Consider the following 72,089-nt stretch of genomic DNA (forward strand, 5'->3'; position numbering starts at 1 on the left):
TATGAAAAATCAAGTCGTTATAGTTTGGTATCAGAGCCTAGGTTGCTAGGTTTTGTAAACTTTAGAGTGCAGTGGAAGCAATACCAGAGTATAGGAAATGATTTGAGGTTTTGTTCTGTAGTCTGGGTACAGGATTTCCGTGGTGGTTTCTGTGTTTTTCCGGGGGTGACAATTTCAGGAAAGGCATAGTAAACTATTGTCGGGTCGTGTGTCTAGGTTACAGGATTTGATTTTGAATTAAGATCAGGGAGGATAGTTAATAATGAATATGAGATTTTAGTGGAATGAAATAAATTATATCTGTACGAGAGATAGGGTCCTTAAATAGTGTTCTTTGTCTTTTTAGGATGGACCCAGAGAGCAGTGATACTAATGCTGGGGATGATGAAGCAAGACCTTCCAGTATGGGAGGTGGAGATACCTATGCGGTATTGTGCAGCATTACCTAGCTGGTGATGGCTGAAGCCCCCATCTTTTGCTGGAGGTGCTGACCCAATTGTGGCTAAAAATTGGGTCCAGGACATTGAGGAAACATTGGTAGTGCTTCCATGTATATACGAATAGAAGGTAGTATTTGCGAGGTTCAAACTGACAGGATTGGCAAAATGCTGGTGGAGATCAACGTGATTGATTGAGGAGCAGAGGCCGAATCTAGTGCCAATGACGTGGAGTCGATTCAAGGAGCTGTTCTTCGAGCGATATATCACTTCTATTGTTCGGAGTGCAAAGGTAGCAGAGTTTATGCACTTAGTTCAGGGGCATATGACAGTATCACAGTACACAGTTCGATTTATTGAGTTATCTCGGTTTGCCCCACATTTGGCACCTGATGAAGAGAAAAAGGCGAGGAAGTTTGAAGAAGGCCTAAGGCAGAACTTGTTTGAGCAGGTTATTGATTTCCGGGCTCAGATATTCGCAGAGGTCATAGATAGGGCTGCGGTTATTGAGAGTGGCATGCAGAGAGGCATCGTAGCTCAGAGTCAGAGAAAGAGGCCTGCGCCTTAGCATTTTCAGGCGGGTTCCAATCGGGGCCCATGGAGAGGAGACTATTATAGGGGAGGTCAAAGGCAGATGACGGGACCTCGTGAGAATTAGGGTGTGTAGACCTACCCTGTGTGTCAGACGTGTGGGAGGCAACATTTGGGAGAGTTTTGAGCTGGGAAAGACGTCTGTTATTAGTGTAGGAGACCTGGCCACATGGCACGAGCATGCCCAGGACTAATGATCTAGGTCCTAGCTCCCAGACCCTACCGCGGAGGTTACTAGGCACCTCGAGGAGGCCAGCAGAGGAATGTAGCCCTAGCGAGGGTATGTGCATTGACACCAGGAGACATTGAGGTAGTTGGAGACGTCGTTACAGGTATCTTTACTGCTTTTCCATATCAAGCTGTTGTTTTATTCGATGCAGGTGCCACCTATTCTTTTGTCTCATCGGGGTATGCTAAGTTAGTTGGGATTGAAGCGCATATGTTAGATGTTGATTTGGGTGTAGCTATACCGACTGGGTTTACTATGAGATGTAGGAAGGTACTTAGGAATTTTCCAGTGGCTATTCAAGCGAAAGTACTACCAGCCGATCTTGTGATATTAGACATGCAGGGGTTTGATGTAATATTGGGTATGGATTGGCTGACAGCTAATCATGCCAATATTGATTGCCTTCAGAAAGAAGTGATTTTTAGACCCCCTGGTGAGCAAGAATTCAAATTTGTTAGTTCACGTGTGTGTGACTCGCCACAGTTGGTGTCAGCCATGCAAGCAAGCAGACTGCTCCTGGATGGAGGTCAGGGGTTTATGGCTTTGATAAATGAAGTGTCAGAAAATGATTCGAAGCTTGACAGGACACCAGTGATAAGGGAATTTCCAGATGTTTTTCTAGAAGAGTTACCTGGGTTGCCTCTCGATCGCGAGGTATATTTTGCTATAGATTTACCTCCGGGGATAGCGCCGAACTCTAGGGCTCCTTACCGAATGGCTCTAGCTGAATTGGGAGAATTAAAGGACCAGTTATAGGATCTATTGAATAAAGGGTTTTCTTAGACCCAGCGTATCGTCCTGGGGAGCACTAGTGCTGTTTGTAAAGAAGAAAGACATGTCCATGAGGATGTGCATAGATTATAGGGAGATAAACAAGGTAACCATTAAGAACAAATATCCTCTACCCCGTATATATGGTTTATTTGATCAGCTTCAAGGTACATGGGTCTATTCTAGATTGACCTTAGATCAAGCTATCATGAGGTGAAGGTTAAGTAGAAGATATCTTTAAGACAGCATTTCGAATCAGATATGGGCACTATGAGTTTGTGGTGATGCCGTTCAGGTTGACTAATGCACCAGCACTATTTATGGATTTAATGATATGAGTGTTTCATCAATATCTAGATCAGTTCGTTGTGGTTTTCATTGATGATATATTGATCTACTCGAGGAGTTTTGAGGAGTATGAGGTACCTTTACGGCTGGTACTTCAAATGCTCAGGGAAAAGGAATCGTATGCCAAGTTTAGTAAATGTGAATTTTGGTCAGAGAAAGTTGCATTTCTGGGGCATGTTATATCAGGGGATGGAATTTCAGTGGATCCCAGTAAAATAGAGGCAGTGGTGAATTGGGAAAGGCCGAGGAATGTTCAAGAGATTAGGAGTTTCTTAGGATTGGTGGAATTGGCTGCAATGGTACATGCCCTAAAGATTTAGAGGCATTACTTGTACGGTGAGAGATGCAAGATATTCTCTGATCATAAAAGTTAAAGTATTTCTTCATGCAAAAAGAGTTGAATATGAGGCAAAGAAGATGGTTAAAGCTCATCAAGGATTATGATTGCACCATTAGTTACCACCCAGGTAAAGCAAATGTGGTGGCTAATGTGCTGAGTCGTAAATCAGAAGGTACAGCGCAGTTAGCAGCAGTAATTCAACACCCAATTCAGATGGACTTGGAAAGGCTTGGCGTGGAGTTAGTGGAACATGGTCACCGGGTATTTATTGCTAATTTGGTTATGCAGCCTACGCTATGTGAAAAGATTAAAGCTGCTCAAGAACTCTAACACGCAAGCCCATAACATATCCTCCAAGATCTGTATTGTTCTCTCCAACTGTTCATCAGTCTGGGGGTGGAACACTATACTGAAAGTAAGCTTCGTCCATAGTGCTTCCTGCAAGCTCTTCCAGAAATAAGAGGCAAACCTCGGGTCTCGATCTGACACAATGGACACCTGTACCTCATGCCTTCTAACTATCTCAAGCACATATAAATTCGCTAGCTTACTCAAAGGGTAGCTAACCTTCATTGGTATGAAATGACCAAATTTCATCAATTTATCCACGATCACCCAAATGACATTCTTCCCGTGAAGTGTTGGTGGCAATCCGGCCATAAAGTCCATGGAAATATGCTCCTATTTCCATTCTGGAATAGCTAAGGGCTGTAACGGCCCTGCCGGCCTCTGATGTTCAGCTTTCACCTGCTGACACGTCAAACACTGCTCCATGAATTGAGCAATCTGCTTTTTTATACCACTCCACCAGAAGGTCTCACGCAAGTTCTGATACATCTTTGTGCTATCCGGATGTACCGTATACAAAGAACAATGCGCTTCCTCTAGAATTGTCCTTCTGATCTTGTAGTCATTTGGAACACACAGCCTGGTTCCAAACCTCAACACACCTTCCTCAGAGATGTTAAAATTTGCAACCAACCCCTGCTGTACTTTCTCCACAGTCTCAACTAACTTTGCATCACTAGCTTGCGCGGCTTTAATACGCTCAAACAAAGTTGGCTGGATCTCCAAGCTAGCAATGAAGGCTTGATGATCACCGGCCACCAAATCAATACCAAGGCTCTCCAGATCCCTTATGTTATGATGTCGAGCTTCCATTATAGATACTGTCACATGCTCTGACTTCTGACTCAACGCATCAGCCACCACATTGGCTTTCCCCAGGCGATAGCTGATGGTACAATCGTAGTCCTTGATCAGCTCAAGCCACCATCTTTGCCTCATATTCAACTTTTTCTGCGTGAAAAAGTACCTAAGGCTTTTGTGGTCAGTGAAAATCTTGCACTGCAGCCCATACAAGTAGTGCCGCCAGATCTTCAGTGCATAAACTACAGCAGCTAGTTCCAGATCATATGTAGGGTAATTCCTCTCATATTCCTTGAGTTGCCGATAAGTATACGTTATTGCCTTATCTTGTTGCATAAGCAAACATCCGAAACCCTTCAGATACACGTCGCTATAGATCACAAAACCGCCATCCCCCAAAGTAATGGTCAAAACCGGAGCAGTAACCAACGGTGCTTCAACTCCATAAAACATTGCTCACAATCCTCTGTCCAATCAAACTTCACCCCCTTCTTGGTCAATCGTGTTAGAGGCCCAGACAACTTAGAGAATCCCTCCACGAACCAACGATAATAACCCGCCAGTCCTAGAAAGCTCCGAACCTCTTGCACACTCTTCGGTCTCACCCAGTTGACCACCGCTTCGATCTTGCTAGGATCAACTGAGATACCACCCTTAGACACCACATGGCCTAAAAACGCAACCTAATTCAACCAGAACTCGCACTTCTTTAGATTGGCATACAACTTCCTTTCCCATAGAATATGTAGTACCAACCTCAGATGGTTTTCATACTCTTTCAGACTCCTCGAGTACACCAGAATATCATTGATAAACACCACTACGAACTGGTCCAAGTACTCATGGAAAACCCTATTTATCATATCCATGAACACTGTCAAAGCATTCGTCAACCCAAAAAGTAGTCATATCTAGTTCAAAAAGTAGTCCTCGCAACATCTTCAAATCGAACCCTCACCTGATGATACCCTAACCGTAGGTCGATCTTCGAAAAGACTTGCGTCCACTACAGCTGGTCCAAGAGATCATCAATACGAGGCAAAGGATAATGATACTTCACAGTCACCTTGTTGATCTCACGATAATCAATGCACATATGCATTGACCCATCCTCCTTCTTCACAAACAAAACTGGAGCTCCCCAGGGCGAAACACTAGGTCGGATAAAGCCCTTGTCCAATAATTCCTGTAACTGCTCCTTCAACTCATGAAATTCTTCTGGAGCCATCAAGTATGGAGCTTTAGTGATCAGTGCCTTGCCAAGTAGTAACTCTATTGCAAACTCCACCTTACGATCTGGAGGTAAACTGGGTAAGTCTTCTAGAAACACATCCGGGAACTCGTTAACCACTCGAATATCTTCGAGCTTCAACTCATCCCGCGGTGGTTCCTTCACACAAGCTAGGTATCCCTGACATCCATCCAAGAGTAACCTCCTCGCCTGTAGTACCGATAGAACCTGTGGCGTCGAATGCACACACGATCCCATAAACCCGAACACCTGCTCCCTAGGAGGTTTGAATACAACCATCTTTCCATGACAGTCGATCACAACATAATTGGAGAATAACCAGTCCATGCCCAGTATAACATCAAACCCTGACATATCGTTCACCACAAGATTCGCCTATAGCAATCTTCCCTGAATTACCACTGGGCAGTTTTCTAACACCCTCCTATAGAATGATACACTCCCTGATGGTGTAGTTACCGACAATTCTTAATTAATAATTCAGGTCTCAACCCCACATAGTTTTACAAAGTTAGCAGATATAAAAGAATGGGTCGCACCCGAATCAAATAAAACCACAGATCTATTCAAAAGCAACATCATAGTACCTGTTGCCACATTCCATGCTCAGCATACGCCGGAGTAAGCGAGTACACCCTTGCCGGAGCTGTGTTTACCTGATAAGTTCCCTGTGATGCCTGATTACTTCCCTGACTCTAGCGAGCGTACCCATCTTTGGTGCATGACAATCCCGAGCCATGTGACCTAACTGGTCACAGTTGTAGCAGTTACCCCCAAACGGCTGGCATTCACCGCTATGCCATCTATGGCACCTGATACAACGATCACCCGACTAACTTGTCTGTGAACTCTAACACTCGGTATTCTGACGATAACCCGAGTCCTTATTCTTCTTCTTCCATGATCCTTGGTGAGACCCAGAATGAGAACCAGAAGGTACTGACCTCTTCTTTGATTTCTGATCCACCTCATCCTCCCGGATGCTGGTCTCGATCACCGTGGCCTTATCCACCAAAACCGAGAACTCACGGATTTGAAGCATACCCACTAGTCTATGGATGTCCTTCCTCAAACCTTTCTCGAACCTCTGAGTCTTCTCATACTCGCTTGAGATCAAGCATGGCACGAAACGGGATAACTCTATATACCGAGCAGCATATCCCTGCACCGTCATAATTCCCTATGTCAGAGCTGAGAACTCATCCGCCTTAGCATCACGTGTGGAGTCCGGGAAGTATCTCTCAAAGAAAAATTCCTTGAAATGGTTCCATGTCATCTCTGTAGAATTGGCTCTGTACCTCTCCAGCAGACTCACTGCAGTCCACCAACGCCCCGCCTCCCCAGAAAGCTAGAAGGTAGCGTAGAGAACTCTCTACTTATCCGTACAGTGTAGGACTTCCTGAATCCTCTCAGTATTCTCAACCCAGTCCTTCGCTATCATCGAATTGGGTCCTCTTGAGAACGTTGGAGGGTGCATACGTGTGAACCTATCGATGGTACACCCCGCAGCAGTAGGACAACGTTTGCGTCTCCCAACACTCTACCCGATCTCCCACATAACCTGCCTTGTCAACCCTCAAGGCACAGAAGGAGACTCATCGCTCGCAGTCTCTTCGAAGCCACTTTCCAAATTATTATCCTTAGGCTCCATTATGAAAATACGATAGAGATCTATTAGCACTCCTACATCAAGTACGATTAACGTAATTATTTACAACTAATCATGTTAACTACTATCTCACAGGTCCAGGTCTGTTCTATCATATCGAAACGGAAGTCATCAATGGTTTACTGTGATTTTACTGAAACCGTCATTCTAGGAAAAACACAGGATACCGCCAACAAGTCCCTGTTTAGCAACACAACAACCCTTGACCTACTCTACCCATTTCCCACATCCTATACTTTGGTATGTACACATAGCTACGCCTAACCAAGTCTACAAGACCTAACAACTTGGTTAGCTCTGATACCAAGCTGTCATGCCCCAAACCCGGTAATGGGACCCAGGGTGTGATATAGTAACCTAACATGTCCCTGTATCATACAACTATACCAATCATACAATAATGAATGAGGGTCCGACCCCGTGGGGTTCCCGTACACCCTATACACACTCACATACATGACATGTAGGCAGTGAAAAATGTTACTTCTATACAAACATTGTACCATACTAGAGTCTATACAAAAGAGTTTGAGCTCTATAATATAAACATAAACCCGGGTGTCAACCAAAACCCCAAAAAGACAACCCGATATAGTCCTAGTACTTACGCAAGTACTGCCCGCAGTACACCGACCACTACGCACCCAACATAAGGACGCTAGTTCCGATTACTCGACAATTACTCAAAGGACCTGAGAAACATGTACATACGATAGGGGTGAGACATTTATCAATAAGGCAGATCCAGGTTATATCAGTGTGTGGCATATGAGTGTTATCATGACATAAAACATACATATTTCAATACAATTCTAGTATTTTTACAAAACAGTTCCAGTATAGTGCATCACACGCACGCACACATGATCAAGTAACCTGGTGTTGTCACACCCTTCGGCCCAAAGCCATCCTGCATTACATGGTGTCCCCGGCACATGGCGTAGCCCCAGGTTCCCATGGCATCATACTGATACAACTAGTGGATCCACACCCTTTAGTGATTAGCCGGTAAGCCTCAAGCCGTCAGATATAGAGTTGGACACTCTTTCACAACCTGGAACAATTCGGAACCGAATTCCTATATCTCATTTCAGAAAATCACAACATATACATGTTCATATAACAAATCAATCCACACTCATTTGGTACTCTCAACAATCATGATTTAGAAAATACAGTTTAAAAACATGTCAAGGCACGACCATCTCCATAACACAAATATATATCACAATATATTCATGGTTTTCCAACAAAACTAGAGATGCAACCCAATGCCCCCTTTTTTTCCCAAAACTGTCATATGTAAAACCCATAATTTTACCTATTAGATCCTGCCAAATGAGTAGTCAAAACACACACAGGACCGTGAACCACGGTTCTACCGAGTTCGATTTCGAAAATAACCAACATAAATAGAATCCCCTTACCTTTCCCCAAATATCCAAACCCAAACTTGAACCGAGTTCCCAAAACCTATAAACCACAGTACAAAACATACTCACAATTCCATTCCCTACTGAACTACTAAAACGGAAATAAAAATCGAGTCCTACCTCGATTTTGAACCAAAACCCGAAAACGCTCGAAATGAAGATCCGTTCCACAAATCTCGAAGAGAATCCTTCTCTGATCCTCGTAGTAATGTTGGATCGTCGATTCAAGCAACGATATGCGAAGATATCTAGCGAGAGAATATTTTCATTTTTTAGCTGAGAAGCAACCCAAATGGATATTTATAGCACCTTTGACTCGGCCAAACTTGTCACTGAGGCGGCGTCTTCGTCGACGAGTCAATGAAGGGGGTTCATCAATAAAGCAGTGGCCTCGTCGACAAGCTTGAGATTTCTGGTTTTCCCGAACCTCTCAACTTCTCCTCGTTGACGAGCCCCTGCATTTCATCGCCAAACAATAGTAGGGCCTTCGTCAACGAACTCTGGCTTCGTTGATGAAGCCTGCTCAATTTTTTGTTTTACCCTTTTCTTTATTTATTTATTCCATATATCATGGTTCGGGTTCTTACAAATGGTTTATATAGAATTTCAATCGGATGGCATGGATGCAAAGACTGGGAATGAATTGGGAGCAATCATTTGTCTTGTTTGACTAAGGACGTGTTGTATCACGTCATGGATGAGAATTCTCTAGCATTAAATTGGTGAAAATGGGAATGTCGATATATGTCTAAGGGTCCATCAAAATCTGCAAGTGTAGTGGAGGAAGACTCGGAATGTAGTGATAGAGATATGCTCCATCTTTCATCGGATTTAGAGTGCCTTAGGGGTGATTCTTGGATCTTAGATACCAGATGTTTTTATCCTAGAAAATGGTTTGACATCTACAGATCAGTTTATATTGGTTGTATTTTGATAGAAAATGATATTTCATGCAAATTGTTTGTTATTGGAAATGTCAAAATCAAAATGTATAATGGTGTTGTAAGAACCATATGTGATGTAAAGCATGAATAGGGTCTAAGGAAGAATGGTATTTCATTGGGAATTTTAGACCGTAATGGATATTGTTACGAGTCAGAGTGTGAAGAAATAAAAGTGTATGAAGGTAACGTAATAGTGATGAAAGGAGATAAAATACTGGGAAATATCTATGCACTACAGGGTGTTACGGTTGTAGGTGGATTTGCAACTGTTGAATCTAAGTCAAGTATCCTGTGGCATATGCGGTTAAAGCATATGGGTTACTACATGTATTCAGATATTTGGGAACCAATGATGATAGCCTTAGGTGATAGACATATGTATTTCGTGGGTTTATCACAAAGGGTCTTTGTCTACTTCATGCAATGGCTGAGGTGGAGAATCAAATTGGGAGAGAGATTCTCAATTCATACATTGGGGTTGAGTACGCTGGTTTTGTTCAAGAAGTTTTGTGAGCAGTGCAGGTTATATGCAAGACTTGCAAGGTGCTTCTTGGTGAAGTCAGTGAGTATGACACGTTTCTCATGTGACCGATTGCCAAAGGTGTTGTTAGATGGGAAAGTTGCAAATGAATTGTGGGCAGGATTTGTGGTAGACTACTTGATTGTGAGTGGATGTCCACTGGTGCACTATTCTAGTAATGGAGGATATAGGCTTAGTGTGATGTTCGAACAATACACTTTTCAAGGGTATAAGAAAGGTGGGTACAAGCTAGGTGATCCTATGACAAAAAAAGAGGTGATCGAGGACATGACTTTTGGTACTAAAGTCATGGGGCAGCGCACTCAGGTAAAGGAAAATTAACAAATACTAGAAAACTGCAATAGCAACAATCATGTTATTTAGGTGGAGTTAGGGACTCAGGGCAGTAATGCAAGGAGTTTTATCTCATATTTAACAGTATCAAGGTATGAATGAGTTTGTGATGCAGGTGGAGTAATAGACTCAGGGCAGAGATGACATAGTTCATATTGCAGAGAGTTTCAGCTCAAGAGACCAACAAAATAATGGTGGGCTCATGTGTACTATTAGACTACTACTTAAGCGTGTGAGTTGGTGAGGCTTCCAGTTTGGAAGAGGGTGATAGGATGTCATGGATTAATTTATATGTTGTGTGTGAATAACATGTTATTGCTTGGAAAGGCTTTGACTGAGGCTAATAAGTTGGAAACTCTGTTGAAAGGTTTTGACATGAATGTGTTGGGTACAACCAAGCTTGGTCATGGTTTGCTGATTTGCATAGACAAAACTGTAAGGAGATTGGTGTTATCTCAGGGTGGTTTTGTGGACAGGGCTATATGGAGATTGATGTTATCTTAGGGTGGCTTTATGGATGGAATTGCAGGGAGAATTTGTTTGCTGTCTCAAGGGGGTTCTATAGAGAATCAATATGGAATGTCTATCGTATGGTACCCAAGGATAGGCTGTGATGTATGGGATATGTCAAAGGTCCTCCATGATTGTGTAATGGAGTGTTTCAGCAGGCAATAAAGTGGACTGTCATTTGTTAGTTTTTGTTGAAGACTATACAGGAGGCTTTTGGTAATATAAGACTTGCTACAGCTTTTTTGTTTTCTGTTGTGGAAAGGTCTTGTTGGAATTCTAGGGTGAAGTCTTCGGGTATTGCATCTACAACTGTATCGAGGTTGATGGTAGAAGACGAAACTGCCATCGGCAAGTTCAAGCGGCATTGCTTGGACTTGGTGCATGTCTCCAAGTACTAGAAGGGAGACGTCCTAATAGAGCGTTCCGAGTTCAATGTGGAGCAGTCAGATTTGTTTTTTAGATTCTCCTAAAGGGCGTATAATCGCCAAGGTAGAGATTGTTGTTTATGGTGTGGCTCTTGTACGTTGTGAGGGATTATAAATAAAGGAAGAAAAACATAAAGGGGTAGTACAGCAGGGACTCGTCGACAAGTGCCCTATGCTCGTCGACGAGTAGATTCTGAGAGCCAGAAAATTTCAGAGTTAAAGACTTGTTGACGAGAGGATAAACTCATCGATGAGTGGGCTTCTTTGACTCGTCGACGAATCCCCTATACTCGCCGACGAGTGCGCTTAGGCTGCGAGAAGTTATTTAAATTTTGAATTTAAATGATGTGACGGTTGGGGATTCAGAGGAAAACCTCTGAGGGCTTGTTATATATGTTCTTCTGCGCATATTTTGACATGTAAGATAGTGAGAGAGGGGTGAGAGAAGGAGAGAAGATCATTGAGTGTGTATCTTTGATTTTTATAGTGAAATCTCTTGTTGATTGCTCCCGTGGATGTAATTCATTGTGTCGTTGCCTTTATTATTGTTTTTCTTTATGTTGCTATGGTTGGGGAATGATTCTGTATTCACCATTGATATTGTTTCAAGTATACGTGTGATCTTTTTATACAATGTTTTATTCCGCTGTGCATTGTTGGAAGAGACCCTATTTACACAACACATATAAAGATTGTTGTTTCAATTTCTACACTGTTTCAACTTCTTCATTCTAGGGTTCCTCATTAACCTTAGTTGTAGCATTACCCTAGACTTATCTCAGTTGATGGCTGAACTCTTACTGGCCACCCAGTCACTCGCCTTTCTCGCCATCATCGACCTTGTCATCTCTGTTGCTATCACATAATCTAGCGTGGCTAGAGTTACTAGAAATTTGGTTGGAAAGACTTCATATACATACTTTCTAATACGCAACCCTTAGCCTCCATAGTCACTGCTTGATGTCGAAAAACATCTAGTCTATCAGCCAAATCGCCATAAGTCAAAGGATCACAGTAGCTAGCCATGTGCATGTCACAGTGCACAATTGAAAAAGAAAGTAGCGAAACACTTTTCCTTTCTTTGGGCTTTTAGGAAGATCAATCCAATAACAACAACAAAACACAACAAGGAAAGATATTCAAATTCATACTTTATGCAAGCTATGAAAATAACTCCATGGATGATTAATCGGAAGGACATTCTAGATCACAATCAAAGTGCATATTTGTAACTCATTATCATATAACCTAGGAAAGATATGCAAATCCATACTTTATGTATGTTATGAAAATAACTCCCATGTCGAAGGGACATTCAAGAACACAACTAAAATATATATTTGTAACCTACAATACAGTACCCAAAAAAACCCAAGGATTATTAAGAAATACCATACTTTATGATGTTTCTTTCAAAGATTAATTTGGAATACTAGAGGAAATCCAAGATTTTCCAAGAAGAAGACCAACAAGTCCCCAACTTTCCTTTTAGGACCAAGAACACCAAGGAGAACCAATAAAATCAAACCTATAAATAGTATACCTCTTTCAAGCTTCCATATGCACCAAGACCTCCTTGACCTCTCTCTCTCTCCCCCCCCCCTTTCTATCTATCTATCTATCTTTCTCTCCCATCTTTTTCCAAGGTGCAGTGCCCCTTCTCTCTCTATGCTAAATGTAAGTGTCAAGGAGTTTGAATATGAGAGTCCCCCCTCCTTTCTCCAAGCCCCTTACGCTTCTTTTATAAGCAAAGGGCTAGGCTTTTGATTCAAGAAGTCTAGGTTTCCAAAAATTCCCTCAAAATGCTTTTTTTCCACCAAATTACCACAAAAATGTATCTAACCTTAGTCCATGCCCAAATTCACCTAAAATTAATGAAATTAAAAACAGAATTGGCCCAAATTGGCCTTATATAGTTACAAAAATATGTCAGCTCCTTAAATTTTAAAAATTGCACTATAGAACTTGCCTAGAAAAAATGAGTGCCAACAATAGCTCTCTTTTATTCATCTTTTCTATCTAGAAGAGCAAAGGAAAGCTGAATTCATGATTTTTTTTATCAAGGGCTAATTCTAGATAGTCAAATGATCACAAGGATTAGAGTAAAAAATCTCATCTAGCTGCATTACAATAGACAAAAGACACGGTGATAGCGTGCCAGTTGCCATTATTGTCCTAACAAGACTTAATCTCGTTTTGATGATAAAAAATCAAGGTTACTTAACATGTTTGTTTTAGTTAAGTTTCAGGGTTTAAGTGTTTTTATGAAATCAAGTGAGTATGCTTGAAAAGCTTAAATGAAGTTTACACTTAAAGCTATCAGTCATGATAGATATAAAGCTTCAAGTCATGAGGGACATGAAGGTTATTGAAGAATTGATTAAAGCTCACAAGAATATTGGAAGTTTCACAACATGAAGACTTAGGAATTTAGATAGATTCATCTTGTTAAAGTCTAAGGACACTTCCATCTTATTTAGTTCACCATCATTCTTAGTAGAGCTCAATAATTTTAGCTATGACTCCTTTTTTGCCTTGTCAAATTTGGAGAATTTCTTAGTAATGGCCTTCCAAAATTCCCCAACATTCCCTATTTCAGGGACACTATGTCTAATGTACTTTTTCCATAGAGTACTTCGTGGGCGTCAGACATATTCAATTGGATTGTTCCCATTTTTCATAGTAGGCCCTACCATTAATGGAAGCAAACTCAACTAGTTTTACAAGCTCATATATTATCGATGCTAAGTCAATATTCATAATAGCAAGATGAACCTGAAGCAACTTACCCTAAACCTCAAAATGATCCTAGATAATGTTTTGATGGCAGACAGTTGTATAGGCAGAGTAGTTGAGGAATAAAGTAGCATGCACACCCCCACAAGCTGTATACTCGGGCTTGTTCTTTAGGACTATAAAAGAATGAAATAGTATTTTCTTTCATGAGACATTAAGATATCATTCCTCCAAAATGTCCAAGGGAAAATGACTTAACTACCCTATTTTTGGGTGAAAACAAAAACCTTATATTTTTTAGATGAGTAACTTAGGTATTAAATAAAGTTTCAGAAGCATGCTATATAGGTATTAAATAAAGTTTTAGAAGCATGCTATAATAGGTAAATCCATCTCTTATGGACAAGAGATGTCTTCCTTAGTTACATAATTTGTTTTTGATGATATATGCTTAACTTTAGATACGCAATAAGAATATCTAAAATGTAGCATGACATAATCATATTTAATGTGTTTTGATAATATTAACCTATTTGCAGTTCCAAGTGTACCCTATATTTGCATATCAAGTTAGTACAGGTACAAGTGATAAATACATGAATGTATTGGATCAAAGGCAAAGATTGGACTAAATAGACGTTTGAGTAGGAAAGATAAAAAAGACACTCACTTGGAAGAACTCAAGCACATCTAAGGAAGCTAATGTGGAAATCATATGTAATGGGAAGTTTTTGAGGTAGTGTTTATTTTTAACTCTTGCAATTATGTTTCACACATGTTTACTGAGTAAGAGTCGAGTAAATTGCACATGCATACTAGGACATAAGAGTATATAGAATATCACCAAATCATAAGTTCAGTACTTATGAGTTTTCAAAGTAAAAACAAGAGTTTTATAAAAATATCCTTTACTCAAATATACTTTTATATGGGACAAGTTTTAAATTATATTAGTGTTATAATATTTTAAAAGCTTGGTCCTGGTTGGGTTTAAAACCTTATTTATGCACATTTTAAATTTTTTGAGCACCCTTCGGTATTTGGAGCATAACTTTTGTTAAAAAAAACTCCAAAGAAGCGATCTTGGTATCTATAGAAAGTGCAGAAAAAATCCCACAAGTTTTATGTTGAAGACTTTTTCAGTTGAGTGGCAATCAATCGACTAATTGGGAAAACAGTCGACTAATTGGGGCAGTAGCTAAATATGCTGAATCAATCAACTAATTGGGAAAATCAGTCGACTAATTGGGGTCAATAGTCGACTAATTGGGTTAAACAATCGACAGTTTGTGTCAGGATTCAAGCTCCAACGGCTATAAATGACTAGTTTTCAAAGTAAACAATTATTTTACAAGCCTAACGGCCATAAAACGGTTAGTAACCTATTTTGCCTATAAATACAAGTCCAAAGACTTGTTTAAACATTGCTTTTAATAATTATACATTATTCCCAAACATAATTCATTTTAGTTCATTATCCTTGTAACAACCCGAAGAATAATGATATTTAAATAATAAAAAGGGAGGGAAATATTTTTACATAGGTTCTTGTTGACAAGCGCATAAGTAGGCCTCGTCGACAAAGCGACGTCTCGTCGACGAGAAAATACCGAAAGGGATTTTTGGGCCAGTCTAAAATTCGTCGACGAGGGAGGAAGTTTGTCGACGAAATTCCTTAAGGACTCGTCAACGAGATGACGTGTCTCGTCGACGAATCTATGGCTATAAATAGTGAAAACCCAGATTAAATTGCAAAATTTGGCGCAGCAATCACTCCCTTTCTCTCTAGAACGCACCCCTCTCCTTCTCTCTTCGATCCTGGCCCCGTTTCATGCCGGATCGACAATCTGAAGCCACCACGACGCTCCTGGCGAAATTCTCTGCAAGTCTGCCGAAGCAGATCGTCGGTGGAAGAGGTTTGAAATTCGTCCCAAATTCAGGGTAAGGTGTTTAGTTCAGAATATGCTTCCCCTACAGTCATAAGAAATGTTGTAGGCAAGAAAATACTAATGTTTTGTTTTGGAGGATGTTGTTTTCAGGGTGTTAAGTGGAGAACCCTGCGGGTGTAGGGCTAGAGTTCAGTGAGAGGCTTTTTAGATTTAAGGTAAGGGAAATATGCTATGCTAGGAGATTCATTTATGTTATCAGAAATTTTATACATATATATATATATATATATATATATATGCATGTATACCAGTTATATTAAAGAATATGAATTTTTAAAGTATGTGTGGTTGGAGTAGATATTACCTGATATGAAGTTTTGTACAGTTTTCAGTATAGCAAGCTATACAGATATACTTAGATAGTTTACAGATTTTTATATAGACAGAATATGTATACATATACAGTTTTACTTAGATGATTACACGGACAGATATTTAATAGTATACAGAAAAAACAGTATATATGGTGTATATAGAAAGTTATGTTTTCCTAAATGCCATAACACTCAGAGAGTACAGACAGATTATACAGATAGAAAGTACAGACAAATTATACAGATAGAAAGTATAGACAGAGTATACAGTTATAGCATCAAGATGCTTCAGATATTATAGAATTTACAGTACAGAGTTATGGTGTTATAATTATTTTGGAAACCTAATGAAAACAGTATAAATAGTATAGTATATATATATATATATATGATATTAGATCCCTATGAAAAGATTATAGATAGGTACAGTATAGATACAGAATACAGAGCACGGTACCGTTGCTATATACAGATAGAGTGCAACCACATATCTTAGACAGTGTTTGGGTATCGTCAACCGTGCTTGGAGAGTATTTAGCTCCCCAGTTCGTTGGGTTGAGGGGGCCGGTTTGACAAGGTAGCAGCCAATCTTGCGCCTAGGAGAGTATGCAGTTTGGCCGGGCTGAGGTAGTGTAGAGTATAGTGACTTACTTGGAGGGCCGACTAGGTTAAGTCCAGCCTACGGGCCGCACAACCTTGTCATGAGGGGTCAAATCATGACATACAGAGTTCTAAGGATAAAACACAGTTATGTATATGTATACAGTTTTACAGCTTTTGTTATATATAGTATGATATTAGCAATATGAATGATAGAAAGTTCAGATGATACATATATTTTAAGCTACTATACATGTGATATATGTGTTTTTACAGATTTACCAGATCATGCAGTTTTACATACTATTATTATAGTTTTACGACTCAGTCGCCACACACTAGTAATAGCATATTTCCACTTACTGAGCGTCGTCTCACCCCATTACTTTATCATTTTTCAGGTGAGCCAACTAGGCGAGCAGATCAGGCTCGCGGATAGGGAGTTTATTTGATTACCCTAGTTGTAGGGTGAGTTTTTGACAGAGTTTTGTATTTTTGGGGTAGATGATACTGGAGGGAATTATTCTGTATGGCTATGGTCTGTATGTACTAGATTATGGTATTATATAGTATATATGATTATATGATTTATGTTTCCGCTGCTTAGGTATGTATATATATATTTAAAAAAAAATGATGATGATGATGTAATTTTGAGGTTGTTACAATCCTTGTGCTCAACATCTCTTTTGCTCTTTATTCTAGTTGTGATTCATTACTTTGAGAGAGTTGTGAGGTTTTCATTGTATCAAATATCGGCTCATTCAAGGAGCATTGTTTTGTATTTCATCTTCTTATTGTAAAAGATTCTTGGTGAACCAGATAGCAAAGGGTTCTTGGTAAACCTTGTGAAGGCTCTTGGTAAGCGTTAAGGGATTTGCTCCTTTGTGGTGCAACGACTTCTCCATCGGTGAAGGAGATTGTTATAGTAGATTGTGGAAACCTTGGGTGTGACTCAAGGCGTGGACATAGGCAAGGGGCCGAACCACGTTAAACAACGATGTTAAACTTTTCTTCCCTACACTCTTTAATTTATATCTTGTGCATGTTTATATTTTATTTATTGTGATATAATTGCTTACATTTTGCCAAGATTTGTAATTTTGTAGAGGCAAGCTAAAATACACAAAAGAGTCCATTCACCCCCCTCTAGACTCTACTCCAGGGCCAACAAAAATAATAAAAGAAACTTATTCATTATTCATGTGAACACAATGATGACATAGACAAACATACTTTTCTTATTGTCTAATTAATCATGAGGCACAAACCAAAGTTCGCAAGTAATTGTATTCCTGCCTAAGGGTCCTAGACTATAATGCCCGAATAAATTCATCTAATGATAAAGCAAAGTAATTAAACATTGTACAACGTAAGATATGATATCAATAGGACATCTAAATCCCCAAGTGCACAACACCAATTCGCATTCTTTATTTTCAACAAAAATTTCACAACCGATACAAATCAAGAGGGCATAACCATCAATCACAGAATTCCTATCACCAATTGCATTTTAGAGGTGGGTTTACATGAACAAAAAATTGTACTTATGTACTTAAATAATTCATTCACAGTGAACACCATTTATCAGTCCCATGATGGGCGGGAACACAATCAATAATTTTTTATTAATTTCAAACAATCATGTTTATGTGGGATTGCTTTTAAAATTCCAAATTTTATTCAAGAAACATAGATACATTGTACTCGCATAATATGTATATGTACATCTACGTGTGTGTGCATGTATAAATACATACACAAAATAATTTTTAATTTTGTTAAAAGAATGAATTGCACCTATGCTAAGAATATATAAGATGGACTTATCATGAAGGAGTTTTGGACTAGCATGTAGAATTTTGGTCCCCAAAAATTGAGAGAATAGAATGAAAATACATTCCCAAATTTTTGAATTCTTAAAAAAAAAAAATCCGTTGGTCGGTTTTAAAATAAACCATGAGTGTAAGAAATTTAGAAAAATTGGAAACCCTATAGAATTTGTTTTAAAAAAAGATTCGAATAGGGCCCGAAAAGGGCCCTATTCGCCCATATGCACGTGACCTATGTGTGGGCATGACAAAAATCCACCTTAATTTCCTTCCCTATGTGTGGGATTTTTGAGTTGTTTTGGCTTGGATTGCAGTGGTTCAGGTTGGGATATCTCCATTCAATTTATTCCCATTTTCTTCCCGAATTTAGATATTTTCCTATCTAATTTCAAAACACCCAACAAATTCAACAAAATACAAGCCAACGATTCATATTTCTCATCATTTCAAGCACCTTTGGATAACTGCCATAGTTGAGAACACCTTTGTTCAACACTCAAATTGGTCCAAAAGCTAATTTCAACCATATGACTTTTTTCGTGCTCATTTCTCAGTATTCAATATATGCAAAGGAAAATAAAAGAAACAAATCTTGAGTCCAAAAAACTCATTAAGAAGTTGAAGAATAAAATCGAATATACATATTCCATGTATACTGACATAAAGACTTGGGTTTTGATTCTAATAGTAATTAAGAAGTATCATATGATATGAACAAACGATATTTCTAAAAGATTCATAAACACACAAGCATTTAATCATCACAAAACATTGATAATATATACCTTGTACCATTGAGTCAATAAGTTCCTGTTTGATGTGATCCAATGATTATCTCTAAGGAACTTATTACTTTCATCCCTTATCCTTTTTTGTGAATTGATAGAAAATCGCACAAATTTGAATGAGGATAGGAATTCTCATTATTATTTATATATCAACAAAACCTACACATGTTCTTAATTTTCAATACTTATGCACGGAGACCTTTTTTTACAATAATGCTCATAAAAATTTGACATTGTTTAATCACGACTTTATTAAATTAAACTATGCAAGTTCATAAAATTATACAAATAATCCATGTGAAGTGCCACATTAAATTTATGTCCAATCAAATTTCAACATGTATATTATATATAAATTAAAATATAAATTATGAATTAATTAGATTTTTCAGTAAAATATTGGATTGTAAACCAAAATGGAAAAGCGAAATTGAAATTTTTTATTTTTGGGCACTCCAAAAATAATAAAAAACGAATCTTACTTCAGTCCGATATTTAATTTTTACAATAATTCTTGTACGCTCTGGAATGCCCACTTCGATGAACTACAAACCATGAACTGTGCCACGAGGAGGATTTGAACAGTAGGCGGTAATGGTTGTCTTAGCAAATCACAGAAATCTAGGGTTTGGTGGCCTCGAACCGATGGAAGAGAAGGCGCTGGTATCGAGCAGCAAAAGCACGCAAGAGCTAGCAATGGAGGGTCAGAAGCATCTGGAAGAAACCATCGAAGCAGCCTTTCAGATCCTCTCCTCCATGAACGACGAGCTTTGTAACCCCTTATCGTGGTCTTCTTTTTCTTCCACTACCACCGCCTCCTCGACCACCGCCGCCACTGCTCCCTCGTCTCTATCTAATGTCATCAATGGGGATATTTCTTCTGATACGTCCCACAATGTTGAGACGGGTGCTGGACCCCTAGAAGAGGCTCGCCTTCGCTACAAGTCTTCTGCGGCCGCTCTCCGTGCAGTTCTCGCTGCAATTCCCAACTCTCAGAAGGTATGCAAATCTATGTATACCCGGTTTTCCCTTTTTGCTGCTTTGGAAGTCTTCTTTTGCTTTTTAGAGCTAAAACAAGTGCACTGTTTTCTTCCAAATGCAAGTGAATTGTTGCTAAAATGCTAACTAAAAGTTGCATTTATTGATTTGATTACATAAATGATCCACTCGGATGAAAATGCTACCTTCACAATATGGAAGATTTTTATTAATATTTGCTCTTGTCGTTGCCTTATTTGAAAAACAGTGTTTGAGAAGAATATTTGTTTGTTCACTTTTCTCAATGAATTTGTACAGTACATATAGAGATAGGTCAAAGGTATAGATCCTATAATCGAGTTATTATTCCTACAATCAAACTACATGTATAGTGATTCTGTCCACACCTACTGGACAGCTACATTGTCTCTAGAATAGGAAAGAATCCCAAAGTTAATTACAAGGATAGTTGACTATCAACCCAATATTTCCACACTCCCCCTCAAGTTGGTGCATAGATGTCACAGATTCCCAACTTGCCCAAAAACTTTGAGAACACTCAATTTAAAACTGTTTTGGTGAGGATGTCAACCAGCTCATCCTCTGATTGAATGCTAGGCAATTCCAAAATTCGCTCATCCAACTTCTCCTTAATGAAAAATCTGTCTACCTCTACATGCTTTGTATGATCATGTTGAACCAGATTATGGACAATATCACATGCTGCTTTATTATCACAATATAGTTGAATTGGTTGCCTAGGCAGATAGCCCAAATTCCTCAAGAGAAGCTTTAGCAATAACCCTTCGCAAACTCCAAGTGTCATACTTCTAAATTCAGCTTCTACACTTGATCGTGCAACAACATTTTGTTTTTTGCTTCTCCATGTAACGAGATTACCACCTACAAAGGTGAAATATCCTGAAGTAGATCGCCTGTCATCTACTGCTCCAGCCCCGTCAGCATCAGTATATGCTTCCACGCTTTGACAATCTATATTTTTAGTGAACAAAGTTCCATTTCCAGGAGCCGACTTTAGATACCTCAAAATATGCATAACAACATTCATATGTTGTTCTTTAGGATCATGCATAATTGGCTGACAATACTCAATGCATAGGCAAGGGCAGGCCTTGTGTGTGCTAAGTATATCAATTTTCCTACAAGTCTTTGGTATCTCCCTTTATTAATTGGTACCTGATTAGACTTAACACATAATTTCAAACCTTCTTCCACTGGTGTATTAGTTGGTTGACATGCTGACATACTAGTTTCTTGTGACAAATCTAAGGCATATTTCCTTTGAGAGAGAAAGATCCCTTTATCAGATCGGGACACTTCAATTCCAAGGAAAATTTTCAAGGGATCGACGTGTTTCATTTCGAGTTCTCTGGACAAGCAGCTTTGTAGTGTTTTCTTCAGGAATAAAGTGTGGTCTGAATTGCTCTGATACCAACTTGAAAAACAAAGTTTGAGAAGAATATTTGTTTGTTCACTTTTCTCAATGAATTCATACTGTACATATAGAGATGGGTTAGAGGTATAGATTCTATAATCAAGCTATTGTTCCTACAATCAAGCTACACATATACTAAATTTGTCCACACCTACTGGACAGCTACATTGTCTCTAGAATAGGAAAGAATCCTAAAGTTAATTATTAAGATAGTTGACTATCAACCCAATATTTCAACAGCCCTTGGGACTTTCTAATTCTTGTTTTGCATTAGGTTTAAGCAATTTTAAGAATTTGCTTGTTTTGTAAGACTTCTTTGAATTTCATTATGATACTGTTTTTCACCTTTGACTTGTCATCTTACAAAGTTCTGTTCTCTCTTTTGATTGTCTAAAGGCTGGTCCTTGTTCACATTTTTAATGTAAATTTGGTTTAGCTGGTGTTTGTGTGTATCATATTATACAGTGATTTCTAAATTGCTGAATTATTTTGGTAACGTATGAGAGGAGTCTGACATCTAAGGACCAATTGAATTTCAAACAAGAACATAATGGAAACCAATTCTCTTCTTAATCTAGCAAACGAATAATTTTTAATAAACTAATAGCGACGTCCATGGAGGATTTGAGTGCTTGACTCAATTCTCAGGGCCTTAACAAGGGAAAAAAATTAAAGAAAAATCTGTCAAGGAAAAATAACTTTGTAGACATGCACAAGAGCCAAAACATGTGGTACCAAATGCAGGGAGGGGTCTTGTTGAGTAATTGAAAAGCATTGATGATTCAAATGAACCTGCAACAGAAGCTTTAAATTATCTATAAACAAATGCAAGAATGCTGAAATAAACCAAACTAACCATTAGTAATTATAGTACTGGAATTAGTGGGACTCTGGAGTGACGGAGCGCTAGTGGTAGTACCAGTAGAAGGTGGCGGTGGAGCACTGAAGGAGGAACCTGTTCAATCATAGTGTTACAAATGCTTAGTAATGTGATATTACTACAGGTTTGAGCCTTCAGCAGAATGAACAAAAAAATAAAACCAGAAAGGAGGATGCAATTTGAAGAGAGACTGTACTCACATGCATAGTCATTTTTGAGATAATATTTAATTTCTGCACCATGGGCCTGTAAACATTGAACCTTAACCTTATGCATAAACCATTTGGTGTTGTTTGTTAGGTTGCAACAAAACTAGTATAGTACTGTGCTGCTTTGTTTCAAAATTGTCTTTATGACTTAAATATAGAGATAGGAAATACGACTAGTAGTACTAGTAGTAGTAGTAGTACAATCATCCTTAGGGCTTCTTTAGGTGTGGAAAACTAATTCTGTTTTCCATTTCAACGCATTACAAAAATGTAGAATTACAAAAAATGTCACTTTTTTTTTTCCAATTTCTAACATTTGCATAGGAAGCTTAGGGCCTGTTTGGTATCCTAGTTTTTTGTTTTTTGTTTCTGTATGGTAAAGAAACAGATTATAAAATAAGTTTGTTTATGTTAGTTTTTTGTTTTCATTGTTGGTTTTCAACTATTTACGAAGAAACTAGAAATTAGATTTTATAGTTTTCAATTGTTTTGACAACCCATTGCCAAAAATTTTTTATATCGGAAAACAGGTTTGGTTGGATTAAATCACTCATTTTATATACACTTTTTAATTAAAATAAAAATAAAATGATCCTATGAATTTAAATTTTATTAAAATAAAAATATACATAAATTTTTTTTTTAAAAAAAAATAATAAAAGCCAATTATAAAATATTTTTACTATTTTTCAATTGCATGTACAATAAGATTGTTATTGTAAAGTAAAATTTGAAAAAATAATAATTAAGAAAAATAATTAAAATAATTTTCATTTCTATTTTTTTTATTTTTTTATTTTTTATTTTCTATTTTATTATTTTAATTATATTTTTATAATATTGCTTGATTTGAAGATGAAAATGAGTATTTTTTTTACTTAAGTTTTAAATTTTTTAGCTTTATAAATATTACCCAAACAGGCTGTTGGTTTCTAGTTTTTAGTTTTTATTTTTGGTTTTTAGTTTTCATTTCTAGTTTGCATTTTTCGTAATTTTTTATTGTGATACCAAATGGTCCCTTGGAAAACATATTTTTGGTTTTCAACTTCTTCTTATGGATGTTAGAAAACTAAAAAATTGGCATTTTTTTATTTGGAAATTGAAAATGGAAAATGAAATTTGTTTTTGACGACTAAACATGCCTTTGTGTGTGTTTGTGTGTGTGTGTGTGTGTGTGAGAGAGAGAGAGAGAGAGAGAGAGAGATGGAAAACTAATAAATGAGATGGTAATATTAATAGGAGGAGCAGGAGTGGCACTCTGGCAGTAGCAGTGGCAGCAACTGTCATGCCTAGTGTTTCATTGTTTCAGAAAATATGTTTATGACTTGAAGATGAATCAATTAGAAGTTGAGAGAGAAGGGGAGAGCTCTGTAATGTAAAACTAAAGGCTGTTTGGTAGAGTGCTTCTGCATTTCCCATTTTTGTGCATTGTAGTGAGGAAACTGTTTCAGGTGCATATGTTTCTATTGTCCCCTCGTGCAGGCTGTCACCTTCTACCACTCTCACACACATCTTGCCCACCGCCAACAACCAGTGCTCGCAACCAGGTTCATCTCTGCTCTACCCTTATCCTTCTGCCAAGAGCCTGAGCTCCCTGCCTTCATTATCCTGCAACAGTTGCTGGGCACCCTACCCCTTTGGTCACATGGCCCTACCTGCTGGTCACCACCACTAGAATCCTTTGCTAGGTGCTTGCTGGCGGTGGCACCCCACCTCTTCTTCCACACAACCACCCAAACTCTGCAGCTTCATCTCCACCTGAATCTGGACATTGATGGTCTCTATAGAGTTGAAGTTTTTACAAGTGAATATGTTGGTAACAAGATCTGGAATTATGGATTAAATGCAAGTTGAAAGATTTAGGATTTTGAAAATAGATGTCAACAAAGCTGGTGATCTCACAGAGAGAGCATCTGGAATAAGGGCTATCTTTATACTTATTTATTTATTTTCTAAGTTTATTTTCATTTTTTTTCACTAGCCTTACCAATTAGTTTTTATTGTTTTATTTTCAGCTTTCGGACAACAACCTAACAGCTTGCCAATTTTCAGTTTTTAGTTTTTATCTTTTATTTTCAGAATTTAGGAAAATGATACCAAATGCTCCCTAATATAATTGAGAGGGAGGTGGGGAACCCAAAAAAAAAAAAAACAAACAAGGGCTCATGAAGAAGATTTCAAAATAAGTCAACAGCAATATCGGGAATGCATGAACAATTTATTGGGTCCCATATAAATGGGGATCTGAGATTGGCATACTCTTTCCACAGTTATTAATATGCATATGGAAATAGGAAAGCTGTGTCTTTGGAAGTAGCAATTGTTTTGGTGCCATAGTTTGCCCCTAGATAGGTTAGGGAAAAGGTTTATTTTTCTTGTTGACAATGCTTTAAATGATGTGTTGATATTCTATGAGATATTAATGCATTCAGATATGTTTTCTCCCTTGGAGGAATTGTAAAAAGATTGGAAGTTGTAAGCCTATATCTCAAAACTATAACCTTGGTTTATGCAACTTTTTAGCACTTGGGATAACTCTCTGGATTCTTTTTCTTAATATAGGCAAAAACATGTGACGGTTTGACAGCAACAGGTTCTTTCTCACAAGCCGATCAGACTGACATAGAGAAGCTAGAAGAACAAGCCTCTAATCTAAGAAATGTATGTTGCAATTTTTTTTCACTATGTATTGGTGACAATCTTAATCATTGGGTTCAGATGTTGTAGTCTTCCCTTTTGGTAAATACCCTTCTTTGAGGAGGGTTTGAAAGCTCAAATTCTTCTTGGTTACCATGTCCTTAAATTTCAATTTTGACCCAAGGAGAGCCCATTTGCCTTATCGTGATTTTTTTTATATGAATTTATTCTAATCTTAATTTTTTTTTCTAAAATGTAGGAGCTTACGAATAAGAATGTGTATCTAAAGCATCTAATTGATGAGCTTCGAGATCTTATTACAGACATATCAATGTGGCAAAGTCCTTGTTCCGTATGAGTTTGTAATACACATTTGTTCAGAACAAGTACATGTTTGTTCTCTGAAGATTATAACAAAAGGAGCATTTTAAATGAGGATGATTATGTTTTTGTTTTCAAAAAATTTGATAATTATGGTTACATGTTAATGAAGAAATGCAGCATGCGAGTTTACAACCATGCCCGATGACACAACGGACTAGTGCTTGCAATGAAATAGCAAATACCATGATTTTAGTTTCTTTTGGGAAGGTAATCCTCTCAATGGAATATTTTATTTGATTTATGTGCAAGATGCATTGAACCGTCTCATCAATCTATGTCTCTTGGGTTTGAGCCCTTTTGGCTAGAAAATGGAGAGGTTTTTGAAGTCCCGTAAAGGCTTAACTATCACATTTGAGGACTTTTTTTGTAATCTGTTTGGGAATGCAAATTTATGTTTTTGTATTTGAATTCGAGGAATTCAATTACAAATGCACTGTTAGGATTTCATTTTTGAAGTGCAAATTTGAATTCCTAAGAGAAGCTCTGTTGGTCAATGCTCCCAGAAGTCTTCATAGTCGGAAGCTCCCACCTCTCTGCCGTGACCTCATTTTCCATAGCTGTAGTTCTAGGTATGAATCCTCTCTCTCTCTCTCTCTCTCTCTCTCTCGGGCTTGCATACAGTACACACACAATCAACTGTTGTCTTTTGGCCGAGGTGAATTGAAATTTAAGGGTTTGTATGTGCCTCCTTTATTTATTTAATTTTTTTATGCTTAAATACTTCAAAATTTTAATTTATTTAGGCTTCTTTAAGGTTCTTTTCCTAAAATCATTAATGCATTTGATTCATATATAATATTTTCCCACTCTGCTCTGGTGTTTTTTTTTTATTTTTATAAATTATTAGTAAGAGAAAATTATATTAGCAAGGCATCAAGGGGATGCCAACTTGTGGTACAAAACATCAACTACTCTAGAGTGTTGCAAACATCCAGGATTACATTATGATCATTAATTTTCCCACTATAAGGCAGCTGGAGACAGCAGCAATGCACTGATCTTTTCAAGTCTGAAGCAGAGCAGTTGAATCTTTGAAGGCTCTCTTATTTCTTTCTTTCCAAGCACACCAAAAGATGGCGAGAGGGATGAGGTTCGAAGCCTTTCGCTTCTCCTTGGTGGCTTTGATGCCTTTCCAAGCCCAAATCTCCCCTCCAACTGAATTTGCCATAATCCACTACTGTCCAGCCAAGGGTAGAGCCAAATTTCACAAGTTCCTTGTCCAAGGGCAGTGGAGAAGAATGTGGTCGACTGATAATGCATCAGCCACACAAAGAAAACACTTACTTATGACTGTAAGCCTTCTTTTCTGCAGATTGTCAAGGGTTAAATATTTCCTTGTACGAACTCCCTAACAAAAAAGGGACCTATGAAGGGGCTGCCGTCCTCCAAATGTGAATCCGAGGGGAGTTGTTGCAATTTTTTCCCAATGATGAGAACTTCTTGTAGAAAGATCTGCCACATTCGTAGTGAAAGGAACATTCCAGAAAATCCCCTCATCAGTGATTTGGAGATATGACTGCTAAGGGTTTTTTCTTCACTAGCCAAGCTGTAGTTGGAAGGAAAGACAGCTCTAAGATTTCTGTTCTCACGCCACATATCATGCAAAAAGAAAACATTGGCCCCATTTCCCACTTGAAATGTCACAAATTGGAAAAAATCAGCCCATCCTTTACTGATTTCCAAACTCCCTCACCATAGGGTCCAATTCTATTGTGTGTTGTCCAATCATTATGCTTAAGCCCATATTTAGAAACAATGATATCCCACCAAAGGAGTCTTTCTCCTTCATGGACCTCCATAGCCACTTCCCAAGGAGGGCTTTATTAAAAGTGAGGATTATGATCCATCTGATGGATGATTCTGTGACTGGGAAACATGAACACCAAAAACACACAAAAAAAAAAAAAAGAGATTCAAAAATCAATTTTGCGTAATTGTAGTGCTGAACTGAAGTACAATACCTTTTCTGTTCTAAGGGATAAAAGATACTAAGTGAGCCCATGGTAAGAGTCATGCTTGAATTAGGTGAAATTCGTCACTTCTAATTCGGTAATTGTCTTTTCACTGTCCTCCCCTCACCCCAAATATTGTATAATTATGTGAAGGAGCCCTTTGATGTTTGCATCTCTGTCTGTAAAAAAAAAAAAAGAATCATTAGTATGTGTGTGTGTGTGGCAGATGAGTTGAGTTTGGGCTTAGATTTTTTTCATGCAAACAACTTAATTAGTGAGGTTATGTGTGTGTGTATAGATATATTAACAATAAGAGATGCTGCCATATAATTAATGGCCTTATAAAGAACTTGTAGATGAAGCTATAGGACTATGCCATGTAATTTATTCTTCTTTTTTCCGAGACTATTCCACTTCTATGGTGAATTATAAGCCTTGCTTGGAGACGGTGAGATGAAAACAATGATCATTGTTGTCATTACTCTCATGAAGGCATTAAAGCTGCCAAGTGGCTTCCAAGCCTTTGAAACATTTTAAAAGGTGGATGTGCTCTAGCTCAGTTTGCTAAGTTAATCTATAAATTAAAATTTTCTATTGCACCTCTTTTCAAAATCCTTTATTCAATAAATATCCTGTTTCATATGACATCTTTAATTGGCTATTAAAAACATTTGGAAGAAAGCAGCCCCCGCAAAGGCTGTTTTTCTTGCTTGGGAGGCAACACATGGGACAATTTTAACCCCTGATCAACCTGCAGAAAACTCGCAATCAGTCGACCATATCCTCCTGCACTGCCCCTGGACCAGGAATCTTTGGAGCATGGCCTTCTCCTTGACCAGGCAGCGATGGGCCACTGCCAGCTCTGTGGGAGGGGAATCTTGGGCTTGGAAAGGTATTCAAGCCACCAAAGAGAAGAGGAAGGCTTTGACTCTCATCCCTCTTGCCATCCTTTGGGGTGCCTTGAAATTGGAAGGAAAGAAACAATCAGGATCAATTACGCCCCTTCAGATTAGTAAAGATTAGTAAGTTGCTACTGTTACCAGCTAGCACTGTGGCCAGTTTTTGAATGGTCATAATGTAATTCTTGATTTTTGTGACACCCTGCAGGGTGACTGATCCTTGTTCTATTTGAATACTGGGTTGGCACCCCATTGATGCACTGTTAATAAATTTTTTTCGCCAATAAAAAAAAAAATCTATTAGTTAATATTCTATATTTGCAAGACAACATTGCTCATATTCAGGGATCAGAGTATATCCTCCCCTGTATTCTATCGTTCATGAAACGATCCAATCTTTGTTGTTGTTGTTGTTGTTGTGTAAGGTTGTGACAGTAGTGTGAATTTTTATCAAAGATCTTTCTATTCACTAATGCCTCACAAAGAAATGTAGAATAAGCCACGAAGGCACAAATAGTTAATGTGGTAAGAAATGGCAAACAACATTTTGAATTTTTATTTTAGATATTGGTAGAGGGTGGGAGTAGCTTTGAGGATGTCATGAATTTTGTAAATAGGCATATCAAATACTAGGTTTTGAGAACAGGCTGGGGGTAGCCATTTATTTATGCAGCTGGAGAGATTTAAACACCACTGCATAATGGTCACTAGAGATTTAGACTGCATACAATGTATGCTTTTTGTCATGGTGCATTGGTTCATGTGGGGCTTTGAGATTCATTTTTTTCTCCTAATTTTGTTGGGTATGGTTAGGGGGCTTATAGCCATGGGAGCAAGCCAGAGTGAATCCACCAAGTTCATGGGTGTTAGTTATTTGATTTATTTGATATTTGATTTATTGTTGGGTATGGTTAGGGGGCTGCATTGCCTACTTTATAGCCATGGGAGCAAGCCAGAGTGAATCCACCAAGTTCATGGGTGTTAGTTATTTGATTTATTTGATATTTGATTTATGTTCTGTTGGGGAATCTGTATGTGGATCCTATGTATTTGAATTTGGGAGTCCAAATACAAATAAAATGTTTGGGATCACATTAAAGGGTATGAATTTGGTTTCAGGTTAAGTTCAGGATGAATTTAATGAGCCCAAATCCATGTTCATATCCCTTGTTAACCCAAGAATTTATATCTTGGATTCCCACAAACCTGATACATTTGGCTTGACGACACCCCCCCTTCAAAGCTCCTTTTGCAGGTCTCAAAGCTTAGATGTTTTGTGCCATTATCTCCGTAAAGCTCTATCTGCCTTTAGGTATGGATTCTTCCATCAACTTCATCTTCCTCCTCCTCCTCCTCCTCATCCTCATCCTCATCATCATCATCATCACCATCTTCTTTTGCCTCTCTCTCTCTCTCTCTCACTCACACACACACACACACACACACACACACACACACCTGTTCATTTGTCATTCAATCTTAGATTATAGTTTTAGTATTTTTGTCCATTCAATCCATACTTCTCTTTAAATTTGATTGATTCCCATTTATTGTGATTTTATTCTGGGAACTCCTTCAAATTTATGGCCAAAATAAAATGGTCGAGTGACTGCCTCCATGTGTTCAGAGCCTTAGTATGTATGTTACAATTTTGAGCATGTGCATTTCAATTTGCTTTTTCATTTTAGCTCCATTTGGAACCACTTAAAAAAAATAACTCATTGCAAAAAAGTACTCAAGTACTTGTGCAAATAATCTTGTATATATTTCAATTTATATTGCCTTATATGAGCATGAGCATGAGCATGTGCTTTCAATTTTGAGCAAGTGTATCTTTAGCATCATTGCAAATTGTTGGACTCTTGCTTGGGTTTGACAAGTGTATAGTATATTTGGAACAATTTGTGAAATTTGCTCTTGAGATAGCAGTATTCTTGTTCAAGCATCTCTAAGCTCTCAATCCTCGAATCAGGATTGTGTGTATACACATGCATGTGTGCGTGTGCTTTGAGGTGTAGGAGACCTTATCTTCCTCTAGTTAGTTTTGAACTTGAGTAGAAGTGCAAGATAGTAGTCGCATAGTCTGTAATCCCAAAAAAGAAAAAAAATAAAAAACTAAAAAACAAAAGGAGAATTCAACTATATTAAAATCACCTCCCGTATACAGGCTCCTCTCCAGTGTAACATGATTTTTACATTGATAGAAGCAGCATAGATGTTATAGATGTTATAGATGTCTGCTTACCTTATAATTTTATCATCTCATTTGCCTAGTACCCCAATTTCCTTCCCAACTTCAAGAGGTTGCTGATGGTACTATCTGCCCTCGGGGACCTTGAATTTTCATTAGATTCTTAATTCAGTGCAATATTTAGAGTTAAATTGTCTAATTTTCATTTAGTTCTGAAGTCAGTTTGACCTTTTGTTTCAAAGATAAGTGATCTGATCCTGTTTGTTAAAGCTTTTTAGTGGCTCTTACTCCAAAGAGTGTAAGATAATTCCAACTTACATTCATGGGCTTTTCTTCACAATTTTATCCCTCTTGCAATGCATTTGAACCCTCACCCCTACCATTTTCATCTCCTCTCCCTCTTATCTTTTTTAGAACTATTGAGCACACCTCCATGGACTTAACTATGCATTAAAAACCATGAGTTTGGAAGTAGCATTAATGGTAGTGGCTTCCATCTATAGCATGAAAGTGGTGGTGGTCTGTATAAGTGTGTGGCATAGAACAAGAATGTAAGCAAACAGCCGGGAAAGAATTTGGGAGAGATTGAGGAGAGAATGGTGACAAACAGCAGTTTTTATAGCAGTAAAGGTACTAGTGATGGGAGAATAGGGAGAGGACTGGGGAAGAATTAAAAAAAAAAAACAAAAAAAAAAAAGTAAGAAGGAAGAAGAAAAAGGTACTGTTGGGGTAAAAACTCACACACAACTTCAATTTCAAATTCAACAAAATAACTGACTCTTAAGTGGCTTTCACATTCTATTTGAAAGAAAGCCTAAATCATAAGAATTACATGTAAACCCTTAAAAATGCATAAAATGACAATAAACCCCAAAAAATGCACATATATTACAAACAAACCCTCAAATACACACAAACCTATACATTTGGGTTTAGGACCCAATAATCCCTTGACCCTATTCTTTGAAATTGGTCTCAAAATTGAGTCAAAGCGATCCATTTAAATACTAGTTTCCCATCCTACATCAATTCCCTCCTTCCAAAAAGAAGTTGGGTAAAGCACCAAGAGTCCATCACCATGAATAGAATCATCTTGCTTCATAAAAATAAAAAATAAAAAATAAAAAGAAAAAAAGAAAACAGGAATCATGTGTACTTCAATTTGGTGAGTGGAAGAGTTTGAGATGACATTAACTTTTACTTGTTCTTGTGGATGTAGAGGGTATACAAATTTTCATAGGCATCATGCTTTAATCCTCCTAACAAACAACCATGGATGGCTCAAAAAGGATATTGCAAATCTTGAGAAGAAGGATATCACAATGGATTGTCTCCACAATTAAACCAATATTGAAGGTAAGTGAGCCATGATCATGGACCTGCAAATAGGCATGTTCACCTAGCTAATTTTTTATAGACCAGGACAACATTTAGCTTCCAAATTTAACTTCTTCACAGCTTCTCCAAAATCTACATTTTTACATCTAGCAGGATCAACAACCAAAGTATGAAGTTGCTAATGACAAATCACCTGAGTCTGAAAAATGTTGGTTCGTCTTTTTCTTCAACCTTAGGGCATGAGATGATAGGTTGAAGTACTAAACAATTTTTCACATTGCCTTCATCTAAATCACTTATGACTTCTATCTCAGCTTCAATTACCTGGATGGCATCACCATCATCTTCTTTTTCTGCAATATCCATGACTTAGTGAAGACATTGCACAATTTGATGTTTGAAACCTAGACATTTGAAACGCTTAATTGATCGTTGCTCCTTAGTAGTTATTCCAGAATGCTCAGGTGCCTTCCAAGGAATAGTAGTCTGAACTCCTTTACCTAATTACTCAACTCACTTATCTTGTACTTGTACAACTCCACTTGTACTCTTCTTAACCGAAGACTCAATGTACAGTAGGAGGATTATGCTGCATATCCTACTCAATCTGAGTGGCAACCTGTACTACATCCCCATGCAATGAGATGACATGCAGCAAGCTTGGATGCAATGGCTGGCCTCAATCATTTTCTGTAGAAAGTTATCATCACATCTTCATTCTATTCTACGGTGGGATGATGAACACACTGCTAGTAATTGGAAGGCAAAATTTTCCTACATGGATTGCTTCATCTCATCCCACGTTCTAATCTCACCAGATCTCTTTCTTCTAAAGATCTCTTGATGTTTAATTTAGCATTGAGCAGCTCCCTTCAATTTTGACTCATCCTAATACAAATTTTAGGCCTCATTAGTATCATACGATCAGAAATAGTGCTCTCCATAGAACACACCCAATCATCAAATTCAATAGGAGAACTATCTCCATTAAAATCTGAAACTTCTAACGTAATTCCTTTATTGAAATGGTCATTACAACCTTTACACAACTCAAAAGCATGAGGAATAACAGCTATACCACTTTCCTGTTTGGTAGGAAAACCAAGGGCCTTTTACACAAGCCTGCAACTTCAATTGTAGCCTATTCAAAGCATTAGTATAGTTTCCAAGGCATTCTATATATTTTGTATCCTATTAGGCAACAATTTCACTTTTACAGATAACACTAAGGACCCTTCACACAATTTGCCAACAATTCTCAATCTATTCATGCAAAATGACAAACCTAACTCTTAATTTCTCAAGAGATGTCATCAATTCTTCTTTATTCTAGAATATCTCATGAGAATTAAGCAAACCCTCATAAACAACCTACAAAGGCAGCAATGAAATTTGATTCTTATGCCAGCAATACAGATGGATCCCTAAAAATGTGCACCAAACTTAACAATCAACTTTCAATGAAACTTCTTCAAAAACTTGCAGATTTTTTTTAGCAAAAATAGAAAAATGCTATGACTGGGCACAACTAAAATAAAATTTTCCCACATGTGCGTCGTTGGTGCCTGAGGTATGTAACGTGTTGGGTGGTGACTTTCCAGCAATGAAAATGGTGGCAAAGGTAGATCAGAGGGTGGTGATTGCAATAGTGATGGTGGAGTGATGACAAAAGCGCAGGAAGTTGGGGATTTTGAAGGGTCAGCAAGGTGCAGCACATGGGGCCATACACCTTATCAGATGTGACAAAATTTTAGGGGAATTCCTTTCAGAGGTTTTTGTTTAATGGTGGTTGAGATGTCACAAGTTGGTGCCAAAGAAATGGGGCTTGAAGTACAGGTAGCAGCTTTAATTTTAGAGGAAACTTGCAGATGATGAACAGTTCAAGTGTTTGTTTTGCCAAATGCTTTGTAGGATTCTTCTAATCCATGAGAATAGTACTGATGACCAAAGAATGTGGATGGGCATGGAGTTGGATCAAAGGGGTTCTAGTTCAGGGAAGGTTACAGAAATGGAGACTGCAAAATTAAACCAACCAGGCTCGAATTCCAAATTATGTAGAACAAGAATGGTGTAGGTTTACTGCCAAGAGAGAATCTGGGAAAAAAAGGAGAAAAGGGTCATGAACAGCAATAAAGGTACTGCCTAGGGGAGAAAAGGAGAGGAGAGGAGAGGGGAAGAATGAGGAAGAAGGAAGGAGAAGAAGATAGGTGGGGAAAAGCTCACTCACGATCACTTCAATTTCAAATTCAACAACAAATAGCCCTACATGACTTTCACAGCCCTATTTATAACACAGCTCTGCATGGCTTTCACAGTTCTTGGATACAAAAATTTGAACTTGTGTATTTGAATTTGGAGAATCCAATTGTGTTTGAGTTTGCGTCAAATACACAATGTATTTAGAACTCCAAATATAAGGGTTTGAAAATACTTCCAACCCATGAATTTCAAGCCCAAATTCATATCACAGCCTCCCATTGCCAAAAATCTCTCAGTCGATGTGGCAGAAGCTATTTCCACAGGTCCACCCTCAATCTTGCGCTCTATAGTTTTATCTGCATTTGCCACAGTTTCATGTCTAGATTCTCATCATTGTCGTCTTCTCCTCTCTATTTCCCTCGCCATAACTGATCATGCTCATCTTTGGCGATGTTAGGATTTTAATGCATAAACCAACCGTGAAGGTTTCAACAGCTAAAGTTTTTCCTTTTTATTCATTGATCTTGTTGCTATCATTCCCTTTTGGTTTTTTTTTTTTCCCCCTTTTTGGGATCAATCTGTTTGCCCTTCCTTGAATTTGGTTGTGTTTTTTCAAGAGACCAATAAATTTTTCTTTTGTGAAAAGCAATTTGTGTTTTACAGGTGACTTCTAGAATTTTGTGCAATTTGAAAATGACTCTTGAAACTACTTTGTGGATTTTTTTTTTTTCCCTAATTTAGATTTCCAGTGTGGGAGGTTTCAAATTTTGGTGTTGCACTATTAAGTGTGGTCTCGCAAATGCAGCCATGAAGAAATGTGCATGTGTTCAGGTTCTGACTTTGGGAGAATAGATGAGGTATGCGTGCCATACTAACAAACTGTTACTTTTTTCAGGAAATTTACATTTCATGAAATAATTCTGAGATGTATCTTTTTATTCTGAGCAGAAGATGGATTAGATCATTGGTGGAATCTTATGCTTCTAGTTTTGGGTTGAAGATTTTTGAACAAGCTCAAAAGAAACATTAGGTTCAAGAAAAAAAAAAATTATTTTGGGACCGTGGGCTGGTTCTCTTCTCTGAAATGATTCTTTATTTTACTCTTTTCTACGGCTAAACTAGTTATGATTAGCTTTGGCTGAGATCTTAAGTGTGTAAAACACAGTACTAAATTTCCCTAATTTAGTCAATGAGTCTTATTTCTTGGTGTTAGACTTATTTCTTGAATCTAGAGTGCTGAGTGTAGTACTGAATTTAAATAGAATATTGAATTTAAACTTGTTTGTGGACTTATCTTATCTTTAGTTTTCTACATAGCTAACCAGAGATTTCCAACAATGCCACTATGGGCAATTCACTTGGTATAATCTCTCTCAATGATTGGAGCTGGTTAGCTCTCTTGTTACTCATTTTATCGTTGCTTAACTTTCTGGTTCTTGTTCAAGTTTTTAGCATATGCTTTTGATGAAACATGCAGCAAAAAAAAAAAAGTACCATGGCTGTCCATCTTTTCCTAAGTTAAACTAGAAATGTTGAAAATTCTCTGGCAAATACCGAAGGCTATTCTTTGTGTCTCAAAGCATGATTTTATTTTTCTTCTTTAGACACACCCACATGAAGATGGAACATGTGAACAGTGAAAATTTTATGAGTTAGCTTTTGCTTTTATCCTAAAATTTTCTAGTTATCTGAAATGGATTTATTTTGAAATGTCAGTTTTCTTAATTAATGCAAATGATGTTTTGATGCAAGGAGGATATATGTGCTTGGAGATCCATGTAGGTGGGTGTCCCCTGTATTGGATGAGATGATTATACAATTCCCTTCCTTTTGCTTGTCCATGTTGCTATATAATGAGAAATAATTTATGAGATTCACAAAAATAGAACTCTTACTTCTATGATCATATTACAGAGCTTTTTTTTTTTTTCATTAACTTGACAAAAACAATTCTATTTCACTCTTGTGAATTTGCCAATACAATTACAATTTGAAAGGATAGAAATTGGATTGTGCCCCTGGGGTTTTTTTTTTTTTTTTGGGGGGGGGGGGGGGGTTGGAATGGGGAGCTACATGGTAGGATTGTATTACTGGATTTGAGGTTGGATGTGCATTTTTAATGCACTCATATTCTACTTGTTCAGGGTATCAAGTACTTGTTTGGGCTACTATGGTATCTCAGCTATTTATAGTTCTGTCTTGCACTATTGCAACAGGGACCAATCTCAATTTATCTGCATTCAAAGATTTACGGTGATGTCCTTTTTAGTGCTTGGTCACATGAATAGTATTCTTGTCACCATCTTAGGAGTCTTTTTCTTTGGGAAAGAGGGCCTCAAATTTCAAGTTATTTTAGGTATTTTAATTGCTTTTATGGGAATGATCTGAATGGAATGCCTCATCTAAGCCTGAAGGGAAGGAGCAATGTATTCATAAAATTTCAAGCAATGAACCACTGAAACAACATACATGGATTATCATAATAGTTTGAAGGTCTGAACTCCATTAAGAGGGGAAAGGAAAAAATAGAGAGGAAAAGATGGTTTTTTTTAGTTAGTAATGTTTTATTAGGTCAGAGTTGTGATGGAAGATGATTATTGTAACTTGATATTAAACTTTTTATTATATTTTAATTCCATTGTTTAATATTGTAAAATCATTTTATTTTTAACCTCCTAATGAATTATGATATAACTCTTTTTGCTATGTTGTTTTGATGAGTGCAATGGTTTGGACTATTGGAAAATTGTATAAATAGAGGATGGCAGTTTCATTTGTAAGCATCCTCTCCAAAATGAAAGACGTCATTATGCTATCTATCAAAATGCATGATTGAGAATATATACCTGGTGCAGTAGCTGGTTAGGAAGTATGCGAGGAAGAGAGTCTCCCCAAGATGCATGCTCAAAATAGACATTAAAAAGGCCAGTGATTCAGTTTCCTTGGAGTTTTTGAGGAGTATGCTGGTTCGCCTTAATTTTCCTAAAGTTATGGTGGGTTGGGTGATGCAATGTTTAAGCACTACTTCCTTTTTCTTCTCTGTAAATGGAGGTCTGTTTGGTTTCTTTAATGGCAAGAAGGGGCTCAGGCAAGGTGACCCCTTTTCCCCTATTTTGTTTGTGATTTGTATGGAGTATCTATCTCGATTACTGAAATCCCTGAAGGGCTGCCCTGAGTTCAGATTTCACCCTAAGTGTGGAGTCCTCAAGATTATCCACTTGGCCTTTGCAGATGACTTAATTCTTTTTGCAAGGGGTAATGTCTCTTCAGTTAAGAAGGTGATGGTGTGCCTGGAGATGTTCTTTGAATGCTTAGGTTTGAGAGCAAGTATCATGAAATTCAACCTTTACTGTGCATGTGTTTTTGGCAGTGCTTTGGAAGATATTGAAAGTCTAACTGGGTTTTCTACTGGGGAGTTCTCTTTTAGATATCTGGGTAATCCATTGGCTTCCACAGGATTGAACACAATGCATTTTTCTCCTCTGCTAAATAGAATTGGTAACTAGATAGGCTCTTGGCCAAGTCACTCTTTATCCTATGTTGGAAAGTTGGAGCTTTTAAGTTGTGCAAGGGATGGAGTGCTTTTGGCCATCTATTTTCCCGATTCCCAGTTCAGTGTTGGCTCATGTGGTTAAGTTGTGTAGGGCTTTCCTGTGGGGAGGTAGGAGAAGGCCTCTTGTTGCTTGGAAAGATGTGTGCTTGCCAAAGAAGGAGGGTGGGCTAGGGGTCTTGGACCTCAAAAGCTGGAACACTGCTCTCCTTTCAAAAACCATGTGGAATCTTCAAAGCAAAAAGGATTCCCTATGGTCAAGATGGGTGAGCCCTATGTACTTGAGAGGAGGTAATCTGTGGGAGGCTTCAGCAAAGCATGAAGACTCTCCTTTGTTTAAGAAATTAGTTCAAATTAAAGATATGCTGATAATGCATTGCAGTGGTAGAAGCTTGGCAGAAGCTCAACTAATACAATAGGTTGTGGATGGAAATTTTCAGTGCTCTAAGGCCTATAATTTCTAGAGATGGAAGAGGAGGAATGCCTCATGGCAGAAGGTGATATGGAAGAATGTTTGTGCTCCTAAACACTCCTTTGTTCTCTGGTTGGCTGTAAGAGGGAAGCTGTTGACTAGTGACAAAATCTGGGGGGAGGGGATTGATAAAACCTTTGTGTTCTGTGGTTCTGAAATAGAAACACTGGATCATCTGTTTTTCAAATGCATATTTTCTTCTACAGTCTGGAATTCCATTAGGAGTTGGCTAGGTTTGACTAGGGCTATGACTAGTATTAAGGCTAGCTTTAAATGGCTCCACAAGGAAGGCAAAGGCATTGGGATTGAAGTAGTGGCCAAGAGAGTTTGTTTGGCCATCACAGTTTAATGTTTGTGGCTCAAGAGGAGATTCGAAGGCATTGTTACTCAGCCGGAGGCTATTATAAAAATGGTTCAGACACACACTTTGAGAATAGTATATGATAAATTTCCCTCTCTTTGTATTTGAGTTGTCGTTTTTGGATGCCCAGGTTTTGATGTTTTTTGAGTAGTATTTAGTTGGTGCTTTTGTCTTGAGGCATGTGTGCCCCTGGGGTCCCCAAATTGAGTTGTAATTGCTGTTCTTTGGTTGTGTGTGAGCTTTGGGCTCCCTTCCTAGGTTTGCCCAAAGTCCTTGTACGTATCCTTTTTGGTCTATAATTATAATTTTGTGATAAAAAAAAAAAAAAAAATGTACTCTCTTCTCCACAAATATCTTTGTCTCTCTCATTCTCCCTTTCTTCAAACCTACCCTTATCCTTTTTTAGCCTTCTCCCTTCTATAATTTCTATGAATTCTTCAATTCTTATTTCTCTCGTCTCTTATCTTTTGCTCTCTCAATTTCCACAAGTATCTTTATCTCTCTCGTTCTCCCTTTCTTCTAGCCTATCCTTATCCTTTTCTAGCATTCTCCCTTTTCCAATTTTTTATGAATTCTTCAATTCTTATTTCTCTCATCTCTCATATCTTGTAAGGTAGCCTATACTTGGTGGAAACCTATGCTTTTGATGGGGGTGACTTGAGTTCCCCATTAGAAAGGTTTTATTTTTGTATGAGCACCTTCTTTGTATGCCCAATGGAATCCATTATGTCACCAATAACCAAAAATCCAAGAAAGAACGTCCGTGGCGACACTGCAACTAATGCAGTTAAATTGACTAATATTAACTTGGTGGCAATGAGCGACAAGTTTTTGAAGAGAATCGTTGTGGCCTCTCATACCACACACAGGTGGTGACTATGATGAGGCTGATAATTAAAGATGTGAAGGTTAAAATGAGGACATGGATGGAGAACATTTGGGAAGGTATGTTCAGTGCTGTTATGTTTTTGCATTTGGACTTTCATCACCTAGAGTTAGGATATGGACTTGTCAATCATTGCCCAACGAGCAATGGATGATACTTGAGTCTTCCTAGGTCTTTCTTTGCTATTATCCTTCGCTGAATTCTGTTTCACTTGATGTTTTTCTAAATGTAATAAATCCTAAAGCACCATCGTTGAATAGGAAGTTCAAATCCGGTTTGTCCCAAGGGCAATGTCAAGATGTTTAAGCGGCCAAAGGATCAATTTTTGGTTGTGCCTAGGGATAGTATTTGCTAGAGATTATGGTTGATAGAGTTGAGCAATTATAGGCCGATCACAACCACCCTAAGGTTAAGTGACAACCAACACCTTCTCTCCCTGGAGATCAAAAAATGCATGCCACCACATTGAAGCTCGGGCAGTAGGCTAACCTCAATGTATAGAAATCTATATCTAGGTGATCAATCAATTCTATTCAATCCCTTACTGAGCAGTTATCAGAGAGCAATGTCATGCGCTACTCCACACCCTCCCTATGGATGTGACTAAATCATCACTACTATAATTCCATTAAAAATTCAGTCATTCAATTCCTTATCAAGTAGACACTACAAAGTAAGTGTCGCTCACTTCACGGTCCTCATGTAGCCAAACCATTTTTTATCATAGATATACTCCTTTGTTCAATCAAAATTGATGGCTGAGGGACAGCAAAATCCTTCTATTGAGATCATTGATTACAAAGACTATTAGGGTCTCCTACTAGCTAATGACATTGAAGAAGAAGAAGAGCCTAAGCCCATTAATTATGAAGATTACACCAAGCCCATTAAAAAGAAGAGCCCGAGCCCGAGCCCAAGCCCCTTTAGTGGTCAATTACACCAAGGGGAAGGAGAATTTCAATCTAGACAAGCATGAAGAATTTAAGGATCTATTACTAGTTGATATATAGAAAATTTTAAGGATCTCGAGCCCTTTGATGATAGCGATTATGATCCCAAGCTTGCAAATTACCTCAATGATTATGAAGATACTAACCATGGTGACTATGTGGATGTTATTCCTCATCTAGAGGCTTAGACAGTTGAAATGAATATAAATATCTTATTAGAAGTACCGAATCAAGCAAGAGTCATAATTTGGCTTGGCCTAAATTAAGTACCAGGTAGTTAAATTATGTCACCAATGCCAGACTTGTCTCACACGCTCTAAGGAAATGTTTCTTCATCTTCCTTTTCAAATTAGAGAAAGAAACATGAGGTGAATTTTATATGTCATGTTTTTATATTTATTTGGATCATTCAAAAATTACGTAACATAGAAAAATAGTGAGAATAAATGCATATTTCATGGTTGAATGGTACACAAAAATAAGTAACAGTTGTCACAAAATTGTTCGAGAATTTTAATACACCACTCGAAATAAATCATCTCAGGCATGCGCATGCAAAAGTGGCTGAAGGTGGGGCCATTATCATTCGACCACATGGATTGACATCCAAATTTTGCTAGCCAACCTTCATTGAAAGAATGATTTGGCCACCAAGGTCAAAGGATTGGAGTAATAAATTGCCCAAAATAAAGGGCAATTGGGTGGGAGCGATATGACTAATCTTGTATTGGACACATTCATTGGCCTAGGTCAAGGGTTAAATTAGAAGTGAGTATTCCTGAACGAGGGTATAAAGGATGCAAATGCTCTTACATTAAATTTCAAAGAGACGGAAGAATTCAAATTGTAGGGAAAAAGCAGAATTATGAAGAGAATCTTTAGCCTCATTTTTTATAGGATTGGGAGTAAGTTTATGAGTAGTTTAGATAATATATTATTTTTTTTATTTGATTTTTTTCTTATATTTGTAGATTTCTAGGTGGATTAGGACTCTTGGGAAATTATTAATAAATAGGGTATGAGAGTCTTCTTTGTAAGCTATCTCTCTCTCTCTCTCTCTCTCTCTCTCTCTCTCTCTCTCTCTCTCTCTCTCTCTCTCTCTCCTACTAGTGTTGTTCAAAGATTTGTCCAACCAATCAAGATCGAACTAACCCAATACTCCAATCTAAAGTAACGGCTTCAAATAACATATAGACTGGTCAATAAGTTCAATTTACGTGTAATCCTATATACCCCAATATATAGATTGCGTTATGAGCTCAATGTACAAGCCATTTGATCCAAGTTGAATCAAAAGTAAACGGCATTAATGGAACATCATCATCATTGTAATAATAATAATAATAATAATAATAATAATAATATTTTAATCTATAGTTGATAGTATTGCTTCTTAGAGAGAAAATCAACAGGTATATTTAACTTGAATGACATTTTCACACTAGCATTTTGAGGGTAATATATCTCGTTATGTTCTACAAAATTTAATCTCACACATTCGTTTGTTTTAGGGGAAAACATTCACCGCTCCTGAGATTTGACCGAAAGACGAGAACCTCCTTTGAGGTTTCAAAAATTCAATTAAACTCTCCTGAAATTTCAAAAATTCAAAGACCTCTCCTAATATTTTTCAAAAAGACACAAGTTTCTCCTTGTATTTTATAAATTTAAAAGAAAAAAAGGCAAATGTTTTGAAAAGAAGTTTGTGTCTTTTTGCTAAATTTCAAGTAAAGTCTGTGACGTTTTTAAAACATTGACGTAGGCCTCTGAAAATTTTAAAACCTAAAGAAAGATCATTATCTTTTTATCAAACCTCAGAAAAGGTTAGTATGTTTTGCCCGTTATTTTATGTCTTTTTCTTATTCTTTTTCTTAAAATTAAAATAAATTAAAATAAATGGTCAATTTAACTCAACTCACCCAATAACTAAATTAGCCCAACCTATTATATCCTTAATGGTTAGGATTGTATTTCACTAAAACATGATATTAGGTCAATTGAATTTTGAGCCCAACCGAAGAAAAAAAAAAAAACAACCCTAAATCCTAATTTCCATTTCTTTCATCTCCCATCTTGTACGATTCCTTTGTACAAGACCCACACTTTTAATGGTACGGCTGAGTTCTCCTGTCTCACTCTTCATTTCTCATTTTTTTCCCTCTTTAAAAGGGATTTGATTTTGTATAAACAACCTTTCTTCTAGGAATTCTATTAATAACCAAGGGAACTTTAGTTTTTTTGGACTGATATATTATTCTTGCCTTTTGATTGCTTCCGCTATGATGTAAATAGTCTTTGACAACTTTTTTCCATAAAGAAGGAGTATCGGAGGTTCAATTCCAAGTAGATATACTCACAGAGCTAGCGGTACCTGTGAATAGTGAGAATTTACTCTGTGAGCTAGCGGAGACCGTGGATGGTGAGAGTTTTCTATGAGCCAGTGGGGATCGTGGATGGTAATGGACATGTGTCCCGAAAGTCGGGTTGGTCGAACGTCCAACTGATGCACGGAAGCCGTGTCCGCATTCCGGACTTTACCTGATCAGCGAGACCTAGGGAGAGGACGCTGATCTGTACATTTGGTGCCGCACCAGGGGGTCCGAAAGACTTGTTGGTTGCTGAAGTTCTTATGTAATAAAAAAAAACAAAGAGTGAGGGTCTTTTCAAACCAACAATCCACAACAAATATTTTTATATTGGACTGCCAAAGCAACACAAGTCTACTGCAGCTTCACATTCAAATTCCAAGTAGATTAGGGCCCATTTTTTTTAAAAAATAAATTTTTTCATTTTAAATTTTTAATAAATTATAAAAAAATTAATCTTTATTTTTGGAACATACGTATGAATAATTGAATAGTGATATAAAATATGCAGAAAAATAAATAGAAATGACACAGAAATTTACGTGGTTCAGCTACGCCTACTCCACGGGCGGATAGGATCAAAAGTTCACTATCTCGAGAGGAATTATACGATGATTTGGAATCGGCATTGTACAAAATATCTTCAATACGGGATATTAGGGGTGGCAAAATGGTTTCACGGGCCGGGTCTAGGTGAGTTGGAAACGGTTAGGTCATAAAGAGGTCGGGTCGTAAACGGATCGAGATTAAACGAATCACAACCCTATAAACCTTAACCCGCCCGTTTCGGGTAACGGGTTACTCGTTAAAAAAAAAACTAATCATTTTAAATTTTTAAAGCAAAAAAAATTAAACCATGAAAGCACATCTCTCATCTCACATCTCACATCTCTCGATTAAAGGAGGAGGAGGAGGAGGAGGAGGAGAAGAAGAAGAGGAAGAAGAAGCAGCCAGCGAGACAACCCCATTTGTGTCACGCCATCGGACCGGTATTCCGCCATAGCGCCATTGTTTCCCTGTCATTGTTGTCAAGATCGCTCAGTGCGCTCACCACACAGTTTCGTCGAAGCGTATGAGGGTGAGGGAGGGAGATGGCGCTGTAAGCCTGTAAGTTGTTCATGTTGGGCCGTTAGCGAGTTGATGACTTCAACTTGGTTGCCTCGAAGGTTCGGAGTCGGAGAGGAAGCCTTGGATCTGGAGTAGCTAACCGCCGGAGTCACCGAACGATGGATGGGAGCTAGAGGACCGGAGGCGAAAGTGTTGAGGTTGAGCTGAAGTAGCTGAGGACCTGAGGAGGGGACGATGACTCGAGGTCCTAAGGAGCTGGACTAGAGCAGCAGAAGGACTGGAGGAGGTAGCCGCGACAAGAATAGCCGAATAGGATTTCGGGATTTCTCATAGATTTTGGGTTTTCTCATTTTCGGGTTTGGGACTTTGGGTTATTAACTTATTGGTTTTTGAAAAGGAAACAAGTAGTGGGTGACCCTATTAGCATAGATGTAAATAATACTTGTAAAACACCATAATGCAACATCGTAGCCGTAAAAACCTTTTTTTTGTTATTCTCTCCAATTATGTAACTATTGTGATATGGATCGTATAATGAAGATGCACAATGGAATAATCAATAAGAAATAAATAACATAACCAATAAGAACAACAACACAAAGATTTATGTGGTTTGGGAAAATCTAAATCCACGAAAGCAAAAGGCACATAAATTTCACTATGAAAATTACAATGTACACAATACACTTCAATAATGATCACTCTCACTCTCAAAATATGCCCAGATGACATATATAGAGTTTCCTCGAAGGTTTCCCCTCGTTTGCCCAACCATCCAATGTTCAAAATTCAAAAATTCAGACATACTGCCGCAGCCCAAGCGCCCCTCGTCGACAAACATAGGAGTTTCGTCGACAAGACCAAGAAGAACCTTCGTCGATGAATACAGGGCTCTCGTCGACGAAGCCATAAGTTTGAAATTTCTTGCTCTCGGTAATTATTCATCGACGAGCTTTAGAGCCTTCGTCGACGAACCTCTCCTGTTCCCTCGTCGACGAGCATAGAACCTTCGTCGACGAGTCCTGTTGTGCTGCCCCCTTCATGTTTTTCCTCCCTTCTTCATTTATCAAAATAGAAGTATAAAAGCCACAAATAACAATCTCCACCTTGGTGATTATACGCCCCTTAGGAGAATCTCAAAAACATGAACTACTTCACTTTGAACTTAAAAACGCTTGGTTGGGTATGTCTCCCTTCTATCACTTGGAGACATAGAGTAAGTCCAAGCAATACTTAAATTTCTCTGAAGTAATTGATTTGTTATGAATATCTACTGTATTATCAGATGTGTGAACTTTCTCCAACATAAGTTCACCTGAAGCTATCAATTCTCGAACTCTATGGAACCTCACATCAATGTGCTTGGTTTTAGCATGGTATACCTGATTCTTCGCCAAGTAAATGACACTCTGACTATCACAATGCAACACCACACCATCTTGCTGTAAGTCCGTCTCTCTGACTAAACCAGTAAGCCTTCCTTTGCAGATTCGGCAACTGCCATATATTCTGCCTCAGTCGTTGACAATGCAACCAGAGACTGTACCGTGGATCTCTAACATACCGGTCCTCCTACAAGGGTAAACACATATCCCTTTGTAGACCTTCTGTCATCCATATCTCCAGCATAATCTGCATCAACATACCCTATAATGGAAGGACAACCCTGTTGCTTGCCGAACATGATGTCATATCCCGATGTACCCCACAAGTATCTGAGTATCCATTTTACAACTTCCCAATGCTGCGTTCCTGGATTAGAGAGGAACTTGCTCACCACACTTACCGCATGCGCCAAATCTGGCCTCGTACATACCATGACATACATTAAACTCCCCACAACACTAGCATAGGGGACCTTTGACATGTCCCGGATTTCCTCATCCGAACTTGGCCAATCTTCAGTAGACAATTTGAAATGATTCGCTCGAGGTGTACACACTGGTCTTGCATCAGCCATGCTAAACCTCTCCAACACCTTCTGAACATAATCACCCCGAGATAACCATAATCTCCCTGCAGTTTTGTCACAGCGAATCATCATTCCAAATATTTTCTTGGCTGAACTAAGATCCTTCATGTCAAATTCCTTATGCAACAGATCCTTTAACTGATTCACCTCAATTAAATCTTTCGCAACTATCAACATGTCATCGATGTACAATAACAAGAAAACAAGAGAACCATCCTCAAGTTTATTCACATAAACACAACAATCATACTCACACCGTTTGTAGCCAATCTTCATCATGTATGAATCAAGTCATTTGTACCATTGCCTTAGAGACTGTTTCAGCCCATAACGAGATTTCTTCAACCTGTAAACAAAATTTTCTTTTCTTGGTTCAATGAATCCCTTCGGCTATACCATGTAGATTTGTTCCTCCAAGTCACCGAGAAGAAACGCCTTCTTCACATCCATTTGTTCCAAATAAAGATCGTAATAAGCTACTAAACCCAACACAATTCTGATAGAAGTATGCCGGACCACTGGAGAAAAGATCTCATCATAATCTATCCCCTTCTTTTGTGAGTATCCTTTTGCAACCAACCGTGCCTTGAATTTCTCTCCTTCCTTTTCTGAAATTGCCTTCTTTTTCCTATACACCCATTTGCAACCTATCAATCTCTTCCCATCTGGAAGCTCCACAAACTCCTAAGTTTTGTTCTTATGTAGTGATTCCATTTCCTCAATCATTGCTTACATCCACCTATCTTTCTCCTAGCCGTGCATTGCCTCTTGAAAAGAAGTTGGATCGTTGCAACAAGTAAGGAAAGCATAAGATACTAACTCATCAAAACCATACCTTGATGGAGGCCTAATAGTGCGTCCGGATCTCTGTAAAAATATCGTCGGCTTGCTGGTTTCCCGAGCTAGAGCTCCCTGCAACCACGAGACCATGATCATTTTCGTTGCCCTGAACTTCCAACTCCACCTGCACAACATGTTCATCCCTGCCTCAGCTTTCTGGCTCCTGTTTCTATTCATCAAACTCTTGAGTACGATTCACCATAGCCTTCTCATCAAAGATTACATCTCTACTAATCACCACCTTGTTTGCCACTAGGTCCCACAGCTTAGACCCCTTTGCACCTTCTGGATATCCCAAGAAGATGCAACAATGAGACTTCAGGTCAAACTTAGACCTCTTCTCGTTAGACACGTGGACATAGGCTGGACACTTGAATACCTTCAATTCGGAGTAGTTTACTGCATTTCCTATCCAAACCTCTTCCGCCACTTGACCTGCTAGTGATGCCCTTGGCGATCAGTTAACCAGAAAACAAGTCATACTAACTGCCTCGGCCCAGAAGTTTTTCGGTAGCCCTGCATTCAATCTGAGACACCGAGCCCTATCTGCAAGAGTCTGGTTCATCCGTTTTGTCACACCATTTTGCTAAGATGTCCGGTGAACTGTAAAATGTCTCTTAATGCCCTGCTCCACACAAAACTCCATAAACCAAGAATCAGTGTACTCGATCCCATTATCTGACCTTAATTATTTATTCTCCTCCCTGTCAAGTTTTCTACTTTAGCCTTCCAAATCTTAAACTTGGTAAATGTACTAGATTTGTGACGCATGAAGTAAACCTAGACCTTCCATGAGTAATCATAAACCAAACTCACATAATACATATGTCCACCCTTTGATGCAACTCTAACTGGACCACAAACATCTGAATGTACATAGTCAAGAATTTCTTTCGTCTTGTAAGTAACTGATCTGAATTTTGTCATGTTATGTTTTCCAATAACACAAAACCTACAAAATTCCAACTGACACATTTTCAAACCTTTCAACAATTTTCTCTTGTGTAGTTCTTTCATGTCATGTTCTCCCATTTGCCCAAGACTCATATGCCACAAGACGGTCTCATCATCAGCATCCACGGTCGCAACTCCACCTACAACGGTAGTTCCCTGCAACGTGTAAATATTTCCAACCAGTTTTTGCCCTTTCATTACAATCAGATTACCTTTCCATATCGCCAAAACTTCACCTTTGGACTTGTAATTAAAGTCATTACAATCCAAAGTGCCAAGAGATATCAAACTCTTTCTCAACTCAAGTATATGTCTTACATTACACAATGTTCTTACAGCACCATCGAACAATTTTATCTTTACATTTCCTATGCCAATGATCTTGCAAGAAGCATCATTACCCATAAGAACTGTTCTAGAATTTATTAACCTGTAAGTGCAGAACCACTCCTTGTTTGGAGTCATGTGATAAAAATATGCCGAGTCAAGTATCCAAGAGTCCATTAGATTACCCGATTCCACTGAAACTAATAGAACATCACCATCCGCTGAATCTTCTTCTTGAACAACATTCACAGATTTAAAAATCCCCTCATGCTTATTAGCATTTCCCTTCTTCCAATCCATACACTCCGATTTCACATGCCCTTTTTTACTGCATTTATAACACCGGATTTCCTTCTTCTTCTTGGATTGATTCCGGGATTTGTGATTAAACTAATTTTTAAACTTTCCTTTGCCTCGCTCATTACTACCCTTTATCACAAGTCCTTCTCCTTTATCACATATTTTTAACCTTTGATGAAAATTTAACAAAACACTTGTTACCTCTTCCAAATCAAGTGTTTCTTTTCCCTATGCAAGAGCGGTCATAAGATTTTCGTAGGTATGAGTTGAGGGCAAAGAATTTAACAGTATCAAAGTCTTATCATCCTCATCAAACTTCACATCAACACTCATAAGATCACTTATGATTTGATTAAACGCATTGATGTGTTGATCTAGACTAGATCCTTCTACCATCTTAAACCAATATAAATGTTGCTTAAGAAAAAGTTTGTTATTGAGGGATTTAGACATGTATCGACTTTCAAATTTTTGCCAGGTAGCCGCTAGAGAATCTTCCTCCATCACCCGATAAAGAACTTCATCGGCCAAACACAAGTGTATTGTCAACAATGCCTTTGCTTTCAAATCTAACCATGTTGTCTCATCCATTCCTTCTAGTTGAGTATCAAGAAGAACCTTAGCCATTCCTTGTTGCACAAGAATATCTTTCACTCTCCTTTTCCATAATCCAAAGTTTCTGGTTCCATCGAATTTGACAATGTCAAATCTTGCAGAAAATGATCCCGATGTCATAACAACAATCACTCTGATACTAATTTGTTGTGATATGGATCGTATACTGAAGATGCACAATGAAATAATCAACAAGAAATAAATAACACAACCAATAAGAACAACAACACAAATATTTACGTGGTTTGGTAAAACCTACATCCACGGAAGCAAAAGGCACACAAATTTCACTATGGAAATCACAATGTACACAATACACTTCAATAATGATCACTCTCACTCTCAAAATATGCCCAAATGACATATATAAAGTTTCCTCAGAGGTTTTCCCCCATTTGTGCAACCACCCAGTGTTCAAAATTCAAAAATTTAGACAAACTATTGCAACCCAGGCGCCCTTTGTCGACAAGAACAAGAAGAACCTTCGTCGACAAATACAGGGCTCTTGTCGATGAAGCCAGAAGTCTGAAATTTCCTATTCTTGGTAATTATTTGTCGATGATATTCAAAGCCTTCGTTGACGAACCTCTGTTGTTCCCTCATCGACGAGTATAGGCCGGCCCTTCGTCGACGAGTCTTGTTGTGTTGCCCCCTTCATGTTTTTCCTCCTTCCTTCTTCGCTTATCAAAGTAGAAGCATAAGAGCCACAAATAAATACATTTTACTTGTATAAATACATGAAAAATATCAATGAAAATATAGAGAACATTTCAACTAAATGGGTTTTTGATATGGTATTAGAGCATTCCAGACCTTAGTCTAAAAAATGGTCGACGCCTCTGCTGCAAATGTCTCATCCCTTACACCTTCCTTCTCTCATGTCGTAACCAACAAGCTCACTACCGAAAGATTTCCCCTCTAGAAAGTTCAGGTCAGTGCCTATCTCCGTGGCCAAGACTTATACCAATATGTCAATGGCACCCTCCCTTATCCTCCTCAATTTATCCCTAACCAACCCACCGTTAACCCTAAGTACTCTACCTAGATGAAGACGGACTAGCTTGTGCTGAGCATTCTGTTTTCTTCCATATCAAAATCAGTCCTGCGCCATATTCTCTCATCTACAACTTCATATGAAATTTGGAGCTCTCTTGACTCACTTTTTACCTTTAAATCCCAAGCCTAACAATTCCAAGTTTGTTTTCAATTAGCTAACCTTGCTCGAGGTGAGCTCTCCATCTTAGATTTCTTTTCCAAGGTACGAGCACTAGACGATATCTTAGCCTCAACTAGAAGTCCTCTTCCTGACCAGGGCTTTGTCATATACTTGCTCACCGGGCTAGGTCCCTCATATGAATCCTTCGTGACCTACATTACCACAAGGTCCAACTCTGTCTCCTCCCAAGAACTATTTCAGCTTCTTTTTGTTTATAAGAGCGGGTTAGCTCACTCAAACAGGACCATGTCCCCCAATGAAACTTCAATGAATGTCACAACAACCGGAGGTCCTAACCAACGTGGTCTAGGCTACTCAAGAGGAGGCATATCTAGTAGAAATGGCAATACCAAAGGATGCTCAAACTCCTATAACAGAGGACGTTGCAGTGGCAGCTACCCCAATCAACCCTCGTATACCTACCCTCGACCCCCAAACACTCGCCTAACCTGTCAGGTGTGTGGTGAGCTCGGCCATGTAGCACTACAATGTTGGCACCACTTCAACCATTCCTACTAATATGAGGCTCCTCCATCATTTTCAGCCAATTTCACAAACACCTATCAGCCATCCCCTACCTACCCAGACACCACCTAATACCTTAACTCAGCTGCAACCCACCACATCACAAATAACCATGATAACCTCAATCTCTCCTCCCAAACCTTGTTGAAATATTTTCTAAAATATATGATTTTATGGGTTCTCAAAGTCTTCCATTTATGAATTTTCTAAAGCATTCATGAGAAGTATTTAGTGTTATGTGGGTTTGTCCCACATTGGAAAAAGTGGAAAAGGAAAGGTCATTAATAAATGATAAGGTGGAATAATCCCTTAAAATTGGTTTAGAGAAAGTGTTAGTGTGTACTTTAATGCACCCTAGGATGGTGCGAAGCACCGCCCGCACATGCACATGCACTCACGTGCACACGTGGCGTGGGCTATAGGGCGCTAGTTGTGCATTTAGTTGACGCACAAGCACTTAGCACTTTGCATGCTTGCAAGATCATGACCGTTGATCATGATCAGATGGCTTAAATTTAATCTTATATTTTTTAGGATCAAGTGGCGCAACCAAGTGGTGCAACTAGGAGGCCAGGTGCGACTTGGTTGATGGTACCATTGACTGAACATGAATGAATAATTGATTTTCCTGAGAGTCTCGACCAAAGCGTGAGCAGGTTAATGCCTAGTACGACCAGGTTGACACCTGGCGTGACCAAGTCGAATTTGCTTCGTGATTTGAACAGATGCAACCTTTCAAAAAAGACATAATTTTGTCTATTTAAAGACAGAATTAACTCCAAAAAAATTACAAAAAATTCATCATTCTCTCCTTCTCTTTCTTACATAAAGCTTCCACAAATTATATCTTTTTAAAATCTGAATTCTATAATCTACAGAAATAAAATTCCAAAAAATTTGTTCAGATTATGCTAAGGGTGTTTGTGATCAATTTTCGTTTGTACGCAAACTGATATCAGATTATATTCTGGGTTTCATTATATCCTAGAAATGTATTTGCTAACTCAATACGCACCAATCTGGTGGGGGTAAATAATGTTTTAAGGAAAACGACATTGTAATGTGTCTTGAAGCATTTTCTAATCTGCAGTATTTTTCTATTTTATTACCTAGACTCTTAAAACGTTTTTTTTTTGTTTTTTTGGTTATGTCTAGTTCTTCAACCGTGAGGGAATTCGCTGCAGATTTTGTAAAACTTGAACGATTTGATAGAAGCAATTTTTGGTGCTGACAGAAAAAGATGCACTTTCTTCTTGCGGATCTCAAAGTGGTGTACATACTGACCACCCCCCAAACCTGCTATGAATGAGAACGAGACTTTGGATCAAGGATGTGCAATGCTTAAATGGGAACAAAATGATTATATATGCAAAGGCCACATTTGCAATTCAATGTCAGACAATCTGTTCGATTTGTATTAGAATATGGCTACTGCAAAGGAGTTGTGTGATGCACTTGAGGCTAAGTATTTCACAAATGATGTGACTAGTAAGAAATTTTTGACTAAAATTTTTTTCAATTATACCATGGTTGATAATAGGTTTGTTGTAGAGCAGTTTCATGAAATTATGCATACCCTTAACCAGTTTAATCAACATAATATGAAAATGGATGAATGCATTTTTGTTTCGTCTATTATTGATAAGTTACCTCCATCCTAGAAAGATGTTAGAAAATATTTGAAGCACAGGAAAGATGATATGTCTCTTGAACAACTGGGCCAACATTTCCAAGTTGAGGAAGTGTTTAGGCAGAACCAAAAAGGTGCAAAAGAGCATACTTCCAAAGTGCATATGATGGAAGAATGAGGCAGTTCTAAACAACCCCAACATCTCAAAAAAGGAAATTTGAAGAGGAAGTACAATTCTATAAAGAATCAAAATAATAAAAAGAAAGGTTCATGCTTCCATTGTGGAAAACCTGGACACTACAAAAGTGAATGTCGTCTTCTCATGAAAAAGCAAGATGAAACAAATTCTAACAAGTTTGTTGTTGACTTTTTGTGTCTGATCCCTGTTTTGATGCTGACAAATCACAAGTGACGTATGTGTGCATTTAGTGTGTGAATAAGTTTTTACTTTGGCACGCACATAAGACAGAGGGTTATGGAAGCCAGAAGGAACTCAAATAACGCATACACCTGGCATATTCCATGAAGTGAATAGCAAAGAAGAAGAAGAAGAAGACATTTAGTTTCAATTGTAAATGCATTTTGTTTTCCATTTGGTATGTAATAATGCGTCGCATGCATGATGTGGAAGAAAGTTCAGAACAACCGTAGACAGATCCTAGGGACCAACACACTTCACAGAAAAATATTTTCTTGATAACTAATTGGTTAGGGTCAAAAATTAGGGCTAAAATGATTTTGTCAAAGACTTCGGTCGGCTGATGTTGAATTTTTAGCTTAATTAAAAAGTCTTGGCTGACCAACCCCTTATGTACTGAAGCTCTTGGTCGACCAACCATGCCACTTGGGGCATGTGCTGTGCAGCCTCGGTCGACCGAACTAAAATGAACATACCATCCACGGTTGACCGAACGGTCAAATTGTACTTTTCATTGTACTCAGCCGACTGGCCATTTTAGTTCAAATTTATTACAGCCAACTGAACTTCAAGCCCGGCAAACCGAACCTAAGCTTCGGTTGACTGAACCTATGAAGGATCAGAAATCGCCTTGGCTCAGCCGACCGGTCATTATCCCACGGTCGACCGAACCTCTCGAGTCAGACCATTTTTACTGTGCTAAACGGGGTTAAATTTTAATTAAATATTTTTAGAAATTCCTAATTTGTCCCCAACGGTCATATTTTTCTCAAGGTCTATATATACCCCTTCATTACTCAAATTTAAGTGAGATGATTAGGAAGAAAAATTCTCCCAAATAGTTTTTTTGTGTTTTATTCATTGTCTTACTCTCTTATCTTTATTATTTTGAAAATATTTTTAAGAGAGCATACATTTTGGGCATTCATCTTCAAAATCAAAAATCATTTATTCTCTCCTTTATTCATTTTTACAAATCATTTTAAGAGTGATTCTTAAGTCTTTCCCATGTTATTTTCTTGATATATATTTTTTAAGAAAATCTTCTTAGTTTGTGAATCTTGCACATTCAATTGCAAGATTCAAAGGCTTGCATTGTGCATCATTTGAAAAATATTTTTTGCAAGCAAAATCCTAAATATCTCTTACACTTCAGATTTTAAAAATATTTTTTTTTGAAATATTATTTGGGTTCTCAAGATCTTTGTAAATCCACTTAGTGATTATCATATATCTTGATTCGAAGATCATTTCATTATACTCACTCACTCACACACACACACACACATATATATTTACATATACATATACATCTTTGAGAGTTATCATATATACTCTACTGAGCTTAAAATCCTATCATACGTGAGTGCATTTCAAGCTTATTATTGTACATCATTTGCTTAGTATAGAAGCATTTCATTTGTACAAAAAATATTATTTATTGTATTCCCTATGTGTGTTCGGAAGAGGGAGACTTGTCATGTGAAAAGTTACAGATTGCTTAGACCCGGTTAAGAAAGCATTGGACTGGTTCAGACCCGGTTAAGAGAACTAGGTGTACCATCCTGTAAGGTGTTGTAAAGGTTGGAGTCAGCCCTGTTAATCTGAACTGGGGTTTCCCTTGCCCACTAAGGAAAGGGTGTTGTAACTGGTGTTGCTCCACTCGCAAGTGAACAATTTAGTGAATCCTTTTGCTTGTGAGCCTAAGGCAGGGACGTAGGCAGTATTGGCCGAACCTCGATAACATATTGTGTGACTGCTTTTAATTTCTTGCACTTTATATTCCTGCACATGTATGTTATATTTGATATACTGTGAATGTTGCGTATGATTTAATTTCTACATATTATATTTATTTGCGCAATTGGTATATACTTAGAAAGACCCTAGGTTGTGTATTAATGCTACTAGTTTAGTTGAACTTAGGAAGAAATTTTAATACCCAATTCACCCCCCTCCCCTCTTGGGAATACACCAATTCCAATATTTGTGGTTATTATTTCTAAAATCAATGTTGTTGAAGATGACTGTGCATGGTGGATTGACTCAAGTGCAACAAGACATATTTGCAAAGGCAATAGTTCATTTTCAAAGTATGAACTGGTGGAAGATGGCAATGTTCTCTACATGGGAAATTCATCCACTATTGTAGTCAAAGGCAAAGGAGATGTTACTTTTGAATTTACTTCTGGAAAAAGTTTAACTCTCATTGATGAATACCATGTACCAGAAATTAGGAAGAATTTAGTTTTTGGAAGCCTACTTAATAAGTTTGGCTTTAAGTTAGTGTTTGAATCTAACAAATTTGTACTCTCCAAGGGTGGAGTCTTTGTGGGAAAATGCTATATGTATGAGGGTATGTTTAAGATTAATATCAATAAAGTGAATGTTTCCGTTTATATTGTTGATTCACTTTCTTTATGACATAATCGTTTAGGACATATTAATACTACAAAATTGCATGATATGGCTAATATGGAATTAATTCCTAGATATGTAAATGACATGGATGATAAGTGCAGTGTATGTATTAAAACCAAAATAACTAGAAAACCTTTTCCTAACAAAATAGCTAGAAATTCTTCTTTACTTCAATTAGTGCATAGTGATGATGTATGTGATTTGCATAGTACACCTACCATAGGAGGCAAAAAAAATTTTCTAACCTTTATAGATGATTTTTCTAGATTCTATTATGTTTATCTTATGCATACTAAATATGAAGTAATTGATAAATTTAAGGTTTATAAGGTAGAAGTTGAAAACCAATGTGACACTAAGATAAAGTGTCTTAGATAGGAGGGAGGAGGTGAATATCACTTTCCCACCTATTGTGAATCAATAGGTGTGATACATGAAATTTCTGCAGCATATATACTCCACAAAAAAATGGAGTGGCAAAACGGAAAAACCGAACATTGGTGGAAATGGTCAGTGCCATGATGTCAAATTCAGGATTAAGTAATGGTTATTGGGGTGAAGCCTTACTAACTTCCTGTCATATATTAAACCGAGTTCCTTTTAAGAGGACTGAGACTTCTCCATATGAATTATGGACGAAAAGAAAGCCTAATTTAAATTATCTTAAGATTTGGGGATATAGAGCAATTGTAAGGCTTCTTGAACCTAAGATAAGGAAATTAGGTGAGCGAGAAATAGAATGTGTATTCCTTGGCTATGCTGAACATAGCAAAGCTTATAGATTCTTGGTAATTGAACCAAATGATTCTATAGGAATTAATTCAGTAATAGAATCCAGAGATGCAGAATCCTTTGAAAATAAGTTCACTTCCATACAAAAGGTTAGTGATCAAAATAAATTAGTGGAGACTTTGAAATCACTTTGTACTAGTGGTGAACCTTCTGAACCTAGTAAACCTAGGAGGAGTAAAAGGAGGAGAACAACAAAGTCACTTCATAATCTACTTGTTCGAAGGTACTAGAGTATCACACTCTAGACAAACTATAAATTCACCAAGTGTGGAATCAGATCCTATTGACTCTACAAGTCCAATCCGGTTTTGATAATGACAAATTACTTAGTATTTAATATGTGCATTGAGTTTGTGAAAAGGACCTATATTAAGCATGCACGGAAAGATAACGAGTCATGGAAGCCATCAAGTAAAGCATACATATCTTGGCAAGATCCATGGAACTAAAAGAGTACGAGAATCAAGATGCAAGCGGCAAAGTTCAAGAACATCTTGGGAATGGGTACTTAGACCTCATGTATTTACATTTTCGTATGATTTAATTTGAGGCTCAACATAACTTAGAATGATTTTAGGATTAATGCATTTCATGTATATCATTAGGGGACTTTCATGGACTTAGAGATATTCTTAAAACCTTGGAAAGTACCTTTATAAAAGAGCCAAGAAAGAAAGCAAAATAGATTTTTAAATTTTAAAAAAAAAGGAAAATTAAGAAAAAAGGGACTTCACTAGCCTAAACTCACCCTCAGTAGCCTGAAAAATTTTTTCAGGAGCCTGAAGATTAAATTCGGTAGCTTGAAGAATTAATGGGAAAACAGAGCAAGAAGGCCAAGGTACTTCGGTTGCCTGACCCTGGAACTTCAGTCGCCTGAAGTCACTTTAGGAGGCTGAACTTCAACATTAGTAGCCTGAAGTCGCGGGAAAGTTTAAAAATCATATTTTTATTAAACGAACTCTCGAGCTTTTTCTTTGATCCAATGGTTAAGATCAATCCTAAAGGTAAGACACTATAAATACTAAATATCTAAACCCTAGAACCAAGCTAAGACACTCAAGAAAGAGAAGAACACATCTTATTAAAAGAATATTGAGAAACTTCCTCTTATTGCTATACGATTGCCTACACTTCAACTTCTACTCATCGGCTTGGGAAAATCAATTTAGAATCTCAAAGGGATCTCTCTTATACATCTTGATTGTCAACTTGGTATTCATGTTTGATCATTCAAGTTATTATTTTCAAGAACTTCTCATCTCATTACTTGTTATTGTACATCATTAGAAAAGTTTGATCTTGAGTGTGCACATATATAAAAATTGTTTTTGAAAAGATCATTACTTGAGAAAGTTGTTTAGCTTTTGGTTGATTGGTTTTTGATTCTAGAGTATATATACATATATACATATAGTGTTCATAGAGCTTCTTATTGAAAAATCTATTTTTGATTAAGTATTAAAAGGTTGATCTTGGATGTGCATATACATATACATATTTATTTTTTAAACAAGATCATTACTTGATTAAGGTTGTGTGATTGATTGAATGGTTTGATTCAAGTGTGTATTAAGTTAAAAGATTCATATTTTAGATATATTAAAACACTTGAATATATATCCTTGGTATTCATAAATATTTATCTTATTGAAGGATATTTTGTTTGGAAAACCTTATACTCAGTATTTTGATCTTTGAATTACATGTCATGTACATTTACATATTACAAAGATCGAGTTGTGATTAAATATTTGATAGAAAGCCTTTTGATATAAATTGATAAAATATTCAAGATAAGATTTTTATCAAGTTCACATTAGACATATTTGTGCATCTTTACAAAGTGAACTAGATTCCTAATATACTCCAAAACATTTCAAATAATTCTTTAGTTGGGAGTTTTGGTTACAGAGGGATTTGTGTGTTGAAGCATATCATACCTAAACGATTGTATCGTTTCCATACATTCTGAGCTTTAAGTTACATCATATGTTAATGTACTAGGAGTTTGAATTGTACTCACCAGCTTTTGTTAGAAGCAACATTGAGTGTTTGCAGATTTGAGCCTAAATTGTAAACACGGTTCGGGTTGTGAACTGGGTGTGAGGAGGAAGTTGTACATTTTGTAAGTAGCGGATTAGGAGAAAGTTGTACCTCTTGTAAGCAGCGGATTAGAAGGGAGCTGTACCTCTTGTAAGCAGCGGATTGTAAGAGAAGCTCCATCCCAATTTAAGGAGCAGGGATTTTAGTGGAATCCTTGAGTGGGTTGCTCAAAGCGAGGACGTAGGCCGAGTTGGCTGAACCTCGTAAAATTGCGGTTGCATTCTCTCTTCCCTTATCTTTTTTATTTTCCGCATCGTATTTTAATTTCCTACTTGCTTGTGTATATTGAATAACTTTACACGCACTTAATTGGGTAAAAAGGAATTCATTGATAAAATAACTTTAATTTAGACATAAGTCCCAACCATTAATTAGTTAAACATAGAAATAGGGATTAATTGGTAAATAGGTTTCAAAGAATTTTTAAAATACCCACCCCCCTTCTTGGGATTACACCTTAATCAACAATTGGTATTAGAGCGGGTGTACATAGACGTAATTATTAATTTGTAAAAAGATCACATGGATTATTTTGGTGTATCCCCAATTGGTGTGGAACAAATGTCTACAAGACCTCCAATGTTTTGTGGTGAAAATTTCACCGAGTGGAAAATGAGAATGACTATTTTTATCAAATTCATGGATTGGAGAACTTGGGGAGTAATTGATCAAGGAAACTTAGTTCCTATGAAAATTATTGATAATGTTGAAATCCCTAAATCTGAATATGAGCTGAATGAGAATGACATGAAATTAGTGCAAATAAATTTCGGTGCTATGAACATTCTATTGCTTGGTTTAGATACTAATGTTTTTCATGAAATCAAGTCATGTTAAAGTGCCAAGGAGATATGGTAAGAACTCGATAGGAGATTTGGAGAGACCAAAGGAAAGAAGTCCTCTACTTGGGAAGATCCATACTTAAGCAATAAGGTAGTAGAAAACTATGGCCTAGTTGCATTGGTTGATGAAGAGGTACACTTTACTCATTCTACATCTTATTCAAATTCTCAAAATGATTCATGCAATGACTGATACATCTTGTGATAGTTCTGGTAGTGAATATTGTGATGAATCTGAAAATGATAACATGCCATCTTATGAGGAATTACAAAATGGATTTGCTAAGGCTCTTAAAATGTTAACAAAGATGTCTAAAAATAAAATAATGTTGGAAAATGAAAATAAAGGCTTAGCAAAACAGTTAGAAGATTTTCGAGAGTCTTATACTTCTTGGGAAAAAGAAAAGACTAAAAAGGATTTAGAAATTAAGAGATTAGTAACCAAGAATGAGGCATTACTGAAGGATTTAGAATCAAAAAGTTGTGTTGAAAAAGAAAAGGACTCGAAAATCTTGAAATTAGAAAACAAGAATGATATGATGGCAAAAGAGCTGAAAGAGTTAAGATCTAAGATTTCGAGTGATAATGCAAAAGATCTTAAAATCTTTGAACTTGAATGCAAAGCAAACAAAGTGACCAATGAATTGGTAAAATTACAAGTTATTTGCAAAGGCTTAAAGAATCCAAAAATTCAAGACCTAGAAAGAAAGATAGAGGATCAAGCTAAGATCATCCACACATTTACTAAAGGAAAAGAAAATTTTGACAAGCTCTTAGATTCCCAAAAGATGACCTTAGACAAAGAAGGTATAGGTTACAATGGAATTGAAAATAGGAGAAGAAAGAACCTATACATGGGGTATTTTGTTAAAGCGTCAAAATTCTATGCTAGTACCTCCTACGGTCCGTATGCACACACCACCTGCATATTATGTAAAAATAAAGGACACATTAAATTTGATTGTCCATTTAAAAGGAAAGGTGTGAAGCTCAAACAGGTTTGGTAAGTCAAAGAAAAATGAGTACCAAACACACCCCAAAAACTCCTCGTTAGACTTTAGGATTGAGAATTTAGTGAAATCAGTCACATAAACAAAAGAGGGTCGTGAGGACTAATAGGGTTGGGAATAGTATATGCTTAGAATGTAAATCTTAGTATGTGTATCATTATACTAAGAATCCTACGAGAAAGTTAAATCAATATGATTATTTAAGCAAGATATCCAATCTAATTATCTAATGCTTTTATATGGTAATGATTGGGTTAAATGTAAACATATTGAATAACATGCAAATCTTGATGTATTAAAAGTGAAGATTGAGAGATTAACAGCTAAAATATTGGGAACTTTATATCTTGGCAATGAGTAACATAACTCATAACATTGAAGAATAAATTCACTTCCAAATGAATGAAAGTATTGCTGGTTAACGAATAATTCTTATTGCTCAACCCATGCTTAAATATTAAAATCCCAAGTTAAGCAGATCATGTGCAATGCATAAGACGGAGCCTTTAGGAATAAATCATATATTAAAAATCATCCAATCCTAAACTCACTCTTGGAGCCTCAAAGAATTTAAATAAGTCATCATTCTAGCCACAAGCACTAATAATCAAAAATTCCATATCTATCAAGTGCTTATTAAAAGGTATTCTATTGTAATCAAATCTAGGGCATTCTTTAAGGGAATCAAATCGTTTACCAAGACATTTTTAATAAATATTCACGTTGTGCTTAAAACGTAAAAATCCCTAAGTTTGATATGTGATTAAGCAATATCCTTCACAAGAAATCTTTACCATATCATTGTCATATCCGGTAAAGATTCATCCATTATAGGAAAGTACCCTTACTTAAAATTGAAGACATACTTATAAGGTACCGTCTAATAATTGGATAATCAGAAATACCTAAAGAGTAGTATTCCAAAATTAATATTCTCCAAATTTGCTCTTTGGTCTATGTAGTTGGATATCTTCACTTCCACAAAAATATTTTGAATATTGTCCACACACAATGAATATTCTTCTGAACTTAATGATAATTAAACTGTTAAGTGTATTTGCAAATTCTCACTTCACAAGCTTTCAAACTACAAGTCAAATCTATTAGAAGATTTTGAATATGTCAAATGGTAAGCTATATGCTAATGCAAATGACTAAGAAACCTGTGCATTGAGATCCATAAGAAAAGAAGCAATATAGGCTTATGACTCTGAAGAAAAATGGTTTATGACTTTTTGGTTTTCTAAGCTAAAGTTGGTAAAGTCAAGTAGAAATCATTCAAAATCTGAGAACATTCGGCTAAATTGCTGAAGAATGATTATAAGGAAAGACATAAGAATATGATAAGTGCATAACTGAAGGGGAGCAAATTAGCTTGAAATACTATGGCTCTGAAACCTAAGCATAATCACATATAGTATTATATCTTGTGTTCACATCTGGTATCAAATCATAAATGGTATGTGTAAATTCTTTTGTGCAGATGTGATACAACATGTTAACCACATGATTTTATAAGCTATTCTGAACTAAACTTGTTGCATGCTTGAAGATATTTAGGGGAGCTAAGCTCCATTCCTAGAGAAAGAGTATAAAGAACGTATGTGTATCATAGTATGACTAGAGTTGGTCAAAATGTTTTTACAATGATTGCTTATATGACTTTGAGCTAGTAGTGAAATTAAACCTTGATAAGTATAGGCATTTCATTTCATCTAAGCAAGTATTCAAATTCATAGGGAGAGCATTTGGAAATTATTGCTTATCCTATTATGCTTACCAATATGTCTTGTGCTTAGATGCGCAGTGAACTTTTTGTAGCATGCATTCAATTATGATGATTATATTAAATACTCTAATTGAAAAGTATATTATTTTGCCAAAAACTCCATGAGTTAATCATATGATCTTGTTTTGCAATGCATTGATATAATGAGGATCTGTATGGTTAGTCTCTCTGGTTACAATTCTTTTCGGAATGTACTTAAAGCAAATATCTATAGCAAAACTTGTTTTGAAGATCCAAAAAGGTGAGAGATATATACCAGAGTAAAAATTTTTTATGAGAACTAAAGTGAGAGAGATATTTTATTGCATAATCCGTAATGTGTATGAGCTAAAATAAGTAAAGCAAGGGAGAGTTTTTCTAAGCTAAAATGAATATAATTACCTAGAATTATATTAGATGAAATAATTCAAGGAGAGCAACTTCACTTAAGATGTACTCACTTGGTATCAAATCAATCAACTTTTAGTTTCGCATTAATTCACATTTGGTATCAAATCAATTAGCATTTGTTCTTCTTTGATATAACATTAGTCCACATTTGATACCACATCAATCAATATTTGGTATCCTCACATGATCGTTGAAACTTATGCATTAACAAGGGGGATGGTAGATGTAAAAAAGGGGAGAAGTAAAGTCTATTACAAATCTAATGGTTGAACAAGATTAAAACTTTAAGATTTAAAAGGGGAGAAGAACATAAAGGTATGTCTATTCATGTCTTATTATTATACACCTTTTTGTTGATGTCAAAAGGGGGAGAAAAATTGGGAGCAAAAATAATAAAAACGGATCAAAAGTAAAAAAGAATGAGCAAAAACTGTTATTGATGTTATGCAAAGGATGAGATATACAAAGGGGGAGAAACTGTTGTTGATGTCATGGTTGAAATATCATGAGCATATTTGTAACGACCTGCTCCTTTTTCACATATATTTTTTTTTATATAAATAAATTATCATCACATCATACATTCCAACTCAGCAGGTCACAATCCATCTGGGCCCGTGGGCACTAGGGATATAACAAAACATACAGCAGAAGCCTACGCAGCAGAAAGTATAAAATCATATACATCTCATCATAATGTGCATAACACATACCAGAGTCACTACAATTTCTATCTCACAGTATATACATCTCAAAAATGAAATCTAGGGACAATCCCCACAAAACCTAACTGTCTCTACCAAAAACTTACCCTTCCAAAGAGGGCAAACAATTGATCTAGATCAGTGGGGCTTCTCCCGCTCTTCTATCAGGGGCTCCTGAAAAATGTATAAGATTTAGGGGTGAGACACCTCTCAGTAAGGGAAATAAACTAATACCAGTGTGTGGCAACATGAGTATTCTGTGTTTAACATATACCATACATAACATATTTAATACTGTTTATCAAATCTGGGAAAACATATGCATATCAAAACATGGCAGAATATACTGCCTTTTCATAAACATTTCTCATCTCATATCATAATAATAATAACATAAAAACAACCCTGGTAGGTTAGCTGGCTGTTGTCATGTATTACCCCCACATGACTGGGTTGTGTGGCCCGAAGGCGGGACCTGACAATGGTTGGCCGACCACTGCCAAGTCAAACAGTAGTCTGTAGGTCCGATGGGTCTACCCAGACTGGTCCATACACCAGGGGCGATAACAGCACACTTCTTGAAAATAACCACATCGACCATCCAATCTCACACCACTCCGTACAGCGGCGTTAACACAGATATCATGATCACGAGGACCATGGACACATAGCAATGGTACCGTGCAAGTGCTAGCCTAGACCAAGCCAACCAGGTTCTGATATCATATACATATACTAAAACCGTGATACATAAATATCTCATATCATTTATTTTCACATCAATCATATCATTTCACATATATACGTGTATCATGAAAATCATCGACCCGTACGCCGGTATGACACATTTTAACATAGCATGGCCCGTACGCCGGCAAATCACATAGCACAGCCCGTACGCTGACAAACCACATAGCATGGCCCGTACGCCGACAAATCACATAGCACAGCCCGTATGCTGGCAAATCACATAGCACGGCCCATACGCCAGCAAATCTCATCCACATAGCACGGCCCATACGCCGGCAAATCACATATACATATAAAAATATCTCTGCCCGTACGCCGGTTTTCCATCATAGAAATCCATATCGTCCCCATTCCCAAAAAAAAAGTATTTCACAACATTTTTATACTCATGCCATACTAAACAAATTTTCTACGTATTCAACATATCATCATTTAAACAGTATTTTCCAAATATAAATCATATATATAAATATATTTATTTTTCCTGAAACCAGATGCTATATATATATACATACATTTTCTCAAAACAAAACTAACTTAGTTTATCCCCTTACCTGATTCTTGAAAAGCCCTTAAGAAAATCTTCCCCGTACCCACAAGGTTCTCAACTCAACACCCTGAAAATGAAAACTCGCAGAATTAAAGTTTAGTATTTTCGTACGTACAACATTTTCTATAACTACCACTAAGTCAAATTCGACTTAAAAAGTCTTACCTCAACTTAGGGATGATTCCCAACGTTCCCAATCAACACCTTGGAACTGAAAATTTTCAGTATTAAAGTTCAGTATTTTTACGCGTATATCACTTTCTTCAACTGCCAAAAATCCAAATATTGAATATAAAGCCTTACCTTGGATTTGGGATGAAATCCAACTTCGTTTCCCTGACGATCCACTCCGGCAGACTTGTAGAGAACTTCGCCAGGAGCGTCGTGGTGGCTTCGGTTTGTCGATCCGGCGTAAAACTAGCCCGGAATTGAAGAGAGAGAGAGTCGTAGGAGAGAGGGAGAAGAGAGAGAGAGAGAGAGAATGAACTCAAAGCTTCTTAAAGAAGCTTGTGTTATTTTATATATATATATATATATATATATATATATATATAATAGTAAACATTTATTAAAGTGTAGCTTCTTGAAGAAGCTTTTATACTTTATATATATATATATATATATATACACACACACACACACACACACATATATATATATATATACATGCTTTAATATTTTTATATATATATATATATTTGTTCCTTATCATACTATTCATTTTACTTGTTAATTTAATTAATTTATTTTATTTTATTATTTTATTATTATTATGTATATATATTTTTTCCGGTTACTACATTCCTCCCCCCTTAAAAGAATTTCGTCCTCGAAATTTACTGTTTCCGTAACTCGCCATCCTTTAATCAGGAAAAAGGGTCTACTCATTTTATTACCTACCCTCACTTATGGTGGAGGAATACAGTGATTACATCTCGAGTCTTGGAAGATTACATATACAAAAGAAAACCATTCTCCCAAAACTAAAGTACTACACTATTCAACCATTACATGTACCTGCAACAGAAAACTACTTAACTATTTACATTTATTCACTTAGACTTCTTGAATAAATGCGGATACCTCTGCTTCATCTGCTCCTCAGACTCCCAAGAAGCTTCTTCTACTGCATGATTCCTCCACAAGACTTTTACTTGAGGAATCGTCCTGTTACGTAGCTCTTGCACTTTCCTATCCAGAATCTGTACTGGTACCTCCTCATATCCCAGTGAATCACTAAGCTCCAACTCATCATAATTGATGACATGAGAAGGGTCTGGGACGTATTTCCTCAACATAGCAACATGAAATACGTTGTGAATCCTGGACAATACAGGTGGCAAAGCTAGCCTGTAGGCTACCGGTCCCACTTTATCTAGAATCTCAAATGGACCGATAAACCTAGGACTAAGTTTACCCTTCCTCCCAAATCGCATAACCCCTTTCATCGGAGCTATCTTCAAAAATATGTGATCACCTACGTCAAACTCTAAATTCCAGCGGCGATGGTCGGCATAACTCTTCTGTCGACTCTGAGCTGCACTGATTCTGTCCCTGATAAGACGAACTTTATCACATGCCTGCTGAACCAGCTCTGGCCCCACTACTCGCCGCTCACCCACTTCATCCCAGAACAAAGGAGAACGACATCTCCTACCGTACAGAGCCTCAAATGGTGCCATGCCAATGCTAGACTGATAACTGTTATTATACGCAAATTCTACTAATGGCATGAACTGAGTCCAACTACCCCCAAAGTCTAGTATACACGCTCTGAGCATGTCCTCTAATATCTTTATCGTCCTCTCAGTCTGTCCGTCTGACTAAGGATGGAATGCCGTACTAAACGATAACTGAGACCCCAGAGCCTCCTACAAACTCCTCCAAAATCGTGATGTGAATCGTGGGTCTCGATCCGATACAATAGATACAGACACCCCATGAGAACGTACTATCTCCTGAATGTAAATCTCCGCTAAACGGCTGAGGGAGTAGCTGATCTTGATGAGAATAAAGTGGGCGGTCTTCGTCAATCGATCAACAATCACCCAGATGGCATTATGACCATGTAACGTCATCGGCAGTCCTGACACGAAGTCCATCGATATGTGATCCCACTTCCACTCCGGGATGAATAACGGCTGCAACTGCCCTGCCGGTCTCTAGTGCTCAGCTTTTACCTGCTGGCACGTCAAACACTGCGCTACATACTCAGCAATCTCTCTCTTCATACCACTCCACCAGTATGAATCTCGCAGATCTCTGTACATCTTCGTACTACCGGGATGAACTGTATACAAAGATCTGTGAGCCTCCTCTAGAATAGTCTTCCTCATCTCAGTATCGGCAGGAACACATAATCTGGAACGGAACTGCAAAGCTCCGTCATCTGCGATACTGAACTCCTCCCCCTGCCCACTCTGTACTCTGTCTATCACCTCCACTAGATCTGGATCTTCCTTCTGGGCAGCTTTAATTCTCTCCTGCGGGGTAGGCTGTACCACTAGGCTGGCAATACATACTGGGAGATCACTCTCCACCAACTCTATGCCGAGTCTCTCCAGATCCATTATGATCGGATGCTGGATCCCCATAGCCGCCAACACTGGCTCCCTGGATTTCCTGCTCAACGCATCAGCTACCACGTTTGCTTTCCCTGGGTGATAACTGATGGTACAATCAAAATCCTTAATCAGCTCCAACGACCTTCTCTGCCTCATATTCAGTTCTTTCTGCGTAAAGAAATACTTCAAACTTTTATGGTCAGAGAAGATCTCACACTGCTCACCGTACAGGTAATGCCTCCAAATCTTCAGTGCGTGTACCACTGCAGCCAACTCAAGATCATGGGTAGGGTAGTTTTTCTCATATTCTTTCAATTGCTTGGATGCATACGCCACTACCCTGCCATGCTGCATTAATACACAGCCAAGTCCCTTCAAGGACGCATCACTGTAAATGGTATACCCTTCACCCCCACATGGGATGATCAACACTGGTGCTGTGACTAGTCTCTGCTTCAGCTCCTGAAAACTCTGCTCACAACTATCGTCCCACTCAAATCTAACATTCTTCCTCGTCAGTCGTGTCAAGGGTCCTAACAAAGCTGAGAATCCCTCAACAAAACGACGGTAATAGCTTGCTAGCCCCAAGAAACTCCTGATCTCCTGGACATTTCTCGGTCTAGCCCAATTCACTACAGCCTCAATCTTGCTAGGATCCACAGAAATACCGCCTCCAGATACAACATGCCCCAAGAACACAACCTTCTCCAGCCAAAATTCACATTTACTGAACTTGGCGTACAACTTCTTTTCCTGAAGTGTCTGCAAAACTTGCCTCAAGTGCGTCTCATGCTCCTCATAGTTCCTAGAATAGACCAGTACATCATCAATAAAAACAACAACAAACTAGTCTAGGTATTGGTGGAAGACTCTATTCATTAAGTCCATAAATACCGCAGGAGCATTCGTCAAACCAAATGGCATCACTAGAAACTCGTAATGCCCATACCTAGTCCTAAAGGCCGTCTTTGAGACGTCTTCTGCTTTCACCTTCACCTGATGGTAGCCAGATTTGAGGTCAATCTTCGAATACACCCGTGTACCCTGGAGCTGGTCAAACAAATCATCGATAAGGGGTAGAGGATACCTATTCTTGATTGTCACTTTATTTATCTCCCTATAGTCTATGCACATCCTCATAGTCCCGTCTTTCTTTTTCACAAATAAAACTGGAGCTCCCCACGGAGATACACTGGGCCGTATGAAGCCCTTATCTAGCAGATCTTGCAACTGATTCTTCAATTCTGCTAACTCCACTGGCGCCATTCGATAAGGTACTTTAGAAATCGGCGCTGTACCGGGAGGTAGATCAATAGAGAAATCCACCTCACGGTCGGGTGGCAAGCCTGGTAACTCATTTGGAAAAACATCCACAAACTCCTTCACTACAAGCGTGCTAGCAAGTTTCGACTCATTCTCTGACATCTCTTTCACAACCGCCACAAACCCCTGACAACCACTCAGCAGTAGTCTCCTAGCCTGAATAGCTGAAACTAGCTGAGGCGGGGATTGTACATGCGACCCTACAAACTTGAATTCTGCTTCCCCCGGGGGTCTAAATATCACCTCTCGTGCACGACAATCTATGCTGGCAAAATTAGCTGCTAGCCAATCCATGCCAAATATAACGTCAAACCCATGCATGTCTAACACTATCAAATCAGCAGACAATGTTTTCCCCTGAATCTCTACTGGGCAGTCGCGGAGTACCCTACCACACCTCACTACCGACCTAGTCGGTGTAGATACCAACAGTTCAACATCTAATGATTGTGTTTCAGCCTCACATAATTTAATACACCCTAACGACACAAACGAGTGTGTAGCTCCTGAATCAAATAATGCAATAACTTTAAAAGAAAGCATAATGACTATACCTGTCACGACGTCACCTGACGCCTTAGCCTCACCCGGCGTCAGAGTAAACACCCTGGCTGGAGCCGTATTCCTCTGCTGGCCTCCCCGTGGTGCCTGATAACCTCCCCGGTATGGTCTAGGAGCTGGAACTGCATCTGGTGGAGTAGGGCAGTCTCGTACCATGTGCCCCGATCTACCGCAGCGATAGCACACCGAAGCTGCATCTGGCGGGGTAGGACAATCTCGCACTATATGTCCCGATCTACCGCAGCGGTAGCACACTACACCACCAGCTCGACACTCTCCCCAGTGTCTCCTACCACAAGTCTGACAAACTGGAGGACCCTGCCCTGTCTGCACCTGGCGTCCTCCCATCTCCTGTCTCCGCCCTCTACCATGTTACCTCTCCTCCACTAACCCGGCCTGTGACCCTGCTGGTAGCTCGTAGATGCAGATCTCTTCCTCTGTCCCTGCTCATCCGCATCAAGACGCTCACCAATCTCTGCCAAGGCCGCCCTGTCGACCAACTCAGCGAAGTCCTGGATCCGCAACACCACCACCTGCCTAAATATACTCCGCCTCAAGCCTCTCTCAAACTGCCTCGCCTTCTTCACCTCATCAGGAACAATGTATGGGGCGAATCGAGAGAGCTCGATAAAACGTGCTGCATACTACTGGACGGATAGCTGTCCCTGCTTCAGACTCAGGAACTCTTCTACCTTAGCCTCCCTCACAATAGCTGGAAAATATCTGTCAAAGAACAGATCTTTAAACCGGTCCCATGTCATAGCTATTGGAGTCACCCTCTGCTGCTCTAATAGTCTCACCGCAGTCCACCACCTCTCAGCCTCTCCTGTCAATTTATAGGTGGCAAAGAGGACCCTCTGTTCCTCAGTACATTGCAGCACAGCCAAGATTTTCTCAATCTCCTCCATCCAGTTCTCAGCGGCTACTGGATCAACTCCACCTGTGAACGTTGGAGGATTCATCTTTGTAAATTTCTCTATAGTGCACCCATGGCCTGTAGATGGACCACTCTGCTCCCTCGAGCTCCTAGCAATCTCAGCCATAACCTGCTGAGCCACGCTACGTAATACCGCATCAGAGTCGGTCCTAGCTGTACCTGATGGTCCTGCTCCATCACTGCCACTCGCATGGGCACTATTTCCTTCTGGATCCATCCTGGAAAATAGTAGTTGCAATTCAGTAATCCTATCCTCATAATTTACCCACCTATCCTCACCACTCATCTCAACATTTCTAACTCATTGTTAATCCCCAGTCCTACATTCTAGGAACACAACCCGATAATAGCTTACTATGGTTTTCCTGAAATCGTCACCCCAGGAAAAACACAGAAACTACCACGGAAGTCCTGCTTCTAGACTGTAGAACAAAACCTCAAATCATTTCCTAAACTCTGGTATTGTTCCTGCTGCACTCTAAAGTCTACAGAACCTAGCAACCTAGGCTCTGATACCAACTGTAACGACTTGCTCCTTTTTCACATATATTTTTTTTTATATAAATAAATTATCATCACATCATACATTCCAACTCAGCAGGTCACAATCCATCTGGGCCCGTGGGCACCAGGGATATAACAAAACATACAGCCGAAGCCTATGCAGCAGAAAGTATAAAATCATATACATCTCATCATAATGTGCATAACACATACCAGAGTCACTACAATCTCTATCTCACAGTATATACATCTCAAAAATGAAATATAGGGACAATCCCCACAAAACCTAACTGTCTCTACCAAAAACTTACCCTTCCAAAGAGGGCAAACAACTGATCTAGATCAGCGGGGCTTTTCCCACTCTCCTATCAGGAGCTCCTGAAAAATGTATAAGATTTAGGGGTGAGACACCTCTCAGTAAGGGAAATAAACTAATACCAGTGTGTGGCAACATGAGTATTCTGTGTTCTACATATACCATACATAACATATTTAATACTGTTTATCAAATCTGGGAAAACATATGCATATCAAAACATGGCAGAACATACTACCTTTTCATAAACATTTCTCATCTCATATCATAATAATAATAACATAAAAACAACCCTGGTAGGTTAACTGGCTGTTGTCATGTATTACCCCCACATGACTGGGTTGTGTGGCCCGAAGGCGGGACCTAACAATGGTTGGCCGACCACTGCCAAGTCAAATAGTAGTCTGTAGGTCTGATGGGTCTACCCAGACTGGTCCATACACCAGGGGCGATAACAGCACACTTCTTGAAAATAACCACATCGACCATCCAATCTCACACCACTCCGTACAGCGGCGTTAACACAGATATCATGATCACGAGAACCATGGACACATAGCAACGGTACCGTGCAAGTGCTAGCCTAGACCAAGCCAACCAGGTTCTGATATCATATACATATACTAAAACCGTGATACATAAATATCTCATATCATTTATTTTCACATCAATCATATCATTTCACATATATACGTGTATCATGAAAATCATCGGCCTGTACGCCAGTATTACACATTTTAACATAGCACGGCCCGCACGCCGGCAAATCACATAGCACAGCCCGTACGCTGGCAAACCACATAGCACGGCCCGTACGCCGGCAAATCACATAGCACAGCCCGTATGTTGGCAAATCACATAGCACGGCCCATACGCCGGCAAATCTCATCCACATAGCACGGCCCATACGCCGGCAAATCACATATACATATAAAAATATCTCGGCCCGTACACCGGTTTTCCATCATAGAAATCCATATCGTCCCCATTCCAAAAAAAAACAGTATTTCACAACATTTTTATACTCATGCCACACTAAACAAATTTTCTACGTATTCAACATATCATCATTTAAACAGTATTTCCAAATGTAAATCATATATATAAATATATTTATTTTTCCTGAAACCAGATGCTATATATATATACATACATTTTCTCAAAATAAAACTAGCTTAGTTTATCCCCTTACCTGATTCCTGAAAAGCCCCTAAGAAAATCTTCCCCGTACCCACAAGGTTCTCAACTCAACACCCTGAAAATGAAAACTCGTAGAATTAAAGTTTAGTATTTTCGTACGTACAACATTTTCTATAACTACCACTAAGTCAAATTCGACTTAAAAAGTCTTACCTCAACTTAGGGATGATTCCCAACGTTCCCAATCAACACCTTGGAACTGAAAATTTTCAGTATTAAAGTTCAGTATTTTTACGCGTATATCACTTTCTTCAACTGCCAAAAATCCAAATATTGAATATAAAGCCTTACCTTGGATTTGGGATGAAATCCAACTTCGTTTCCCTGACGATCCACTTCGGTAGACTTGTAGAGAACTTCGCTAGGAGCGTCGTGGTGGCTTCGGTTTGTCGATCCGGCGTAAAACTAGCCCGGAATCGAAGAGAGAGAGAGTCGTGGGAGAGAGGGAGAAGAGAGAGAGAGAGAGAGAGAGAGAGAGAGAGAGAGAGAGAGAGAATGAACTCAAAGCTTCTTAAAGAAGCTTGTGTTATTTTATATATATATATATATATATATATATATATAAT

At 38.0% G+C, this 72,089-nt stretch overlaps 3 protein-coding genes and 1 long non-coding RNA gene across 4 annotated transcripts; all 4 read left to right on the forward strand.

The window, feature by feature from the left end:
* Window positions 1-19,642: 19,642 nt before the first annotated feature.
* Window positions 19,643-25,873, forward strand: LOC131148621 (mediator of RNA polymerase II transcription subunit 30). The gene is made up of 3 exons (XM_058098458.1): window positions 19,643-20,193; window positions 25,280-25,378; window positions 25,614-25,873. Exons 1-3 carry the CDS (start codon window positions 19,789-19,791, stop codon window positions 25,710-25,712), a joined length of 603 nt encoding a protein of 200 aa, XP_057954441.1. The 5' UTR covers window positions 19,643-19,788; the 3' UTR covers window positions 25,713-25,873.
* Window positions 25,874-26,119: 246 nt separating this feature from the next.
* Window positions 26,120-28,899, forward strand: LOC131148622 (uncharacterized). Its single transcript, XM_058098459.1, has 2 exons — window positions 26,120-26,307; window positions 28,448-28,899. Exons 1-2 carry the CDS (start codon window positions 26,120-26,122, stop codon window positions 28,701-28,703), a joined length of 444 nt encoding a protein of 147 aa, XP_057954442.1. The 3' UTR covers window positions 28,704-28,899.
* A 6,015-nt stretch (window positions 28,900-34,914) lies between these two features.
* LOC131148623 (uncharacterized) lies at window positions 34,915-35,608 on the forward strand. The gene is made up of 2 exons (XR_009135020.1): window positions 34,915-35,174; window positions 35,266-35,608. It is a non-coding gene; the product is annotated as an uncharacterized LOC131148623 (long non-coding RNA).
* Window positions 35,609-37,307: 1,699 nt separating this feature from the next.
* On the forward strand, window positions 37,308-38,286 carry LOC131148326 (uncharacterized). Its single transcript, XM_058098041.1, has 2 exons — window positions 37,308-37,815; window positions 37,934-38,286. Exons 1-2 carry the CDS (start codon window positions 37,308-37,310, stop codon window positions 38,284-38,286), a joined length of 861 nt encoding a protein of 286 aa, XP_057954024.1.
* The last annotated feature ends 33,803 nt before the right edge of the window (window positions 38,287-72,089 follow it).

This window comes from Malania oleifera, chromosome 2 (assembly GCF_029873635.1).
Source record: "Malania oleifera isolate guangnan ecotype guangnan chromosome 2, ASM2987363v1, whole genome shotgun sequence".
In the NCBI taxonomy this organism is placed as follows: Eukaryota; Viridiplantae; Streptophyta; class Magnoliopsida; order Santalales; family Ximeniaceae; genus Malania; species Malania oleifera.

Excerpts from the sequence above, each read along its gene's own strand:
- LOC131148621 (XM_058098458.1), top strand. The coding sequence starts at position 19,789 with ATGGTTGTCTTAGCAAATCACAGAAATCTAGGGTTTGGTGGCCTCGAA. Across the intron at positions 20,194-25,279 it reads CAATTCCCAACTCTCAGAAG|GCAAAAACATGTGACGGTTT; the intron begins GTATGCAAATCT and ends TTCTTAATATAG. Across the intron at positions 25,379-25,613 it reads AAGCCTCTAATCTAAGAAAT|GAGCTTACGAATAAGAATGT; the intron begins GTATGTTGCAAT and ends TCTAAAATGTAG.
- LOC131148622 (XM_058098459.1), top strand. The coding sequence starts at position 26,120 with ATGCAAATTTATGTTTTTGTATTTGAATTCGAGGAATTCAATTACAAA. Across the intron at positions 26,308-28,447 it reads TTCCATAGCTGTAGTTCTAG|AAAACTCGCAATCAGTCGAC; the intron begins GTATGAATCCTC and ends ATCAACCTGCAG.
- LOC131148326 (XM_058098041.1), top strand. The coding sequence starts at position 37,308 with ATGGTGGGTTGGGTGATGCAATGTTTAAGCACTACTTCCTTTTTCTTC. Across the intron at positions 37,816-37,933 it reads TCCTCTGCTAAATAGAATTG|TGTTGGCTCATGTGGTTAAG; the intron begins GTAACTAGATAG and ends TTCCCAGTTCAG.